This window comes from Amblyomma americanum, chromosome 2, assembly GCF_052857255.1.
Source record: "Amblyomma americanum isolate KBUSLIRL-KWMA chromosome 2, ASM5285725v1, whole genome shotgun sequence".
NCBI lineage: Eukaryota > Metazoa > Arthropoda > Arachnida > Ixodida > Ixodidae > Amblyomma > Amblyomma americanum.
The window spans coordinates 42,281,238-42,345,832 of NC_135498.1; the positions used below are offsets into that span (position 1 = coordinate 42,281,238).

Sequence of the window (64,595 nt, forward strand, 5' to 3'; positions counted from 1 at the left end):
TCCTGTTTACGCGCTTGTTGAAATCGCGCAGCATACATTATCGTTCGCTTCTTATATATGTTACGCCACTTTTCATGTCGCTGCGGATAACTGCTCATAACAATATTTTTGGAACGAGTATAGTCATTCTCGTGTAATATACAGATCAATGAATTATTCGCTTCGTCTGCGTATACGTTCCCCCGAAGTCTTGTACTTGCGGCACTGATCGATGAATATCAATAAAAACAGGTTAGTTGGTTATTATACAGGTCTAAGTTTGCAAGTACGAGGCGTGATATTGGACTGTGCAAATTTGGTCGGCCCTGAAACCATTACCTTCAATTGCCTTATATCACCTCTCAACGGTTCACTTGGCTGTTGCTGTACCGCTGCGGAGACGTGATCACTTATCTCGCAGGCTTCTCCAACCGGAAGTCCCCGGATTTACGTTGGCGCCTTGTACGCGATGTACTACTATCAACAACAAATGAAGCTCGAACAAGACAACTGAAATGCAAACACAAAAACACAACGTTTTAGTTATAGGAGAGGAAATTGAAGCAAGGCTGAGTCTAATAAAACACACTTCGCATCTTCGAATTCAAATTAACCTGTTGTAGTTTCCCCCGGCTAATGTATTCTCATTTGACTGTTCGTGCTTCAACTATCTTGTTCGCATTTAAGTTGTAGAATTACCCCTTGATTTCTAATCACAACGACTCAAGAGGAGGAGGTCCCACATAGCCATACAGTGCTACTACTTCCTTCCTGCTGCAGGAGTGCCTGTGCCTGTACTCGCTGCTGCTGCCCCTGTGCTGGTGGATGACCAACTCGGTGCCCCGATGCGTGGCCGCCCTGGCGCCCTTCGTCACGCTGCCCGTGCTGCGCACTCTGGGCGCCGACGAGGCCGCCGCCGCCTTCCTCACGGTGGGTATACACGTGGGCTGTTGTATACATACACTCCCCGGCTATAACCGCAGCCGACAGTACAGCGTGGAATTTTCAGGACGACAAATGAAATGTGTGGTAATGCTGGCGAATTTCCAAACGACAAAGGGACACTCCGGACCGACTCCAAACAATGTGTGATTGTCGTAAAACTCAATTATCTGGCTGTTTCTGGCTCGGTTGATGCTTGTTCGACAGGACAGAACAATTTTTTTGTGTTGAATTTAAATTTTTTTCCGCCTCTCCACTCAAACCCGTAACACCTACACCAAAAAAGACTCCATTACCACCGTTTGGGAGTGAATGGAGACGCAGCCTAGCCTCCGAAATCGGCGCCGTAAAACTGTGTCAAAGGGTAGCAGCTTACATGCGAAATCGGCCGCTGATGCCGCCACCGGTGTTCTGTCTGCAGTTTTTTTCTCTTCAAGGGGCTTTTTTAACCTGAGGGAAATAGGAGGTAATGGGTAACTGTTGCTTTCTTTCCTATTGTTCTTTATACGCCATCGAGCCTTCCTGTTAAATGCGATGGTTTGCACTGACGAATACCATTTTGGTCTTTGGGGTTCTCACCCAGCCCGCATCGCTGAGGCACCTCATATTCCTGGTCATCGTGACGGCGAGCCACACCAGCGGCAGACTGATTCCCAGGCTGAGCTTCAACGTGTGCAGCAAGTATGGGCTCCAGGTGCGTCGCAGCGCAGGCATTCGCAGAGCATCTACCCACTATACATAGAAATGTCCGTAACCAAGCAACTTCGTCTGAGAAAAGATGAACAGGTTCGTTTTTATTGTGGCTACATAGGTATCCAGGTTTGTTTCAAATAGCGTCTGTCAGTATAAGCATGTGACTGCGGCAGAATTTCTTCGTTTGAGGCGTCTGTGGATATGACAAAACTGCGGATTGTGACCGCAGTCATCAACGAGGGAGTTCTCCCATCTAGTCCTTCATCCGAACCTTGACTCTGTCATAAGTTTTACATAAAGTTCGAAATTACTTACGCGTGATAGCCTGTCGCGCTCATCCGAAGCCACAGATTGCAATCCTGTCCTCTTTTTTTTTACCCACATCGCTGTCAAAAACGTACACATACCTAAATGCCGACCGATTCGTCTCATATTTTGTTAAGCTGAGCAACGTTAACTGACGCGCGAGTTGATCAGATGTGAGGGCGAAAGAGCGTATCGGGACAAAAAAAAAATAGAAGATGACACTATTATATTTCGTTAGACGATATTTTTCTGGGCTTGTATGTAGCGAACTTCAGCCTTAGCCGTGTTTTAGCAGTGAAAACATATGATAATCATCCACTTATTGCTGTACCGAGGGCCCCCAATAGCGCTAATTCCTGTGTCCACCTTCTATGCATGACTCCATTTGGGAGATTATGGAGGGCTGTCGCTTCTTGTTTCTCGGAACTTTTATTGCTCTAAGCCCATTGGGAATCAACAAAATGCTGATAATCACGTTTTCGAGGGCATTCTCTTTAAAGCCCGTATGGTCATTGAGGCCCATCGCTCCTGGATAATATTCTCATTGACCAGAGTATCAGTGCTGAATCATCGATTATTACTGAACATACTATAAGGAAATTCTAGCGGCCCCTTTTGGGTGGTAAAATGTTTCTATACCTAAGATATTTCCTTTTGGAGACCCTATGACTCCCTTTGATCTGACAACTCCAAGATCCTCCACTGGTTGAATGTGTGCGTGTGTGAACAACGCTCATTTCTCGTCCTTGATAGTGGCCTCCTGGACACTTCGCATGCCGAAGGCGACGCCGTCTCAAAAACTCCCGCAGGCAGCCATCACCTGTAAACGTCAGTGCTTTCTCAATGCCAACATCCAGGAGCTGTACTTCATGCATGCAACAATAAGAACACTATGTTATACGAGTACCACAGGCAGTTTGTCGACCAAGCGTACCGGCGCTGGTAGTGAGCTCAGTTTTCATTTCCTCCTCCCCTCCCAGGGAAATTTTCAGACGGGACCGCCTTCTGGCACCTGCTGCGTCAAACTATTCTCGGGGTTTTTAAGCGTCTGATTCTCTCTGGGCAATTAAACTGAATCTTAACAAGTGGCGCTACATTTTCGAAAGCTCCAAATTTTTTCAGCAACAGTTGTACGAAGTAAGGATACTCTGGTATTCGCAATGAACTTCGTCACGCGAGGAATAACAGTGATCTCTTACACTGCTACGTTATAAACGAGTTATTTCAAAGGCGTCCCCATAAGAATATCTCATTCAGAAGGAAGTTTAAACGTCCCTTTGAATCTCCACGGAACTTTTTTTCCCGCCAACCAGTGGGTTTCATCCTATTCGAGTGGCGCCTCAAAGCGGCACGATTCCAGACTTGACTCGAGTGTTCAGCCTAATACAGTTCCGTTACTTGTTGTGTGCACAAGCAGGTCCTGCCGCTCTTCCTGTGGCTGACGGCGCTGACGTACGCGATGTCGCTGTTCGTGCCCAAGGCAGCGGTGGCGCTGCTGCTCAACCTGGCCGTCGACAAGATCCTCACCTGCATCCACGACTGCGAGCTCGACAAGACGCTCAGCGAGCAGGAGGAACAGCGGTACACGGGCACCCGATGCACGCTGTCACTTCATTTTCATTAAGGCTATCTTCTTTGAATTATTTGCGTTTATGTCATATTGAAGCAGTAACAGCTGCGAATGTTTCCCGGAATCAAACAGCGCACAATAACGGGTGCACCAGACTAAGGATGAAGAAACAAAAGCACTGTCTTTCTCGTATGCTTATGTTATTGTGCGATGCTCGCCTCATAATGGAAGGACATCAACTAGCCCAGCATGCGATATCGAAAACTGGCTTAAAAGTTAAATTCCTCGAATGTTGCACCGCAGTATAGGTTCTCGCCATCTGTACATGCTATGCATTCCTTGCCACGCTTGTCATGCTCATCACTTTCCGACGGCCGCGTTAAGCTGCCATGTAGAAAGGCGTTCAACTCACCTGCATGGTGCATTCACTTCTGCTGCCAGTAGCACATACAGCAGCACTGACAAACATATACTATATATATATTTTTTTCTAGCGAATAGTTCTTTTTGGCTACCATGCCAGTTCCCTTCATCTGAATAAATAAGTTGTGCGTTGGTGTCCGGAGTAGTAAATGAAAAGTTTTGCAAGATGAAACCAAAGCATGTCCTTACCCAAGCACAATTACAAGAACGCCATCGTTAACGCTTCGATGAAGAATGCCAACGCCAGTCTCGCAGCTATGTGCGTTGGGTTTTAGTGATCCAGGGACATTCGTAAATCATTCAGCGGGATAATGAAGCTATTCCCTAACTTAAATATCTATATTCTGCTAATTCTGCAGGTTTTGTTTTTGCGTATTAGCTAGTTTAATCGTATAGAATATAATTTTTTGTGGCGATAATTCAAATTTAGCTAAAAAAAATAAATACTTAAACCATTTCAAGCGCAACAGAGCACTTCAGTCAAATTTCATGCGTGGTAGCACCCTGAATACAATTATATGTTCGGAGAGACGGTAACGGCGCACCGTCGGAGCACAGATAACCGCACCACTGAGTCCCCATGACGTCCGACAACTCAACACAGTCCGTTTAGTAGAAAACACCACTCAACGCCATTTTTGTGAGGGATAGAATTTTATGGGGAACATCCAACGCTTCCTGCTCGACAACCTCCGAGTGTCTGCAGCAGCGTATCTGGTTTGGGCGCAGGTGGGACCAGGTGACTCGTGAGCCGCAAGCCCGCTTTTCTGACTTCTCTGCGGCTCCCGATGAAGGCGCGGCCCAGCTCATGACGGAACTCACCGATCAGGTGGTTCAGCTAGACCTCAAGTCCACCAATAGCAACAAGTGAGCTCACGCATCCCCTCTTGCCGTTATACCCGATCTTAAAGGGTCGCAGAGGATGACTGCCCGTGTTCTAATTACAGAGACCAATCTCACCCAGAACAGAGCTTTTATAAGCTATAAAGGAAAAAAAAACGAAATACGAGTGTCCCCATCATCGGTCGATTTTGCAAGTAAACTGGATTCGTGGACACAAAACTTTTGGTGCGTTTGCTATAGACCACTCTTCACCGCTCTTTACCTCAAACGGTAGTTACCCGTGCTTTCGCTGAGAAGGTCGAAAGTTGGAATCTACTGGCGCGAACATTTTCAAATGCAATTTTCTCACCGATAATTGAGCCTTTGCTGACGGACAAACGTCAACATATACAGAAAAGGGCTACTCTTGGTCGTCTATAAGTGGCCCACATCACGCTTAATGCCTTCTTGTATACAAGCATGGAAAGGAGAACAAAACAATCAGACAATATTCAGTGTCGTGACCTTGGTGACGTGTTGCGGCTCAAAGTGTTTATGCCCACTTATCACTTTTTAATACATCGCGGCATACAGCCGATCCTGAACGTGTACAAATCATTGAGCATTTATTTCATTTCTGGCAAACAGTGAAACTAATGTCGTCAAGCCCTAAAATCGTACACGTATACAAATCCGTATTCGTAGACAATGTTCTTGACGGGCACCACCTAACAGCTTGTACTAACAATATCTCAATTTTATTTTGACTTTTTGTCGTGTAACCCAATCCGTCCTGTGATTTCGGTAGTTTTACCTCAGGTCACAACCAATAAATGTGAAATTGTAGGTTAAAAGGAGTAGCGGCAGCTATTACAGTGTCTACTCCCGTGGATGTAGAAAGGCTTCGAGATGAGTCGTGAACATAATTGAACGACTTGCAGTAACAAACTCTACAGTCGCGAAAACTGCCTCCACCGCAGGGGAGCCCAACTGTCCGTCCAGTGTCCCCCGGAGGAGTGTCACCGTAAGGAGGAAGAGGTCGAGGAGCCGCCTCCACCGCCTCATGTTCCTTTGCACTCGCCTCCGCTCACCGGGTGAGCACTCCCGTTTTCCACATTTTTTTTTAAGTCGTTAAGGGTAGGCGTAAGCATGATATGCATTGTATACGCAGGACGGAGGGTTCGCCTCCATTACGTTGTCCATAAATTTCAGAGAAGGCATATCGCATTCAAATACGGCTCATCAGTGGTGGTAGCCGCACGGCGGTATAGGCCAGGGCCCTGACTGGTGAAGGCAGCTTGCATGGTCTCCCTGCGTGCTTTGGCGGCTAAAGGAGCCTCCGCCACCAGCCCCTTTTCTGAGCTGGACAGCGTTCTCGGCTTCCTTCGTCGCGTCCGGTGCCGCCTCGTTCAGCCTCTTCCGATTCCCACGATGTGCAGCTCGCGCAGCCGTTCCCCACTGCTTCTGGCGTTAGACGCGCCAATGACGTGTTCGGCCGCCTAGTCATCTTCGTATCCGGCTGCATCAAGCTACATTCGCAACATAGGGAGGGCTGTCTACCTCGACTCGAAAGGCTCATTCGCACGACCACGGCGCCGAGCATTTTGAAGTGCAGGACAATTGAATGACAGATGCGGGAGAAGGAGGCTTGCAATGCGCGGCGCGACAGGTTACCAGTTAGAGCACGTGGCGCGAAAGGCTGCAGCGGTGGCCGTGTGGCTTGATGGCGCATTCCAATCGGCGATCCGGAGCACCTTTTTATTGCTCCGCTAACCAGACAGCCTGCTTCGATGGGCGATTTAGATTCACATCCGCAGTACTTATTGGTCGAGACGGATATTGTGCGCTTCGCGGATTCGGGACTCTTACCGGATTGTAGATTAATATACTCCAAAAAGCGCCGAAAAATTAAGCTGCCCTGTTTACGCCGACGATGGACCCAATCCCGCACGGGGAAGTTAAGCCCGGGTCAGACGTGTACACAGGTGAAGATACGGATTCGTCGGCGTAGTGTGAATAGTTGGGGGCGTCGGTAAGAATCGACTGGGAAGAGCGCGAAACTTGAGTGGACACGAGAAGGCAACTAAGTTGAACAGCTGCTAATAGCAGCATCAGTCCAAAGACATTGCCTTCTCATGTTCTTGTTAAGCTTTGCGTTCTTCCTAATGATTTGATTTCCTATTACCTGCAATTCATGTTGCATTAGCTTGGTACTTGGCGATTTACTTAAAGGACAAGACGCAGAAGTCTCAAGATGTACATTGATGTGCCCCGTGTTCAATTTGTTGCGAAGACGATGCTTTCTTAGCGCATTCATACTGACGTTGATCAGCCAAGTAGCCTTCAGATAAACCTTTAATTATCACGCAAGATGAACTTGATACTTCGGTATCGAGATTACTGACCCTGAACGTCTTACAGAAATTGGTTATTACCAAGGGTAGCCTATTCGCTCCATTGTTTTTTTTTTTTCATGCGAACGAAAACATTTGTGTAGGAATGACATGGCTGAATACGCGTTTTGAAATGCCGTGTTGATAGAATGGAAGGTGTTCGCGTACTTTAAACTAAACAAGCCATGTTGCCTTACTAGTCTGGTCGAACCAGCTGCTTCTCAAAACAACACTCAAGAACGCCCTGTCAGACTTGATAAGACGCTTCTCATGCGCCACCACAAAGGTATGCCGTATTATGGTTAAAACCATTTTTCTGCTCGACAAATGTCGCGTGAAGCTTACTCTACCTTAGAACTTTAATTACGAGTTCATAGCGCCAGTCATGTTGGTAGTTTCACTGTCTCAGTCTATTCTGGCTTCCTTACTCCGATTTGTATGAACAACAAGGCCAAAACATTCTTTACCATGTTAACTTTTTCTCTCTGCACCATCATTTTTGTAGACACAGGAATCAAGGAGATCAAACTTCTTTGAAAAGTGTAACAGAACGTTTTTATGTATGCTGATGGCAGAGTGAATCGTCTCATGAAAAAGAGCAACCCAGGAAAATAAAGAAAACTTTCCTGAAATTTTCTCATCAACTGCCCAACTGTGCTTTGAATTATGAAATATTTTTTCTTCATTTTCTAGCCTGGTCAAAGAAAACTCAATGAGCGAAAAGGTAAGTCACGCATAACTTGCTTGACAATTTTTGTTCGAAAAAAAATTTTTGCACATTTTGCACTGATAAAACTCGACGACTCCTTTCAGTATTTTGGGTGATGCCGCAGTGGATCAGCGGTTATGGTGCTCAGCTGCTGACCCGAAAGACGCGGGTTCGATCCCGGCCGCTGTGGTCGCATTTCATTGGAGGCTAAATGCTAGAGGCCCGTGTGCTGTGCGATGTCGGTGCACGCTAAAGAACCCCAGATGGTCGAAATTTCCTGGGCGCTTCACCACGGCATCTGTTATAGCCATGTCACTTGGAGACGTTAAACCCCCATAGACCATAAACCAAACCTCTATTCTGGGTACCAAACTCCATAAAGGTTCTTTGGACCCATATTAATATTCGACAGCAAAATTGCGATGCGCTGTCATTGTCTTCACGGTAGAAACATGTCTCTTCTGTCAGCTTTCAAGCATATTTTTCCGCAAGATGAGATTTTATTCTATTTTTAACGGCGAAACACTGAGTTATTTTACGACCCGGTCTCTACTTCCGGCATCCTAATGCAGATCCCAGGCAAGAACGGCGAGGGTAAAAACGGGACTGAGGAACCGAGGAAGGACAATGCCTTGTTACCTAAAACTCCTGAGCCACTATGTGCCAATAACGCCGTCGCGGAGGGTGGCAAGCCAGCTGCGGAGGGCAGACCGGACAAGCAAGACAGGAAGTCTGCTGCGACTAGAGACAGCGACAAGAACAAACGCTCGCAGGACAAGAGCGCCATGAGCACGGTGAGAACGCCACAGTTTACGACCCCAGACCTGGTGCTGCACGTCTTTGCTTACTGCCTCTTATCGAAGCGTTCGACACGAAAAAACTGGCTAAACTTGGCAAAAGTTAGCTAAGACTTTTCGGCGAGAGCCGACGTGTTTTCTTGCTACACGACGGCGAGCCTCCGTTGACGCTTGACTGGCTCAACTTAGCGTAGGAGCTAGGATATCGTGAGGAGAGTCGGATATCGCCAAACACGCCGGCCTTAATAAACCGTTGAATATTCGAGACCAGACACATCCTTCCTCTTCTCCCTGGCGCTTCAACATCAAATCACCAAACCAAGGCCAAGAAACTAACGCCTTCTGTAGCCTTTCTTGCTTTCGGAACAGAAAAGCCGATCCGGTCGTTGGGTTGTATCGGTAGTCATTCTCCCGTTCCCTGTCGCATTTTGGCTGTCAGTTTTCACTCGCCTTAAAAACCTTTTTTTATGTCGATAAAGAGCAATTATTTTCATTTATTGAGCCGTCAGACAAGAGCACCAGGTTAGCTACTGAGGCGTTCACGCGCAGGCACACTTGTGATTGCGTCTCTGGTGCTCTCTTCCTCCAGATGCCCTCGTGCCCTTAATCATCGTACCATTAACCATCATCATCAAACACACAATAATAGAAAGCTGAAAAAGTTTGTTTGAATTTATGGTGAAAACATAGCGTTAAAAAAAACTCACTAGAATACCCTACTACCTCACGCGTTGGCAGTGCGATAGCGTCAGAAGCTGTTGATTCCTTGACAGGAAATGAAGTCACTTCCTGTCTGGTGACGTCATTTCCCTCCAGCCAATGGGCGACAGTTATGACCGACGGCATATTTCGGCCCCAAAAGGCTTCTAATGCTGTTGCATTGACACACGTCAGACAGGGCGAGGAAAAAAAAACTACGAGACATGGCCCTGTCCCATCGCTCACCTTCACGTTGACCGTCGGCCTTTCGCGCTGTGTTTTCAGTACAGTATGAATTCAGTAGCGCGCCACAAATCTCTGTTGTATGGGCTAAAGCGCTGCACATCAACGCGCGCAGAGGAGGAAGCGAAGCAAGCGCAGCAAGCCGCCGACCTCGCCCAATAAGAGCCCGAACAAGACGACCTCTACGAAGCGACACCGGAAGCGCAGCCGCGTAGGAATGACGGAAAGCGTCACTGAAGCACCCCGCGTTCAGCCGGAACCGGAAGGTATTTTTTTACAAATAGTCATCCAATTTCGGCAAGGAGTTGGAAGTGGTGCGGAAATAGGTCTCTACTTAGCGCAGGTACAGACCGCAGAACCGTATAACGATAGCGAAATATCTAGAATAAGATTGAGGTGGAGCGCATTTGGCAGGTTCTCTCAGATCATGACTTTCAGTTTACTAATATCCTCAAGAGAAAAGTATATAACAGCTGTATATCCTACCAGTACTCACCCAGGCTGCAGAAACATCGAGGCTAATGAAAAGGGTTCAGCTTAAATTGAGGACAAAGCAGCGAGCCATGGAACAAATTATAGGTGTAACGTTAAGGTACAGGAAGAGAGCAGAGGGTCAGGGAACCAACGCGGGTTAATGACATCCTAGTCGAAATCAAGAGGAAGAAATGGTCTTGGGCGGGGCATGTAATGCGAAGGCAAGATAGTTGATGGTCCTTAAGGGTAACGGAGAGGATTCCAAGAAAAGGCAAGCCTAGCAGGCGTCGGCAGGTTTGGTAGGCGGATGAGGTCAAGAAGTTTGCGCAGATAAGTTGGCCCCAATTGCACAGGACAGGATTAATTGGAGAGAGATGGGAGGGGTCTTTGTACTGCACTAGGCGTAGTCAGGATGTCGATGATGATGATGATAGTAAAGTGACAATGTTACATGAAGAGACAAAGCTGAAGGGACGTTTAAGTAATGCGACCGTCAGGTGGAGCTAAATGGAAGGCTTAAATTCTGCTCCCAGGCTTGATTGTTTTTTTCTTTCAGCCGAGTCCTTTTTACAGTTTTGGGAGGTAAGAGATTTTTTGTAAGTGAGTGTGTTATGATGGGAAATTGCCTCCACGAGCACGTTCGGTGCTAACTATTATCACTATCCGCGTACCAGACACAAGAACAAGAGAACCAGCAGATGATTCGACAAATCGGTGCGCCTGGCAGCACTGCTGACGCATTCTATACGACCTCACAGCGACACAGCAAACGCTGGGCTCGCGTGGACTGGCCGAGCCTTCGGCGACGGCTCCAGCACCGTCCGTCCAGGTCACGCAGTCCGTGACCTCTCTTCCCGGCGATAAGGTGACGGCCCCTCCTACCTCGACGGCTTCCCTGGTGCGCCGGCAGTCCATACTGAAGCCCCTGAGGAAGAAGAGCTGGGTGTCCCTGCTGGGAGGCGCCGGCATCAATGCGCGCAGGGCGTCGACGGTCGAGTTTGGACAGGACGAGTGCCAGTTCATCAGCCCCAAGGAAGAGCCGGCCTGGGAAGAGCAAGTACGGCACCCGTGTAACCCCTCGGGGGAAGGTCCCTGCGAGCCTCGCTCTGGTGTTGGCAGTTGGCCTTGGTGCTGGCCGGGCAATCCTCTCTATGGGGCACCTGAACAAAGCCGATGAGCCTCATATCTAGGGGCGTGGGGTGGGAAGCTTGCGGTAGGTGGTGCTTCTGGAGGGTGTATGGCTCACCCTCTGCGTCTTCGAATTTGATTTGGCCGTCGCTTTGCCGGTCCGCTGCGGCCTGGGCGCCGTGGGCTTCTAGTGTCAGGAGGCCTTGTGGAGGGAGGCGGCAGGTGGGTCTATGGAGAGTGTTGCATGTTAAGAGCATACAAGGGGCGGCTGGGTGGAGTATGACTCTTCTGGATGATGAGGGTGAACGGGGTGTCGCAGTGAGGTGGCGGGTGGGTGGTGTTTCTGGGGGTCGACGCTTCATTCTCTGAGGCTACAGACAGACAGATGGCAGATGGTAGATTTGGCAGTGAAATGAATTCAAAACAAAAAAAGGGAATTTTCCTAAGCTCAGTTGATTACTTAAGAACTGTAAGGCGAAGTGCGGTATGTATATTTTATTCTATTAGAAGCTGACACACTTCACTCTACGCTTTTCTTATGTTGTGTAAGCTGTGTGATTTTTACCGTCTTATGTGACGATTCTGAAACATTTTCTCTTCGTTGCAGACATAGAAAAAAGCGAAAGGCTGTTTCGGCAGATTATACCCACGTGTTTGCTGCGGACAGCGAAGCCTGTCGCATGCAGTATTCAAAAGGTGGCGACACTAGCTGTGTGGGCAATAGCCAGATGACGAAGGAAGTTCTTGTGCATTCATATTTGCCCAAATAAGTTCTTCACATCCTGAAGTCTGTTTTCAAGAAACTAGTACGGTCAAAGCGTCACAAAAAGTGTCTAAACGGACGTACGCAAAATGCGAACGGCTCATTTGAACACGTAGTCGGGAAGCGTGCACCAACTTTCCTTGAAATGCTCATCTCCTTGTTACCATCTCAGATGCAGCGCTCACAGTAATTGATGCAGCAATGCGAGAGTTAATGTCCTGTGAACATTTGGCGCTACAGGCCAGGTACCCAACTGCGCCATTCTGGATCACAGTTTCTTCGTCGGAAAGCGTCCCTCCTTGGTTCTGAATCGGGTTTCTCAATATTAGCGTGGAAGAGGGGCCGAGAAAAGTAAACACGTCCTGGTATGGAAGCTGTACCGCGGAGCGACTGCAAATGTGCCTGCAACATCAGCTGCAATGACAGCTAAATGATGCTTGCCTATTTGGTGGTCGCAGTAGCAACTCATACATGTAAAACCAGCAGTGTACTCGTTGTAGACTTCTGTTGGAAGAAGCTACTTGACATTGCAACACCCATGCAATATTCAAAATAAATGGCATGCAGCTTGAGCCGGTCTGCAGCCATATTCGACTTCGCCGGTTCGTTGCTAACAGAATCCAGTGCGAAGTACATATTCGGCAAGGTGGGATGCAGATAATGGTAAAGCTTCTGCATCGGTGCTATTATACAAACCTGAATTCGTGCTTCCTATGATTTAAGCCTCCTGACGGGTTTACATGGCCGTATATCTAAGGTAATAAAAAACGTAGTTCCCGCCTGTCCTTCACTGCACCCTCTATGGCCCATTGCTGCGGTTCCAGGTCTGCGAGGACCCGCGCCATGCCATCCCCTCAGGCGCGTCGGAGGCAGTGGCGGGTTTGAACAGTCCTGATGCTCATGCCGAATGCACCGGTTCAAGGGCGGTCACTGCACCAGCGGCGCTGACATCGCCTGGCGCCATCAGCGGCACCGGCAGCCTCGCCTCACCACCGAAACGACTGACGGGGGGCGCTGAAGGAGCAGCACTAAGGCCGTCTTTAGCGCCATGCGCCAGCGTCGGATTTGGTTAGCACCTATGTCCGAATCTATAGACTGAGCAGCAATTGGTCAGCCGGACGCGTCCACTCGGGTCGCATCGTTTCGAGCGGGTCGTGTCGTATCAGATCGGGTTGTTCAGCAACAGCGCTCGATGAACGTTCCAGCGCGTGAACATCGCTTTCCAAATGAGAAAATGCTTTCTGGGGCTTCGACGCCAAGCTTTCGAGGTAGCTATTTTGCTTCTGCACTTGGTCGCAATACTTCGGCGTTCGCACTACGAAAGCTTACTTGAATAATAATCCAGGTTTAAGTTGACATGCATTAAAATAAATATAATGTGTGACTTATATGACTTATATTTATAACCATACACTGTATATAAACCCAGTTATAGCGTACACACTACATACGTAGTTAGGAGGATAGTTTATAAATGTGGCCCAGGTGAAACTTTAAGAATATGAAGGTATAGAAGATAAAGAAGTACTATGCAAAGTCACAGCCTCCATAGAACACGTGGGGTTCTCCGGAAAATCGGTGGAAATACGTTTTATAGGGTTTAACGTCCCAAAGCGACGCACGCTATGATAGACGCCGTATAGTGGAGGGCACGCGATAATTTCGACCACCTGGGGTTCTTTAACGTGCTGTCTCATCGCACAGTACACGCGCCTCTAGCATTTCGCTGGCCGTGATCAAAATCGCGTCTTTCTGGTCAGCAACCTAGCACCATAGCCACTGAGGCACCGTGGCGGCTTGGTAGCAACACGTACCGGCAGCTGTTTGCATGCAGTGTTTCGGGCGTTTATCTGAGATTTTTTCCCACGTTAATGGAAGCAATACCAAGAAATAAACTGATTCATTTTCTTTGCAAAATCGTGCAAACTTCCCGCGTATGCTCCGATCGTCAGATATGGGGTTTGTTATGAGTCTAAAACTGCTGTATATTGACTGTCACATTAAACAAATATGTCCAGCATTGTTGGTCAAAAATTTTCAATATTTATATATTGTAAGGCACTGTTAATAGAAGGTAATGGTCCAATCTTCCGGTTCGCAAGAAAATCTTTCATTTTAAATTTTTTCAGTCGCTCGCATCGAGCAGTCAAGGCTGCCACAGAAAACCAATGGGGAACGCTTTTGACGATAGCAAAATCGTGAACAGCAAAAAATGCAAGCCTGCCGACGGGAGATCTGTGGATATATTGATTCTTGTGACATCTTAGAATATATGAAAAAATTGCGTTCGTGAACTCTTTCTTGCTGAAAAATGCTTTTGTTCGGAATTTTTCGGTATGGATCAATGCAGAGCTAATTAGAGATAACTGGTAGAGAATTTTATTAATCTGGATAAATAAGATAATGATCGCCATAATTACGCACTGCACGAAACGAAAGACAGCACAACAGAAACTGAAGTACCTGCACAAACTGCACAAACAGAGAGTGCTCTAAAGAGAGAAGTGCTACTGAATATTCGCTTCCGAAGAGCTCTTTAAAGGTGGTATCCGCTTCGTTGTTTGGTTGTTATTAAACTAATTAATAACGATGATATCCTCATGGTCAAAAGCCGCGGTGACGTGTTTTCTGTTGCAAAAAGAACATTACACCGCGTGTTTAGGTGCATCCTCGTCCTTTTGTGCAGTGAGCGCCGCCTCTGTTCTCTCCCCAGCGGATGCCAAGTTGGAGGAGTGTCTCAGGTGAGCTCCGAAATTCGGGACGCAAACGCCGCCCCGGCATTGAGCTACTCAGCATCCCAAGTATTAGTGTCCAAGACAAATCTAAATGTGTTGCTGTTTCTCACGGGTCCCATAATATGCGGTTCACTTTGCAGCGGTGCGCATTGCAAGACAGGCACCTGTAAACGGAGTGAATTTTGCAAAGAAAAAAAACGCTTCAGCGACCTTGAGTGAGGTGTTTAGGCTAGCTTATGTTTTTTTCAAAAGCTTCTGGGAGGTTTGTGACTTCGAGAATATTTCGAACTTTGTCTAGAAAGCTAGGTATATTGCGATAAGCTCATAGAAGTATGTTGGTTCAAATGTTGGTTCAAATTGGCGATTAGGTTCTGTAACTGAGGATGTAATCATAAAAATGCTTGCGCTCTGGTCACAGGTTAAGTAGCACGAGTGGTAACGTAGCTTATTGCGAAAATTTTTCTAAACAGTGCGACTACCTGGTAACTTCTGGTAACTTCCTTGTAGCAATTTATGACGTAGAAGGCAGAGTCTGACTATAACTAAACCTGAAAACCGTGATCAGAAACAAATAACGATTAACGACTGGACGCCCCACTCCAGTTGTATTCAACATAGTGCTGTGCGCGTGTGTTTTTATTTCTCCGTCATGAAGTAATCACGCGCACAACCTGGACACATTTGTTACTGTGTAAATGGTTTGTACATATTACTTCTCCCCCTATCCTCTCTTCCTGTCCCCTCACTTCTTTCATATCATTTCTCCATTCTGCCTGCTATCCTTTATTTCCGCTGCCCCAGCTCAGGTGCTTCAGTATCGATGGCAAATGCCAGGGCTAGCAAAAATCTTTTCCTTGCTTTTTATTATTATTTTAATAAAACCACTTACTACTACTAGTACTATAAATAAAAGGCGCGCGACTGTGTATTTAACAAATGTGCGAGCTTCCTATAGTCGCGCTGCGCATATGAGCCTTCCATACACCACGCCAGTTCTCCGGCGCCGAAAACAGAAAAAAATGGTTGTGAAAAAAACCTGAAGCCAGTCGAAACTTGAGGGCGGCTGTGACAACGTTAGAAAAGCAGTTGGGAGGGAGTGCTTGCGCGCCGCCACTTTCTCTCCCTTTTTTAGAGTGCGGAGAAGAAGACAAACGCCCAGAAGTTGAGCCCATCAAAGTGACGTAAGCGCACGTAGCGACTTAACAGTTAAAAATAAAAACTGCATTATTGTGCAAGGATGAGAATAAAGTTCAAAGAGAGATTAATTGCCACTTTTTATGCCCACCATTTAAATTCATTTCAGGGCTCAATTTGGGGCACTTTAGAAAATTTTTGGGCGGAAAACTGTGAACCCAGAACGCGCTGGGGACAGCCTTCAGTGCATTCTGCAATAAACCTCGCCATTCATGGCAGAGCAGGAGGGAATCACGGCCGCCGTTTCCTTCTGAGTGCCTGTAACAAAAATAATCGCGTAAGAATCGCAAAATAAACTGCTCAACATTGCAGACACAGCACAACGTTTCAACTGCCGATGTTTGAAATGGATCGGAAATTGCTCGGGACACTTCCTCGGTGCCGAGGTTGACTGTGTACCGTCGCCGCTCTACTCTCGTCCGCATGTGCCCGCACGTCTCTCGCGATGTCAGCCTGCAAGATGGCAGGGCGGGTGTTGCACCAGGCTGCCTCGCCAAGTGCTCCTCGTATGCATCTGTCGGCGCTCTTCCCCGCGCAGGGCTCACACGTCTCAGCGGACGGCGTTCCTGCTGTGCTGCTCGTTGGTGACGATGACGGCCAGCCTGTCCAGCATGCTCACTGTGGCCGCCAGGGGGGCGCTCGTGCAGCACGCAGTCGTGTGAGCAGCCGCTGTACAGCACGCACCCGTGCTCTGCCTCGCTGAGCACGGAGTTAATACACTGACCCAAAGGCGAAAGTGGGGAACCGCAGTCTCATGCACACTCTCTCCACACTTTTACTTGCTGCGCTGACAGTCATTATGGTGACTCCTGGTGACAGTCAAACGTCTCTCTGCGAACAAAATGCAGGGCGTTTTAATCTGGTAGGAATCGGTCCTTGCAGGTAACTTGATTTTGACCGGAACCTGACAGACGGTTTTACCATGAAACTGAAGTTTAAAGAAAGCATTCCCGCAATGGTTTTTTTTTTTAGAATGAAGTACGTTAGAAGTGCAAAATTACTTTCTTGACATATATTTCGATACTTCTTGAAGCAGCTAGTGAGCCGTCATCGCTGCGTCTCTTCTTATGCGAGCATTCCTGGCAACACTGTCACGATGCTACGGCTGGACGGCTTGTCACTGAGGCCATCCGGATGGGTTGTGGAAGCCATATAGCCGCCGTGAGCCGATGCAAAGCCGGAGTGCTGTTCTTGTAATGAAAAAAAAAATGCGGAGCCTCTCGCCGTGCACCGGGCGTGTGAACTGACGGTGAAACACGTCCGGCGGGCTTCACGGTATTGGCCGCTCCTCAGCCCGCCTTAATGACATCAGCAGAGAGGGGCGCATTTTCCCTAGTAGACTTGCGGTTGGGCCACGCTGTCAGAATTCGTGACGATGAGAATACACCAGGGCGAAACGAACCACGAAACCAGAACATGGAGGATGACGACACGAGGCGACGAACAGCACTGCTTCCTTGTCACACAGTCATTCTTGCGGGTTTTATCCCGTCGTGGTGTCTTCTAAACATCATTTTCCACAGCGTCCACACGCTCCTGCCAGTGAGGTCATAGTGTCCCAGGTTCGTCTTAAAAGGGCCCTAAGGGAAACTCGATACAATATTTGCCTTTAGGAACAATTTTATTTCGGCTGCTTGTGCCTATTTTAGATGCTAGTTCGGTGAATGCATTTCTGCTCGAGAAAATTGCATTTAGTATAGAACACAATTTTTGCGCCACCTCATTCAATAACGTGACGCCAAAATGGAAATAAACTCCATGATCACCATTTGGGACTGCATGAAGATGTGGCCCAGCCTCAGAGGTCCGCAACTAAGAAAAAAGTGTGTTGCACTCACTGTTTGCATGTCAGAACTATTGGCGGCAGCTATACCGGCATTCCCCCATTTTTTTACCTCTTCTAGCTTAAAGAAGCTTTTTTTTTTTTAGTGGAAGTAGCCTATTTCTCATTGGTACGCAGTACTCTGTAGATGCAGGCAAACTTCAGTTTCTTCTAGGTTTTATATCGGTAGCTTTTGAGCGAAAGCCTCAGAAACCGCGAAATGTGTCCTGTACCGAGCGGCTAAGTCACTCGCCAACGCAGAAGTGCAAGTCAGTACGAGTGGGTGGCCTTCCCAGCTTGGCTGAAGTTACTCGAGCCCAAGTCAGCCATGAAAATATGTAGACTGGGAGCTCGCAACAAAATGCCGCTTGTGAGACGTGGCCGAAGTCGTCATGCGTGTGGGTGGAGCCAGAGTTGGGCGGCGAAAAGGGTCGAGCTTTCAAGACTAGACGGCAACGTCGAAAATATATATTTCGAGCCCCTGTAAAGGCAGTTACTCATGTCACTGTCTAAAGGCGAGCGGTAACATGGCTTATGAAAGGGGGGGGGGGGGGGTCCTAGACGCATTCTGCACCAGGTATATTCAGAGGAGGCTACTCCACTACAGCGTTGTCGTTTAGTGCGAAAGCATTTCTGGCCTCATAACCAGAAAAATGCGGGTGTGTGGTGAAGCGTCTGACGTTAGTCACGTGGTTTGGGAAATGGCGGAAAATTAATAATAGTTTGAATGATGGTTACGTTGGCTAACCTGAACAAATAATGTAAATATTGCCGCGACTCAGTTTCGAACTCCCGGCAGCGCGAACCGATCAGCTTGGCTGGCCACTGCGCGAAAGTACTATGCTATCGCCGCGGACGATCACGCTTCGTTTTAAACTGCAACACACACTCGCGCTGTGCATTGCACGTCGCCGTTTTGTTGAACCGCTATCGGCGCGCACGTCACGAAACTAAAGGAAACGCGCTTTCTGGTACATGGCATTGGTGTCCACCTGCACAACTTGATATCGCACAATATTTCGTGGTTTCCAATGCTAAACATCGAGCAATTTTTTTCAACTAGAATTAAACATGCTTACCAGAGCAATGTGCTCTTAGTTCTCGACATATCGTTACATCTATAACGCAGCGCCCGCATTTCGATGGAGGCGAAATTCAAAAATTCGGCTGTGCGATGTCGTCCCGAATTAATCCCTAGCGTTATCCTACGCAGCCTCTTATAGCGCACGGGGATCTTCGGGACCCCATGCCACTATACGTATAGCACATATTAATGACTCCTGTCTCAAAACCGTGTACCGATCCCGTGGTTGTTTTCTTTGCTGGTGCAGCAAGAGAGGCATAAGGGGGGTGCTGTCGTGGTTCCTGCTGGTCACGCCTACCGCTCTCCTGGCTACCGCGTCGTGCTGCATACCGCTGTACATGCTGCACCTGCGGAATCGGTACGCTCAGCCACCCATACGCATGCGCAGTGAAGGGTGCCACGAGCTCATGAGGCACTCATGCATGCACAGTGAAGGGTGTTTGGGTATTGCTGTCTTGAGACGATATTCGGCCACAGTTGATCACCACCGTCGTTCTTAACACAAGGTGAGAAGTGGTGGTGCTGTGCCAACAGTGTTTCCTAGGGTAGTGTCGTATTAACCTGCCTGAAATGTCCTTTAGTGCAGCCAGAAATTATTTCTCAAAGCCACCGCCTTGCGCACGCGACTCACAAAAAGCAAGATTGCGTCCCGATTGCACGAACAAAAGTAAGCACCGATTTTCCTTTCGTAGATCTTGCAGACCTACTCAACTACCAACTCAGAACCAACTGTCTACTCAGACACACTCGAAACACACGAGTGCTCAACCGGCGGCGCATCGAGGCGTCGGCAACTGGCAACCAGCCGCTTTATCAAGGCGGCCATGCGCATTCAGTATGCATGTAAATGTCTCAGCCAACTGCTACGCGCAGTTTTTTTTTTTTTTTGAAATGGCAAGCATATGTTCTCTTATCCACGTTGTTCTACAATTTTTATCTACTTTGGGTATCACGACAAAGGGGATGAAACATGATTCAATACAATAAGAAATCAATGCCGAATTACGTGACTTGGCGTCGAAGTGGTAGGGTGGTACGTAGTTAAAGCGAGTCGACGTGCGAAAGCAAGGGGTACGAAATCGCCCTTTGCTTGAAAGGTGCGAAAGCAAGGGTCTTTGAGGGTGCCAAGGTAACACTCAAGGTCACCCTCCCATTGGCTATAGCTGGCGCGACGGTCCTCCGAGCTTGCCCGAGATTCCTCCCACTGGCTACAGCTGGCGCGACGCTTCTCCGAACTAATCAGAGCTAGCTCGGGTTACTCCGAGGCTTCACATGAGGTTTTTGGATAGAACCGTGTTAAATAGTGCTTTCCCACTATTAAAAAAAAACGAAGAATAGAGTCAAACCACCGAAATGCAGGAAAAAAGAGAAGTAAGGAAATAAGGAAAAAATTGTTTAAGCCGAAGCCAATATTTTTAAACATCCCTGTTAACCTAACTAAAAAATTATGTCACCTTTGAGGCGTCAGGCCAGGAAAATTGGCACACTGACCTTAAAGTTAAGTTACCCTCCTCCTCCTGGCCGTCCGCGAACTGCGCACTAGCAGCGAAGCTTTCTCCTGCAGACCAAACGAAATGTCTGAACTTCTGAATAGGAAGCAATTCAGCCGAGAGTAAAAATTTTGATGTGGCTCTAAAGCTCACAATCGCAGCCTACTTCTGGAAACTTGGAAATTTGTGCTATATATATATATATATATATATATATATATATATATATATATATATATATATATATATATATATATATATATATATATATATATATATATATATATATATATATATATATATATCGCGTATTTTATTGGCCGGCTTTTTTCTCCAGCTATCTTTAGCAGTGGCCAAGAACAGAAAGTGATGCGAGCTCGTTTCAGAGAGAGAGAGAGAGATGCTGGCGACAGCACCCTGGCAGGGCAAAAAAAAAAAAAAAGCACGCACGATTTAACGGCACATCTAGGACATCCCACGCGTCTTCTTCTACAGTGAGTGCACAACTTCATCATTGATTTTCTTTGTTCAATTAGTTAAGCTTTTGAGAACTGGCACATTTCTATGAAATTCAGAAATATTCTTGTTTACAAAAGGCGTGCTGTTTGTGTCAAATAGTGCGCTTCGCTTCCATAATATGTTCGAATCTTTGCGAAGCCAATGGCTTTACACACCAATGCTCTATGCGGAGGCCTTCAGGACACAACATGAGAAGGCCGCAAGGCCTGCTGCTTTTGTTTTGCGGCAAGCTTCAGCTTCTTTGCAAAATATCATGTATGATGTTGTGAGTCACTCTTCTGGAGGATACCAAGAGTCCCTGAAATAGGACGTCAGCCAAATTATTTGTAGCAGCAGTAGTAGTTATTTTGTGTGTGCAAAAAAAGGAGAGGAAGGCGAGGGTGAGAGAGGAACTGGCTGCAGGTACTACAACTGCCTCACGGAACGGTGGGCAGCTGAACTGGTTTCCTCCTCATAAGCAGTGTTCAAGCTCCTTTGCCAGCGTGTCGTATCGATTGAATCACGTCAACGCTGTTTTAAACAATGTGATGAGCCTTGATTGTTGCTACTGCACTCGTGGTATAAAAAGGAATAATTTAACGTATTAGTGCCCCCCCTTTCCTCGTCCCTCTCCACGCAGGCCACTGTTTAGCAAGGAGGACGCACAGGACATATGCCTGGCTGCCACCACGGAGCTCAACAAGCTGGGGCCCATCAGGTGCGACATTTCAGTGCTGCCACTTTCATGCGCATTTAACAGGAGGCTTCACCAAGGGGCATGTTATGCAACGATTAGTTTAATTTTCGTTTAACTTCGTCCTCTCATATCGGTCACCGCTGCTCCCTGTGACGTAAGCCGTGAGAAAAGACACCACGCTGGTCGTGGAAGAAACATGGCAATGACGGCACTTTCATAAGCGTGTATCACGCCCGTGTCGCAATGGCGGACCGGCGCCGACGCCATCGAATGAGTGAGCACCACGATCCGTTTGGCGAGCTTTATCGGCGCTGATCTCGACTCGGCAGAGATACTGTGCGGTGGTTATGCAACGAATTGGCAGCGCTTGGTCCCTGTGACTCGGCCGGACTGGATGCGGATGCAGTGGGGTGATTAACGGCGGCGCTGTGAACAGACGCCCCGTGCCTGTGATTGGTCGTTTGTGTCTTCAGCTGATGTTTCTTCAGTCACACCTGAGGTCGGGACGAAATGAAATGAAAAAAAAAATGAATCGTTACATAATACTGTCCTTATCGTTTTACGGAGGGAGTAAAGCGGAGAGAGCACCCATTTATAAAAAAAACGATCCATGCTCCCTCGGGGGTTTGGTTATCATTGTTTTTAACAGAATTTCACAAAGATAAACAGAAAATAAGACTCGCTGCTTAAACAAGCACTGAAATCTGTTTGAAGCGAACATTTGTCCGTTTTCCAGTGATCCTTAAAACAGTGCAAGACTGACGTCTGTTGAGTTTAGCCTCCATGGTAATAGTGACCACAACTATACCAATTGGAACCAAGCGATCTGTGAACATTGTTGTCAGATTAGTAAAGCGCGAATATGGCCCTCATAAGAGTGGTGGGGTACCAAGTTGAGGGCCGTGTTATATGGCTACCGTCACGGTTAGCAAAAATATGGAGAAGATCTGCGTGGGAATGCGGTCGCCACATTCGCTGCATAGCTGTGCACGATCTAATTCAACAAGCCTGCGAGCGAGGGCGCTCAAGTACGCATGAGCACAAGGCTCCGCCTCTGCGCCGACTTGGCGTATATAATAACTAAGTTTGGCGTATATAATAACTAAGCATTATCAGGAAAGTAAGAACAGTGTCAGTGGAGCAGCTGTACCTTATTAGTATCGTTCCTCTGAACGAGAAGCGAAAAACGAGCTCTGAACGCTGGCTTCTATGTGGCATTTCGCTAGTGGCAGAGAAGAGTAGCTTCCTTTGCCTCATTGTCGTCCAGCTACTACTTCGGGAATCAAATGTTCATGATTCCGTCTAGACTAACCGAAGGCATCGCGATCTCCCTCGCCTAGGCACGGTGCGTAACAGGACACCCGACAAAAAGAAGAGCGAAGAATGCTACGCGCGATTATGTGGCCTAAGACCAGCGATGTGCCGGCTCAGCTGAGCCCACCAACGACAACGCGCGTTTGGACTACACGTTGAAGAACACCAGGCGGACTAAACTGACCAGGAGCCTGCCACTACGGCGTTCCTCATGGCTCATGTGTCGCTCCGGCGCGTTAAACCCCACTCACCACACCATACCACACCCACACCACATTACACCACACTACACCACACCGCACCAACACACCACACACTACACACCACACCAACACACCACACACAACACCAGGTCTTTCTGACCTAGCTGATGATGACTATGATTATAATAATGTCAGAGCTGTCAATTATGACTATAAAAAATTAATTTTGAAGACAGAAAGTGTTTGCGCTCTTTTTGTGGTCTTCGTGGCCATTGTCATCATCGTCTTGTTCTAGTTTTCGTTACCCTTTGCCCGTCCACAATACAGGAGTCCAGATTTAAATCTTTCAAGCCGATCTCTAAGATTCGTTCTTTTCCGTTTCTCGTTTTTAATTTCCTGAAATCCCGGCTTCGGCGTCTGTTTGAAGCCGATGCCGCAACAAAGGAATGAGAGGAGGAAACGCATGAATTGATTATCTTTGTTTCCCGCTGCTTTAGAGCGCACGGCCACCGCTGCACTCACGCGCCAATGTGCAACTCGTAGCCTCTCGCGCTGTGCTTAGGTCGTGACTCTACGCCACGCATGTTAGCGAAGGCGGCCGAGAGAAAATTTTGTTAAGAGAAAACGAAAGGCAAAACAATGTCTCACTTTATCGGTGGGCGCCTCAAACGCGTTGCCCACTTCACCTATGGCGCAGCGCCATTGGCGACGGCGTCTGCAAGCCCACCACCGGCCACTCATGGGTAAAACAGAATTTTCGGGTGCCCACCAGTACAAATGCCCCTTTGACATATCATCCCAGCGCCTAGCACTCAACACCAACCAGTTTCTGTTGAACACTAGGCGCATGCCTCAACCACTCGGCCACCCCAACGGGTGGCCAAGTGTTCGCGCATCCGCTAAAGTAAACTCTAATGTCTCCATTTCTTCTCGAGCGCAGGCCGGCTAACGCTTCATAATTCGTGTTGCCAGCTGGTAACGGTCTGTGATGCTTAATGTGTTCACATTAGAACTTTGATTAGCGCAAAAAATGGCCGGCGTTGGCGTTAGTTTGCATGTGAACCCTCGGTTGGCAGGATGCAAAGTCGAGAGAAGGGAATTCTTTCCACTTGCAGGAGAGTTGAGGGAGAGGGTAAGAGAGGGAGGGAAGTTGGGAGGGAACGGGTGGCGAGAGGTACACCGAGGTCGCTAATCAGAGCCGAGGGGTGGGAACAGTGGAGCAGGGTGGAGTGTGTCACATGGAGATTGTTGATGGATTACGCCACGCACTCGCTCGGTTTGAACCCACCAGCGGCAGCGGCTGCTCCGTCCGGGAAAAATACTAATCATACCGCATACTCTTAAGTTTGAGTCGCATATATTGTCTGAAATGTTTTTTTATTCCACAACTACGGCCGCTGCAGTTGAACAAAGTTGAATTTCTCAGCAACCAACAAAAAGATGCCAGGAAGCGAATGGGAAAAGCGTCAGGATATTGATTATTGATACACCTGTGGATCTCTGTAAGACTACTTATTATGCTGATGATGGGGACACATATTGTGACAACTATTTTTACTCGTTGAGCTGTTTTTTACATCTTCGCAGTTTCGTGAGCACGGCCCTTGACACGTCATCTGTTGATTCATCAAGATCAATAAACGTGAAAAAGTGCAAAGGTTAGCTTTGAAATTGATATTCCCTTCTTACCGGAAAACACAGTCAGTGACAACATTACTCCTCCAGGCTCAACTTTCAGGACTAGCCACACATAGAAAGACAGCTCGTCTCAAGTTTCTTTATATGCTTCGTGATAATAAGTTTAATTTAGACTCTACTCTGTACATTCGACCCCCAGGAAGATTATCTTCCAGTACTAACCACCCATTCACCATTATGCCATACACAACTAGAGTTGACTATATTTAAGTACTCATTCCTCCCGAAAACCATAGTATAATTTAATAAACTGGATCAGCACGTATCTGAGTACACAAATTCAGCTGACATTTTTCAGAAAAAGATGGAGTTGTGCTTCTTGTAGCCGTGCTCATTTTTCGTGTATATTTTTCCCTCCCACCCTGTAACAGCCCGTAAAGGGTTTACAGTACTGTAAATTAAAAAAAAATATACTTCCCCGTGACTAGATTTCTGCTGTTAGGTGTGGGGATTCTATCCCGTAGCAGGTCACCGGTGTTGGGGGATTGCGCTTCGATCCAACCGCTGCCACCAGTTGTTAGGTGTGGGGCTTCTATCCCGTAGCAGGAAACTGGTGTTGGGGGATTGCGCTTATATCCCACCGCTGCCACCAGTCGTTAGATGCGGGCCCTTGGTTCGCCTGGGCCGTCGCTCGCCAAGGTCAATGTCCACGGGTTCCGGATCGGGAGACTGCTGTTGTGGGGGTGACGAAGAGACGAGATGGGCTTCGAGGTGGAGAAGAGACTGAAAGGGTTTATTTATATATTTACAAAGTTCAATAGCGAATCGGGAGCTGGCTGATCACACGCCCGATCGCTGCTTAAATAGGGTCCGCTGTCCCCAGGTCCCTAGTTGGGGAATTTAGTTCATTAAGAATGCGTCGAATCACTGTGATGTAGATCACGTGTCCAGTCTTTAGCCCTCCAGGGCTAACGCTCCAGGGCTTTAGCCCTCCAGGGATCACGTGTCCAGCCTTCCAGGACGCCCCCAACAACACACTCTTGCCACTTCTGGCAAGTTATGGTCCGCGCTGTCCAGGCAGCAGTGATGAATAGCCCGAAGCGGGTCCCAAGCAGCGTCGAAGGTCAGTCACCTGCACTTCACAGCGGTAGCGTGGGAACGAAAGGATCACTTTGCAGAAGGTTCCACATATAAGGAAAAACACTTAGACTAAGACGAGGTTGTTTTCGAAGCACGAGGATTCCGGCGTCGTTGGCTTAGTCAAACACGGCCGCGTTTGCCACGGCTCATTTGCAGCCCCGCGCCGCTTGCCGGCTCCCCCGCCGTCCCCTCCGGGAGAAAGACGTCGTTATGTCCCGGGTGGGTCCGGCGTTGAGAACAAACAACCACGCTCCCCAAAAGCAGCTCTAAGGCAGCGGACGGCCGTTTCACCCCGTAAACAGCAGGAGGGGGGGGGGGGGGGGGACAAGGTCCCTTGTAGACGCCATCACCTGCATTCGTGGCGCCGCAACCACGTCGACGGCTCTTTGAAGCTTCTGTCGATTGATGACTCCCAGTGGCTTGAATATTCTTGGCATGTTGGTGTCTCCAAACGTAACACTGCCTAACTCTTCCTTTGACATCGCAGTCGGTGACGACCAATGGCAGAGCAGCAAGAATATGGACAAAAATAATTGAAAATATAAGCAATATTTTCGCTTTGTGGAACATGGTTTATCTATGACAAAGTGTTGATTGTGGTCTCGAGAAAGGTGATAGACTTGTGCTATTTCTCGCCTTTTTTTGTAGCGATAGCTACATTACGGTAGCATTTCCAGCCTTCAGCGTGGCGGCGCCGCCACCGCCGCCACGCTGTCACGTGGTTGGTCACGTGACCAGCCACGCGGTGCGGAGCAGGTGCTGCTGCCGGCGGCGCGCCGGTGAAACCGAGCTGCCACAGCTGTGCGCATGCGCCGTGTCAAATGGGACCAAGATGAAGAAGGAACGCCCAGCGAAACGGAGCGGCGAAAGGAGCAAGTTCCACTCGGCCAGCTGTAGCTATCGCGTCACTCCAGGTTTAAAAAGAGCTAAATCACCGCCAATTATTTTATTTTTTTACAGGAGCGGTGAACTTTTGCTGGTCTATGCCTTCGTGTCCTACATCGTGTTTGTATGTCTGGGCCCAATCCTCGGCTACAGCAGCCGGTAAGCGAAATTGTCATCTTTAGAAATTATCTCCCTCAGGCATTCACTTGCCGTGTCGCATAGCGTGTGCGGAATCAAGCCACGACAACAGTATATCAGTCACAGCCCGTCATTCCGTGTATCTACGCTACTTCTTTTATTATATATGTGCAAGTTTAATGCTTATTAACTTGGCACCCATTAGCACCTATATATTTCAATTCGAAACTCTTTTCTACGCTACTTCTCTTATTATATATGTGCAAGTTTAATGCTTATTAACTTGGCACCCATTAGCACCTATATATTTCAATTCGAAACTCTTTTTTTTTTCATACATGTTATGCATATGTGTAACTTTATATCTTCGCACATTGTTATAGGTTACGACCTCTTGTTACAGCAGCCCATGACTATGGCAGATTCACCACGAGCTTTAATCTCCCACTTTTTTTTCCTGAATATACTACCTATACATTTGACCTTAACTTCCGCGCAGTTTTCCGGAATTTATAAATGCTCACTTCTTGGCCTGTCATCAACCTTGACATTTTTCTGACATTTTTTTTGTATCAATATAGGGCCCCAACACAGCCCTCTACTTTGTGGCACCTTGCGTCAGTTACGTTACATTGTGTAGTATCTTCGTATTGTTCGTAAAAAAAAAGAAACGGCCAAACGATGCCAACAAAATAAAAATTAATATGCGTTCAAAATTCTCTTCCGTCGAAATACCTCCGAACTGCAAGTAATGTAAAACAATGTATAATTAGGTCATTGCACATGCCTCCGGTGTGGACAGCGTAACAATCTGCTCCTCGCTCGCAGCAAGCACTTGCTGTCCTTCCTCGCCGTGCTGCTGCTCGTGTTCAGCGTGCTGCCGACCAAGTGGCGCGGCTTCTTCAAGCGGAAGCACCGCCTCGTCGTCTGGACGGCCATGTCCCGAGACGTGCCCTGGGCTGTGATCGTCATCCACTGCACCGTCCAGCTCACCACCAGCGTCTTCCGGGTACGCGGCCAACCTCCCTCACACGACACGTGCTTACCCCCTTTTGCATTGACCGGTTCCCGTCAGAGTTCTGCACTCGCACATGTGGCTGACTGACACAGACACCATTTTAAAGGAAACAAGAAATTATGAAGGAAAATTACACTTAAAGCTGCCACGCTGAAGTTGTACGCTGAAGTTGTTTTCAGTATAGGCCAAACATGCATGCTAACTGCCGTGAATAAAAGGTTAATTATTGCATTTAGTTAATTACTCTTGTTACGATGACAATTTCCCTCATAGCGCCTGCCTGGACGCATATGCCATGTACAAAAACAACTTTTGCGTCCGCATTTGTTTTAAATGCGTCCCATATAGAAAAGAATACTCTCAGTGCGCCCTGAATTGAACAACGGCGTAATTAATAGCGATTTACTTGCTTTTTTGCCATATGTTGCGTGCTATGCGTTTGAATCTTGTCATTAATCCGCACGCACGATGTGCATAATGGGTCCTGCAAATTTTGTAGTTAGAAATTGAATATCGCTCATATATGTGAAGGCTGTACAGCTGCGGTGACTGTTGCTGAGTTCACTGGGTCAGACGACTTCGTCAAGATGTCTATAGAGCCGCTTTTCCAGCATCTGTTCCGACTCTGCATTTTGAAAAATGCAAGCGAGTCGTTTTATTGGAAACCAGAGAGTACTAACGGTTCTTACCTATTAAACATGGTTGTGTAGTCATATCGGTAACCGCAATTAATTGAACCTCTTGCAGCAGTTATTTATTGTGCCAGCTGTCCATTAAAGTCGCAAACGCGAAAAAGGAACTGCTTAGAGCAGGACGCGCAGTAAAAAATTGGGCTGTGCAAGGCCGAAATGTTGACTTAACCTTCCAGCTTTATGCCGCGGAGAAGTGCCTTGTGCGAGAGAGCTCAGTTTTTCTGGACTTAGAGTGCCTCGACGCACGATGCCGAGCTCACCCTTCTGGACTTCAGCTTTTCCTGTATATATGCTGCGTACGTTTCTTACGGCGGCATATACGGGATCCATACAATAGCTTAATTAACTACACTATGAACACGAATTAGCCGATATCGGAGTAAAAAGAGAGTAATCTGCCCTATAGCACACTTAGATTTAGGAGCGCAGTATGCTGCCTAAGCCCTGTGGTAGATTTCCATCGCTAAAAATATGAAATACTTACGGCTGGCAACAGAAACAACTTTTTAAGAAATGCGAAGTGCTATAGCAGTTACAGAGATTTCAACCAAGGTTTCAGTCTACTCAATTCGATTGCATCAAGTTTGTATGCTTTGCAATGGGAATATACCTGCTGCCAAGTGCGAGCATTTTATATATTTAGTAATCGAAATCTACTCCGGGACTTTGCCAGCACATCCTGCCCCTAAATGGAGCGTGCTAGAGGACAATTTACTCCTTTTTTTACTCACATACAGGCTTAATCATGTCTAGAGTGTAGACGATCTCTCGACTGCCGATATCGAACATCGCATAACTCAGTGTGAAAATTTCCACTTGCAATTGTACAAAAAGTATTGAAGGCAGTGATATGCAGCTCGATAATGCTGATAGTGACTGCCTACTTTTCCTGCGGTGTGCAAAATATAATTTGTAAAATAGTTCCTGCGCTGGCGCTGTCCAGGTCTGACTGAGTAAAAGCACTCGTCCAGATTTCTATCGTCTTGTGTGCCAACAAAGCGCTAACAGTAGGGAGGGGGGGGGGGGGGGTGGCACTGCGCAGAGCAACAAGCTGCTCCCTGCCTGCTTCGCCATGCTGGGCACCGACTTCTGGGGGAAGAACTCGCTGGTGGTCAACCAGGTGGTGATCGGGGCCATCGGCAGCGTGCTGGCAGAGGCCATCAACAACAACCACCTCTGCGACGACATCGTGCCGCTGGTCATGGAGATTGTACGTGGACGTCGTTGCAGTGCTGATGCCTTCCTCGGCGCGTTTTTTTTTTTTTTACGCTTCGTTACTCAGTTGTTTGGCGCAAATGCGAGAGCTTCAGTCGGTGTCACAGAACGAATTCTCACAGCTACTTGACAAGAGTTGCTTGTTGGGATAGCTTGATGCCAATTTGAAAAAATAAAATGAAAGAACGCAGTACGCTGAAACAGAACGCAAGGAGTGTGCACAACCTGCGCTGTGCGCCTCCTTTCTTGAGTCAGCACGCTACTTTCTTATGTTCTCAAGGCCGTTCGCGATATAGCACGGCACGTGATCTCTCTGAACTGGGAATGTTCGAGAATGCATTCGCAATACTCCCGGTGACCGTGCCAGGGACTACTGCTTTGGCGCTCTTATTGTTTTTCTTTAAAGCAAGATTACAACCAGACAGGCATCCTTTCTCTTATAGTATAGTATATGCAAGTGGGGTCGTATTTTGTAACAGTTATTCTGATGCACTATTTTGTCATGCTTTAAGTCGTGGGCACCGAATTTATTACCGAAGCCTGCATCATACGCGTAGAAGCGTAGAACACTGCTTCGTATCGTCCTTCTGATGAAACACATAAAGCCAAAATTCTTGCTTGCCAAAGGAAGGGTAACTTGTTGAAGAATTCCTTGATAATTCTCTTTGCTCGTGGTATCTTAAATTCTGTAAAGGAGAAAAATTCAACGAGCGGAGAACCAGCCCTGTGCCATTAAGACGTGCCTCTACGGTTTACCGTGCGAAGGTGATAATGAGGTCCACATGCAGGGCCTTTGGAGCGAGCTATATAGTGAACGCCATAACTCCCATGCAACAAGAACTTCGATTCGTCGAACGAGATATGCGCATATTTTGAGCTGTCTTGCTTAGCACATGGCACATGATGTTTCACAGTTCATTGAACCATTCCTAGCTTCATACAAGGGCCAAATCTTTGGAAATGTTGATAAAAAACACTCGAGTTTTTTTGTTTTTTTTCCGGCCCACGCGAACGATGGCCCTGTCGACAATTTGGTTGGTCGATCTGCGGTGTGCCGGTAAGATAAAAACCCAAACCTCCTCTCAATCTAGATCTCTACAAACCTTACGGAGCCGCAGAATGCGATACTCCAAACTGCATGAAAAATTGGTGGTGTTTCATTGCAGAGTCGTGGCCGCGGATAATTGCTATATGAACACTCTTTTGGTTACATTATGTGCGCCTCGCCCTCCCCGCAATGGTTATGACAATATGCAGTTGTGAATGCAAGTGCTGTGTATTTCACTTAAAAATGGCAATAATAAGTTCATAATAGTTTAGAACAGACACCTAATAAATGAAATGGGAAGCGTTCATGAAAGGATGAAAACTAAGAAGAAACTCAAGGCAAACAGTTGCGCCCCAACAACTCCTGGTAGAATAAGAGGACATTATTGCATCGAAATATACTCCGAAAAATTAGATTTAAAATTTAGAGAAAAAATAACAAAAATCATATAATTTTGTTCGCTGCTTTACGTTGCAGAATGTTTTCGCTTTGAGATCGCCAAATTCGTACTAACGCTGTACATCGCCAACGCCCGTTCGAGGGTTCCCCTTCATTAGAAATTCTCATAATTAATGGTTCCTTTCATACATTCAACGATCCTTTATTAGTCACCATTGTTCTGCACGAGTTTCCACCCTTCGTTATGCGTTTTTTTTTTATGCTGACAAAATTCTTAACCCGAATAATTCACATTTGACTGTGCAATTTTGTCACTGCACCAATTTTTCGTACGACGTACGTATATAGCCGTAAACGAGTACAGAGAAAAACATTCGCTAACACGCTATTCGAGGTCCAGCCCGTGATCCGTCGTTTCTTGAATTCCGGGGCGAACACAAAGTATCATCATCATCAGCCTGTCTACGCCCATTGCAGGGCAAAGGCCTCTGTCATGCATCTCCAATTAACCCTGCCCTTTGCCAGCTGCGCCCACCGTATGCCCGCAAACTTCTTAATCTCATCCGCCCACCTAACCATCTGCAGCCCCCTACTACGCTTACTTTCTCTTGGAATCCATTCCGTTACCCTTAAGGACCAGCGGTTATCTTGCCTTCGCATCGCATGCTCTGCCCAAGCCCATTTCTTCCTCTTGATTTCGACTGGGAAGTCATTAACCCACGTTTGTTCCCTCACCCACTCTGCCCGCTTCCGGTCTATTATCGTTACACCTATCATTTTTCTTAGCTTGCTGCGTTGTCCTTAACCTGAGCTGAACCCTTTTCGTTAGCCTCCATGTTTCTGCCCCGTAGGTTAGTACTGGTAAGATACACAAAGCATTCCAAGCTAAAACATCCTTGGCCGCTAGCCTCCGGGGTCCCCCATCCCCTCCGGCTTCCTCACGCCCGCATTCCACTCGCAGGCCGATGAGACCGACGTTCCTCCTGCGGCATACGTGGTGCCAGCGGCTGTGGGCGCCTCGTGCAACCTCATCCTGCCCATACATCTGCCCATGATCGTGGCCAACGAGGTCATCGAGGTGCCCATGCTGCAAGTCGTGAGTGTCCTCTCTGAGACCTCAGAGTGACTATTTCTGGGTTAAAAGGCCTAACCTTTGGTGTTTCAGTTACATAAGCACCGGCGTTCGCGAAGCGATCACGTGAAGCTTTATCTATAGACTGATAACGAATGCCTTATCTTTTTCTCTATCACTTGGGCCCCAGGAAGAGTGAGATTGTTGGAAGTTTTCTTTTTCTCTTAATTCGTTTTTTGCTCGTAGTTTCATTGCTCGCAAAAGGTCTCCTTGCATTTTGGCAACCATAGAGCGTGCCCGGGGCGAAATAATTCATCGAGCAGAAGCCACGGCGGGAAATCGTTGATTATGCTTGTCAATGGTATTGGGAGGGTTGGTTTTTGTACGTGAACTAGCGAAAAGTGGAACTAAAGCAAACTATCTAAGCTTATTTCCTTCAAACCCCGAGCAGGGGACCGAAATTTATTCGGACCTTTCCATTACAGTATCCCTTATAGCCCATGCAACAGCTTAAGAACGTTAAACTATGCGCGCAACAGCATATGGCGCCATTTAGGAGCCTCTGTAATATTGAGGAATCTTTTATCGAGAGCTAAACGCAATATATGACTTAAAATTTTTGTTGTGATCCTTGTTGTGACATCTTTTAGCAACGCTTGATCACAGCACAACCACCCTCACGCATCTGTAATAGTCTTGCCTTTGCTACAAAAAGATGCTCTCGACCTCCTGCCTCCGTGCTGAGTGTTGCCAACCCCTGCGAAGCCCAACATCGCCACTCCTGGCTTTCCTGGAGTTAAGTTGTAAAAATTATAGTGCTGCTTGCCACTGCAAAATTTCCATAAGCGGCGCTCCTCTGCTAGCGCAGATGAGCCGCAGCGCAATGTCTCATCTGAAACCAAGACAGCGTTGACGGTACCGTGTCGCAGAAACCCAGCGTCGGCGTAGCGCGAGCGAAAAATCCCAGAAGGCGGCGTGCGTCTCCTTGAGAGAGGAGAGTAATGTTTCCACTCGTCGTGGAGCCCGCCGAGAGTTGCTAGAGAGCTGTGACCTTAGCACTCGTGTATAAAGCACGAGAAGCGCGCGCGCTGTTTGAGACCCGTATTGCGTTCTGCTCTTTATACCTGCAATGCCGTTGTCTTCATCAACTGTCCGCGTTTTCACGTGTTCAAGTGGCAGTTTCACGCGTTGTGCTTTGAAAGCCGTCGTCTTCATTATCCATCCATGCTCACGAAAGCCCATCAGCCTCATTTAATGCTATCGCATTGTCCGCGGTTAAGGGTGATTAAAAAATAAAAAACAAACCACGCACTCTATCGCGTCATATCATCAAGGCGGTACTTAAGTGTTGCCCGAGTATTCCATTGTTCCACAGATGACATTAAATTAGCTCGCCCATACGAAGACAAGTTCTCTTGTCAAAACATCGACAAGCAGCCTGAAGCCTACCGCTTTATTGTTCACTGTGTGATTATCAAGAACCATTTGCCCAATCCTCTCTACCATCGTTCAAAATGGTATTGCGTAAACGCATTATAGGACTTGCAGGCGAGATTCTTTTTTTTTTTTGCGCCAGCACTTCTATTTCCGCACTGCCTAGTTCATCTGCATAACGTCAAACACCAACTGCACATTTGTAGGCGTACCCAGTGTGCACGCCACTTATGTAAGGGCAGCACTTTTTTTCGCAGTTCTTACAGGCGTGCCTTTAACTGACAGCGGAATTTTTCAGTTCAGCTTTCAAGCGCATAGTCTGGGGAAACTACTTAATATTCCCATACAATCTGACTCTATATGTGGAGTGTGCACCAGTGCGGACCTTATCCGCATTTATACGGTACACTGCACACCTTGAAAAGTAGATAACAATGTCCAGAGGAGCTTCGAGGATGATCACTTATTAACAGAAAAAATAAATTATCCTCGACAGAATGCAAGGGACTCTATGAGGAACCTGTCGGTATTCATTTCAGGACTGGCTGCACCAGGCGTTTTGCGAGCCTACTGCGATTTTTCTCGTCTACAAAAAAAAAAAAAATGAATGCGTACGCAAATATTGTATCTCGTTTTCTTATTTCTTCACAGGCGACGATCGGCATCCTGGCCAAGGCGATCATCGTGGCCAGCGCCATCGTGTCCGTCAACACCTTCGGGTCCCGCCTGATTCCGTGGAGCGTCGTCCCGTCCACCAACTCGACGGATTACACGGAAGCCTTTGACAACGTCGGATTTTGACGTTGCACAAGCGCAGGCTCACTGCGTTTTGTTTATTTAATATCTCATTTTTTACTTGTTTTCGCCACCTGATCGTCAGGACCACCTTGCCTTCTTTCATTCCTGCTTCTACTCTTCTTCAGTGTGTGCAATTCGTGCGTTCCTGAAATCGTGACCTCTTTATTTTTCATCGGACCTCGCCGTGTTCTATAAGAAACAACTTCGATCCAGACTGCGGATCGATCTACGGCGTGTTCCGTCCAACCGCAGCGCCTGCAGACAGCATTTAAACAGTATTTAGCGGACATTGCTGCTCTTTTTGGACAATTTCTGCAAAATGCATTGAGATTCGAAATATGCGGTGCTTCTCTCTGAAATGAGCAGGAACACTGCGCTCAAACCAGGCACGTTGTATATTATTGTCTGTGTGTCATACAAAATCTGCGAGTAAGGTTCGCCGTGTTTGATCACAGTGCAGTGATCATATATGGTCGTTTTGCGCATAGAACATTTTCTCGTGTTCATTAACAAAGTGCAAGGCACCGCATTACGTGCACATGCGAACGTTAAGAGAACGGATGAAAAGATGCGATCCGTTGGTTTCGCTGTAGTTAAGACAGGTGGCGATAAATGTGGCTACTTTTGATTCTGTTGACCTGAGCGGTTGTGCGTGACTTCTCCGTGAAAACTATTGCCATTCGAGGAGCGATAGAGGCCAGTAGAAACTCACGCACAGTATTGTACTGGAGGCTAAATCTCCTTGGTCGGCGCGCTGTTCACTGCAAGGCGAAATGGTTAAGTGCGCTGGACCCGCGGTTTATCTCTTGTTCGCGTGTGTTCAGCGAGTTGCTTGCAGTTGTGCGGAGTGACCTTTTTAACGGTGCAACTACTTGACATTCGTATGCTGACTGGCAAGAAATCGCTGGGGGCTGTTGAGGTGCAATAAAAAAAATATCCTAATCAGAAACCGCGCTAAACTCACCCGTAGAATAGAATGCGAAGAAAGTCATCAACAGAGAGTGAAAAAAACTTTCCAAGAGACTGTTTTTGGATACAGCGAATGAACCCATCATTTACATACGCGTACGGTCTCTCCCTGCCAGGAGATTTGCATGTAGTCTGTCACATGGCTCAATTTCGTACATGCTCTATAGCCGCATTTTCTGAACCGATACCAATTCGGTAACTGAAGTAAAGGTAGAAAATCGCATTAACGCACTCCAGGCAAGAAGATTCCTTCGTCTCAAATTTTTACTTATATAGCTTAACGCAAGCTCCCACAAGATCCCAGCCCTTACGCCCACCCTTTTACTTCCAGGCAGACACGCTATACTCATGCATTCTCCTTACCACCTCACTTTGCGAAGACTGGCCTATACAAATTCTCCTTTTTCCCTAATGCAATTGCAGATTGGAATAGTCGCCAGCTTCCACTCTCCCACCTTTGGATAAGCTGGAATTGAGTTTATAAAGATTTAAGTAATTTTGTCTCCTATGTGTTCTTGAATGTAAGTTTTGGTTGTGGTCATACAAGTGTATCATGTATAGTAATAACCGCTTCCGCTGGCCTACCAAATGTGTTGATGTCTTTTGTACATTGTACGTCCATGCTTTTTTGTATTCTATATACCTGTATGCCAATCCTGCTTGGGCACTCAGCCTGAAATATGTTGTAAATAAATAGATAAATAAAATAAATAAATAAATCAAGTACAAAATTTTGGACGCTTTCTGACCCTTTTCTGGCTCGTTTATTTTTATAAGTAACACACGCCCCTTCATGTCCGGTGTGAAGGCACCGTACAACTCGCTCTTTATGGCAGAACATAGAACGATAAGACCGTGTGGCAGGCAGCGGCAAAGCCAGCCGCGTGATACGTACTCGTCCCTTTGTACGCATACGTCTGCGCCTAAAAGCAATGCCTGCTCCACTCCAGGTTTCCGCAGGAGTATCCACGAATAAACGTAAACGTGCACAACGTTGGGCCATGAAGTGCGCAACTCTGGTTCAGGAAAAAGAGGAATCTTTCATTCCCCGTTTGCTGCATTTTATTCACATTTATTCGCACACCTGAGAAGAAATTTTGCAGGTACGAAATCGAACTACAAAAGGCAACTGTTCCTCCGCTGTTCTACGTTCCCGGCTTTTAGCGAGGTCGCGAATGCGCTGATCTAATTTACCCTACATGCTAACAAAACTGTCTGAGACTGGAGGTAAAACGTCGTTGCCTACCAGAAACTCAGTGAATCGAGTTGAAGATTGAAAGCCTCCCCTAAGAGCGGATTTAAAGTTGCAAGTGCATCTTGGCGTGCGCATGTAGTTTTGAATATTCAGAGAAGCAAGTCACAACAATACGAATGCATGTTGCATGCTAACTGCAGGCTGCTAGGATAGGTCCACCGACTAAGACAGAAAGCTGTTCCGAAACCAATGCCTACTTACTGTTATGAGAAGAGGTAAAGCAGGGTATGGGTTTAATGAATGACGGACGATTTAGCGAGTTAGGCCGAATAAGAATCAGGTGTGAGCTAGCATTTTGGTTTCGGTTCGAGGCTTCGTTTTTTAAGGTCAAGTAAGCCGCAGACAAAAGATCGGCGAAACCGCCTTAAGGGTAAGACGCGATAACATTAATGGGTTAAAGCCCGTATAAGCGGAATTGGTCATTTTCTATAATCATAGGTCGCTGGGGGTATTCGTACAACTCCTGGTTCAATGGTGCTACGGCTGCACCAATGGGGCTTGTGAGACCCCCAGCAACCCGCTTCGGCATACAGACAGTCGCGAAAACGGTAAGAGGGGTTCTTAGCGCTAAATGTAATCGTGAGACCCCCCCCCCCCCCCCCCCCCGCTGCTCTTTTCTTTCTTCATATTTTATGGTGTCCGGGAATGAGCGCATCCCTGGCCGCGAGTCGATCTCAGGTACCAAACTAGGTGAAAAGCTTGTGTACCACTTGTGTGGCGGTAAATCTACCTTACAGTTTTAATTTGTAATAGTGAGAGAGTCCACGCAGTAATGGCAAAGCGGATAGAGGTTCCTTGATGCTATGTGCAGAACAAATCATTTATTGTCCGAGTTTGCTTTCAAGAAGTCCAGCAGATGTTATGCGGTGATCGAAATGACGTGATAAATGATGTGTCTGTTGTTTTGGCCTACGCGTGACATAGTAATGGATGTCTTACGCTATGCGAGAACACGTTTATTATTGCCGATAGCTCGCCGGCAGCAGAGTAGGTACGTGTGGAAAGCGCTGTGGCGGAGGGCCATACAGCATGGTAACTGGTTGTTTATTAGAGAGGAAGTGGGGCAGGGGCTGAAAGACGGCTTCAGAACAGATTCATTTTTATCACTTTATTTTTTCGTTGTTCCTGTCATTTCCTTTTTTCTTATATTCTTTTTATCATTAACATCCTTTCTCCTTTCTTTTTTATCATTAACTATGCCTTTCTCCTGTAAAGTGTGCTCTTCCACAAGAAACGCGTTTATGCAGCAAAGCACCCTTTCATTGAGGGGACAGTTGGATTTGCGCAAGTTGAACTGTTGCGTAACATGGTCTGTGGCAAGTATTGCACAAATTTTACTGAGCAGCTTACAAAAATAGAAATGCGAAATGCTACTCTGCTTTAGTTGCGCAAATAGGTGCTCGAAACGGCAGTTCTGAAATTTGCGCTGCGCGAAACGACAGTAATAAACACACTTATTCGATAGCATTAAAGTCTTCCATCACTCTTGCTCGTCGCATGCGCTGAGCCCATGCAGCCACCGATAGTCCATGACCTACTTTTTTGTTCGCCCTCTCTGCTTGGGGGATTTTTTACTAGACTCAGGCGGCGTTGATTCTGGCTGCATTCCAACCTGGCGGAGCTGTCTAGCCACGTCTGCGTACAACCAACCGCAGCTGCCAACTACCGCCCAGACCGCCGACATGGTCGGCCATGTCACGTGACCAGCGAACCTGCAAACTTGGCCATGTCACGAGGTCTCATGAAGTCACACACCTTAGCGACCAATCAGCGCTCGGCTATGTCAACTGTGAGTTCCCCCCTGCTTGCGCACCTGCCAGCTCGGCCTTGTCCCATGGTATCATGACTTTATGACATCGTCGGTTTCAACCAATCAGATAATTTTATGAATAACCACCTGCCAACTCGGCCATGTGACGTGGTCTCATGACGTGACACACCCAATCAGCGTTCGGCTATCTCACGTGACCCTGTGACGTCTTCACTGTTTCGTCCAACCAGTGAACTTTATCTCTAACCACGCCCCATTTTTTCCCTGATAAGGCTTCTAATCCTATCCCATTAAAAGCTTCAACAGATGGTGCAGCTTGATCGGCTGCCTCACTGCACGCGCCTTCTCTAGCACGCTTCCCCCAAAGTTCGCTTCCTCACACGCTCCAAGGCTTTGTACATGGAAGAATGAAACCATCAGCACGTTTTCAACTCGGCACCACTGACGTGATGGCTGTCGATCAACTTGTCGCTAAAGTTGCAACTTTGTTTCAAATTTAACTCCATATCGGTGGAAACACGTAAAATAAAAAAAAATCCTTTAGTCTGTATATCATGCCAAGAGATCTATATAGCTTCCCTCAGATATGATTTATGTGCGCCGACGAACTAAGTTCAGGCCTGAAAAAGACTCCTAAAAATCTGCATGAGTTTGTAGGCATTATTTTAGAATTATTAATCCTCAACTTTCTCATAAAGTAGTGGTTTGTTTTTGGACGAAAGATTATGAACTGAGTTTTCTTTAGGTTTAAGTTGTTCTCATTCACATTAAGCCAAATGTGAAGCTCGTTAAGCCATATGTTAGCACGCTGCTCTATTAAGTGAAGCCTCCACCAGTCATCGGTTGCGCAATGCCTGCATGGCTGCTGATGTTCCAACTGAATCTAATGCTTTTTAGTAATCTATGACCACTATATATAAGAAATTCTCGAATTATGCATATTTCTGCACATTTATTTCCGATCCGAATAATGGGATGAAGAGGAAGATTGTGAAGAGGACCGCTTACTGCGCTGCCGAAAAGAAGAAAAAGAAAACAAGTAACACGGGGCAGGCGCAGGTGATCGTTATGCCGTTGCCGTGGGCTGGACATCTGGAAGCAGAAGCCGGTAAAAACGTACGTATTTATGCGCGTAATTGATTCAGCAGGCACTCGAGTAGATTGCTCAATATGCTTAAACGCGATTGACGAAGCTAAAGTATTCTTTCCTGTGAGTCTTGTTAAACTATGTGTACACGGAGCAATAGCATTATTAAATATGTGAACCATCACGACTGAAGAGAAAATGTTTAACAGTCTATAAGCAGGAAAAAGTCTCCTGCACTATTAGAGCAAAGAAGCAGGCTGCATCATTCTGGGCGTACGGGAACTGTTTCCAGGGTTCAGGGTTTTCTTTTTTTTTTGCGATCACTTCTAACACTCTTAGGCAGAATTCCCGGTCCTCACGATGTACTTAAGTTCCTTCGGCACGCATGATATAATTTAAAGGGTTAAGTGTAATCCCGGCCGTGGCGGTCGTATTTCGATGGAAATAAGGTGCGAAAAGGTCCGTGTGCTGCGCGATATTAGAGCGTGTTAGAGAGCCCCAGGAAGTCGAAATTATCCCGGAGCTCCCTAAACTGCGTCTTTGAAGCCCATGGGCAAGTTCGGGATGTTAATCATACTTACTGATGCCATTATTTCTTTAAAACATCCGAAAATGGGCCGTAAATACGCTGAAACCAGTCTCTATGGTGTGTCACTCTGGCCAACGAGGCAATCTTGTGTTTTTGTTGTTCGCAGGCTCGACACCCACTGGTGGCTGCTGACCACGGAACATGTTTAGAAACACCGCTGCCTTACATAATGTAGGGCCGAACCACTTTTCACGACTCTTCGCTTTCCTAGTAGTAGTTCGGTCTCTCACCACTCTGCTTTCTTGTTTTTCTTTCTACATTTTTTTCTTACATTCGCAGGTTGACGGAATGCTGATCTCCACGCATCTCTTCGCGCCCCTTTTTCTTAGTTTCCCTCGCACTTCGCGACGCGCGCGCTGCCTTTGCGCATTCAAGCGCATGCGCACTACGCTTGCTCTTCGCTTTTTCTCAATGGCATTTGGGGCTTGTTACTTTGCGTTCCAAACTGCGCGGTTTTAATGATTTGCAGCTTGTAATTTTCCGTGTCGTTACTGAGAAGGTCAACTTTTCACACTCTTTTTTTTCCTGTTCGTTTTTTACCGTCTTTCCTTACCTTCCTTCATTTCAGGAGCGGGCTGTTGGAGCTATGACAATGAGCGTAAGTCCAGTGCTGGCAAAGATGTTTATATCATGTTTTTGCAGTCTGGTTATTAATACTGTTTTTTCCTAAGATCTTCCACATACAACTTGCTCCTCTTCAACCAAGATTCCTCGCAAATGTTCCCCCACTGCAAATTTTCACCCCACTCCTATATGTTCACCCCACTTCCCTCTGCAATGCTTCGGCGATTGAGGGTATTGTAAATAAATAAATAAATAAATATCCGATAAACAATCTCGGTGGTAAAAGGCTCTATAACCGTGGGCCCCTGATCACCGCACTGGCATAGGGGCAACTCCCTTGCAAGTTTATCGAAGATGCCATCAGCATGGCATCAGCTCTCGTGCAGTTTGTTCTAGTGCAATACCAATTAAGCGCTAGCGCAGCTGTAAATGATCACGTGTACAGGACTCGAGAACGAAAAATGAATGGACCCGAAGTAACTGAGCAACTGGCATTAACACTGATGACGTTCGGGCGGATGACCACAAGGAAGTGGAGATGTTTTCCACAAAGAGCAAAGTCATCACAATGAGAAAGAGAAAGTAGGAACCGTTACCACTTGAGTTCACGTGACGTCTCAAACCAATGCACTGCCGTGCATGCCGTCTTTGAAAGAGTAAACTCAGCGATGCCATAAAATAAAACCCACGAGAGGTACCGTGAAATTGCCCGGTATAGATGTTTGTTTTCTGGTCGATCAAATCATGACCACTTCCACTTTCCGCGCAAGAAAATATACTAATCTGCTCATTCGCCGACATATTTGGCATTCGGCCGAGGGCAAGAGTCGGGGGCGATGGAAATGTCACCATTTTCGACCTTGCATCCATGCGCTGCGCAGAGCCGTGGTCGTGGTCCCAGCTGGCGTGCATCGGGAACAACTCGTGCGGCGGACAGCAACAGTCCCCGGTGAACATCGAGACGTTCCATGTGGCCCAAGACGTCGCGTTAAAGCCGCTCCAGTTTCAGGGACACGAGGTTCCACTCCGCAACTTCATGGTCACCAACGACGGCCTTACGTGTAAATGATCCCTTTAAGCGGGCTGCTCCACTTTGCGTATACAGAAACAGAGACCACACAAACGCAGCGAGGTGACGCTGTAGCCACTGCCACCTCAGTAGGTGCGCGCCGGTGCCACACTATGCGAGGAATAGATAAGCTATCTCCCGTAACGTTGGCAGTCTCCCTGAGGCTTCCCCCTGCCTTGTTCACTATATGTTTTATCAAGAAACCCATCTATCTGCCCTCTCTCTACCATGTAAACTGTCGACTGTTATAGTATTCAATTTTTGGTACACCAGCAACATTGCCTATTATGCTTCAAACACAGTGTTGGATATGTATTACGTAGCGTAAACTCTTCTAGCGAGAGCTACACTTGGCTACCAGCCGTGCATTTCGCTGTGGTCCGGAGAGGACAGTTGTGCGCATGCGCGGCGGCCGGAGAGCAGCAGCACGTGCGCCACGCATGACGTCAGGGCAACGCCGCCGCCGCCGCACGCCGACTCCACTGCCGGCGGAAGAGCGGCGGACACGTGGCGGCGGACGTGGAAGAGCGGTTGTGCGCATGCGCGGCAACCAGAGAGGAGCAGCTGGCAGGCCTTCGCCGCTGGGGCCGCGCATGACACACGTGGATGCCACGTTCTAGCTATGCGCATAACTGGGCATGCACAGGTGCGTGTATAAAATGCGGAGGTGACACAGCGGCCGTATCACAGTCTTTTCGTGTGGTTGACAAGGAGGAGAGTCCGGCCGCTGTTTAGCGGCGGTATCGACACGAGAAGATCGATTTCTCGCTACGTATAACCGGGCATAGCTGAGCTAAGTAACAGCCAATTTTTTTTATGCATTAAGCACTTTGTGTTATATACCTGCATTCCATACATACCTGCGCAAGAACGGGGTGGGGCGCATGTGGCAGGTTCTCTGGGATCATGAATCTTAAATTACCAATGTCCTTCAACAGAACAATATACAACAGCTGTATCTTACCCGTACTCAGATATATGGGGCGGAAACGTGTAGGTTAACAAAAAAGGTTCAGCTCAAGTTAAGGCCAACGCAACGAGCTATGGAAATAAAAAAATGATAGGTGTAACGTTAAGAGATCGGAAGCGGGCAGAGTGGGTCAGGTTACGAACGCGGGTTAATTACATCCAAGTCGAAATCAAGAGGAAGAAATGGGCTTGGGCAGGGCATGTAATGCGAATGCAAGACAACCGCTGTTCCTTAATGGTAACGGAGTAGATTCCAAGAGAAGGCAAACGTATCATGTGGGCGAATGAGGTCAAGAAGTTTGCGGGGATAGGGTGGCCGCAGCTGGCAAAGGACAGGGTAAGTTGGAGGGACATGGTAGAGGCCTTTGCCCTGCAGTGGGCGCATTCAGGCTCATGATGATGATTACTCCAAACAAAACAAAAGCTACTGAGCATGACGTGCTTTCAAAACACAATCTGCGACGTTTTCATCCGGTTGGGCACGGTGTCGCAGTGACCCTCAGGGCATCGCCCATGGACAAGACGAGAAGGACGGTGAGCAGCGGTGGGCTGCCGGGCACCTTCGTGTTCAGCCACGCGCTCTTCCACTGGGGCTCCGGCCCGGGCCAGGGCTCCGAGCACCGCATCGATGGCACTGCCTATCCCATGGAGGTGCAGTGGCAACGCGACGCCTTCGCATTTATCCCATTCTGACTCGTGAAGCGATAGGCCTACGTCATTGAAGGATCAGCAATAGGATGATAAGTCATACGTCGAGTGTGCGCATGCGTAGAACGCAAGGTAGCTGCACTCGGCACTCTTCCGACCAGCTGGTACTTTCGGTCAACAAGCATGCAAAGAGCTCAATTTGATCGTTTTGGCGCAAAAGTTCTGAACCCGTTTTCCAGTGCAGCTGTTCATCCGACGAGTTCTTGTTTCCACAAGTGGAGAAGCAATGCCGAAGGTCTATGAACATTTATTTCGGCCGAAAGGCCTCTTCGTATTTTTATTTCTTTTTATTGAATATTATTCCCTCTCTCTCTGTTCTTTTATTTTGTATTCAGGCGCAGTTCGTGTACACGAACGAGAAGTACGCAGTCGCAGACGCGTCAGAGCAGCAGGATGGACTGGCCGCTATCGCAACCCTCTATCAGGTGTGCTTTTTTTTCAGCACTTCTTTCCTGTTGCTTCTCTTTTTCTTTGCGGAGCAAATAGATAGGAAGGGAGTAAGATATTTTGCTGGGCTAGTTGGTGCTTAATTCTCATGGGTAAAAAACTAGCGGAACATAAAGACGTTCGCAATTAAATGGGAAATAATGGACAACGCTCTACTGACAACTGATTCTTTGACTGAGCCACGTATAGGCAAGGCAGGCAGTCATAATGCCTATGAGCTGTAGAAAGCGTCAGAGAGGTGCAGATGGTCACAAAAACGGCAAAATGAACACGTGTGACATGGAAATGGGCTAAACGTGATAAAAGACAACGATGAATCTTTAAAAGTTAACAGTAATTTGACACATGATCCGAAGGACCAAAGGAGCATGTTTCATTCGATGATGATTGGAAGGCAGATAACAGAATGTGCTTGATAAGGTGAAGGTTGTCCTGTGTTTCTCAACTGCTAACGCCGTCACGTTGCGCAATTTTTTTTACCCAAGAGATGTAAAGAGTGCCTTACCGGCTGACACACACACACACACACACACACACACACACACACACACACACACACACACACACACACACACACACACACACACACACACACACACACACACACGCACACGCGCACACACACACACACACACACACACACACACACACACACACACACACACACACACACACACACACACACACACACACACACACAGCCGGAGTGAAACTGTAGAAGAGCGGTGCAGCCACAATGTGAGATTTCATTTTCCAACTGGCCAGGATAAAGACATTACTGGTGGCGGCGGCCGAAATCTGTAAAAGCGGGTTTACGAACAACAACGAAAGCTGGTTTTCATTTGGGCCTACGCCGACAACCGAGTGCGGTATCTGAGGTCAAGAATCTTCTGGGTTCAAAGTAAACCTTACAGCTTACTGCAGTCTTCCCACTGGGCTGCAGAGGTGGTGTCACCTTTTTATTAATGCCCCAGATCTCTTCACAGGAAAAAAAATGCATCAGTGTTCCTACGCGCATTCTATACGAGAACGTAGAGCAGCGTTGGGGGTACTCGCCTAACATTCCAGTAGGCTTCGGGATACCTTGGCACAAAAGTTCTTTTCGTGCGTGAGGCACACGAAGATGCGTTCGGATTCCCCAAACACGACAAGAACAGCTTCAATGAGACAAGGAACAGCTACACGGTGTGTTGAATCAGATTAAAAAAAAGGGATTGTTGGTTGTCTGGCCAGTGCACGTTGTTGAAAGTGCTTTTTTGGGCTGAACAGTGACTGGGACAGTTGTTCAACACATTACTAATGGTTGTCGATACAAATGCAAAGAGATTCATTGCACGTGAAGCCACGGCCTCCATGACTGAGCCTAGGCTCCGCAATGCTAATTTGAGCAGGTGGAAATCAGCGGAATAGAAGCACACGCAGGCTTTCATCGCGCTCCTTGTCTCTGACATGGCGCTCACTGTGACGTCATCTTAAGCGCTCTTTGACGTAGCTGACATTCGTCGAGTTCGACTCGGTGAAGGCAGTACGCGCCATGCTCGGCCCGCTGGAATCCAAGAGGCTTCGTCGCCGCTCGCTGCGGCGTCTGCTGCCGTGGATGGTGCGCCGCCTTCTGGGCGGTGTGCGAGGCTCGAACAAGGCCACATTCCCGCTGACGCTGGACAAGCTGATGCCGCCCGCGGGCAGGGCCGAGTTCTTCACGTACCGCGGGTCGCTCACCACGCCACCCTGCACGGAGCCCGTCCGCTGGATCGTCTTCAGCAGGCCCGCGTTCGTCTCCGAGACCCTGGTGCGGCCGAGTGCGCGTGTTGTGGTTGCGAAAGTGGTGAAATATCGTTTTGAAGCGAAAAGCTTCACTACGCTAGCTAAAGCGGTCGTCGCGTAGGCCGGAGAATGACCTTGAACGACCTTCAGCCCGACCACGTTAGCCGTGTATGACCATATGTGGTACAGTTATGGTGTCGAACTCTTTACCCCTGACCTTTAGTCGGCATTTCACCTTTGACATTGGGTGACTTTTGGGTTGACCTTTGACCTTCAGAACGTCCGATGGGCTGATGTGAAGCCACGAGATGATATCCGATGGGGGTGTCGTGAGACCATGTGATACCACATAATAGCCACGTGGTCGTGTAGGTATATATAGGACGGCTGTCGCGAGCGTGTAGCGGAGCTGCCATGGACGAGCCTCAGACGCTTAGCAAGCGTGCTTGCCAATTTTTTTCAAAATCCACTGGTAAACTCAGTCTCGCTAAATGGCGTGAGATGACGTCATCTCACGTCAACCTCATCTCCCTGTCGCAGGTGCAGCGTCTACGCGGACTAGAGGGGCGTAGGCAAGGTTCCTCCCTCTCCGACAACTTTAGGCCACCCCAGAGGCTCAATGGCCGGAAGATCACCGCTTCCTTCCCTCCGTTCTGACAGCGCCGAAGCGACCGCCGCGAGGGGCCGCTCACATCGTGTCTCTTATATCACGCACGTTACAATGCTGCATTAGGTCACATATAGTACCGTTGTAGACACAGTAGCCTCCATGCAATGCACACGAGCGAAACTCTAGCAGATTAGCAGCCATCATTGTCGCCTTTGTATGTGTGAATATGAATATTTTTTGTATTGACGATAACCTCTGGCACGACGCAAATTTCATATTTTTCTTTCGCTGTGGATGAAAACGGGACTTGCTTGGAGCGTTACGTTTCGGGAGGGCTTAGCCGTTTCGAATAAGCGAACGATTGTGCGAATGTGCGGGATCTGAAACATTGATGCGAGCCGCCTCATTGCGGCACTGGGCGTAACTCCAAGCTGCCTTTCATCGCAAATTTATACTTCACGAGAAAGCGTGGAGAAAGGATAAAGAGAAAATATTCGTGCAACGCCGGCTCAAACGTGCCCGCCGGAGCAGTGCAGAGACAGGGAATTTAAGGAAACATGCTCTAGAATAAAACATTTCTGTCAATATTTTCGCGACACGGCTGAAAAATTCACAGTTGAGAGATCTCTGTCAGTTCTTTTCAAATCTGTTGTAATTTTCGCCTGTACTTAAAAATTAAAGACAATTTTGTGTCCCATTTGTTGTCGGTATAGACATACTACAGCACTGAAAAATTTCCCATTTCGCTCACTACGATTCCTTTTACGCGGTGTTAGAAAAGTGTCAGGTGTAAAATTCGAGAATTTTCGAAACATATTACTCTTCGGTATATGTTTCTTTTATGTGACTACAACGATTTTAAGAAATTTGCATCCCATTCGCAACAATAAACTTCAATAATTAAAGCACAGCAGCCTTCTTCGTATCGTAAATCGTATCCATATAAAATGTTATTTGATACGGATACGTGCACTGACATCGCATAGTACAAGGATCTCAGCATTTCGCCTCCATAGAACTTCGACTGCCGAGGTCGGGACCGAACCTGCACCTTTCAGGCTGTATTGTATCAGACGCGCATGCGCTCTATGTATGGGCCCTGGCCAGCATGCTATCTGTAACACGTGGCTGTTATCATGCAGCCGCCGGTAGACTATATATGATTGGAAGCAATCGCGAATAAACGTTCTTCTTCTGGTTGATTCCACATTGCGTGTTCGTTGTTGGACGCCGGAACATGGTGTCAGAAGTGGGATCGCACTCACGTACGTACGCAGTAACACGCTGGTGGAAGGGGCGTCGCTGTGCACTGGCACGATGGATTTAGTGAAGCCACCGCAGCCGCTGGTGCTGTCCGGTAGCACCGCGAAGAACTGGAGCCTCTTCAAGCAGCGGTTCGAGCTGTTCCTGCAGGCCACGGAGCCGACGAAAGAACCACGGACGCAGGAAGCTAAGACCGCACTGCTGCTCATGCACCGTGGCCGGAGAGGACGCCCTAGAGGTACTCAGCAATTCTTTGTTCTCGGAGAACGAAAGCAAGGAAGATTGTGAAGCAGTTACGAAGAAGTTTGAGGAATACTGCAAGCAGCAACAGAACGAAGTGTACTAACGGTACGTCTTCCACTCAAGAACGCAAGTTGAGGGCGAACCTTTCGAACATTTTTCACGATACTTGAAGAGACTTGCACGCAGCTGCAATTTTGTAAGTCTAAGTGACTCCGTGGTCAGGGACCGGGTTGGCTTTGGAACAAAGAATACGAAATTCTGCGAAAAGATGCTGAAAGTTAAGGACCTTACGTTACTGAAGGCGGAGGAAATTTGCGAAGCTGAAGAGTTATGCGCCGAGAAAAACAACGTATGAGCTCAACCGGAGAAGCAAGTACCACAAATCAAAACGCGCCAGCAAGGCAAATGTTCAGCTTGTGAACAATCTGTGGAATGTTCGGAACCAGACGAGGCTCAACAAGAGCAGGAAGTGGCTCAGATCAATGCACGCAGGCAGTTCAAGTATTCTAAGTGTAAGGGCCTGCACGAACGTGGCAGATGCCCAGCATTCGACAAAACATGTTTTCAGTGGCGTGGCGTTAACCATGCACTTCTCGGCCTGTTGCAGACAAGGGTCTCAAGTGAGCCAGGAGTATCTGACGAGCAGGCAGGATTCGAAATCCTCGACGTCAACTTAGGCAACAGAGCCGATTGGCTCATCCACGCGAGAGTGGCTTCCCAACTAGTGTCTCTGAAAGCAAACACAGGCTCGCAGGCGAATTTGTTGCCTTACTCCGTTTTCCAAAGGCTCAAAGCGAAGTCAGCTTTAAGAGCAAGCCCCTCCGTACTCCGCTCATACACCGGCGACGTTATAAAGGACATCGGCGTCGCTACGCTGCAAGTGGCTGTGAACGGCCGAAGTGGGCATTTCGACTTTTTCATTGTAAAGAAGAGCAGCCAGGCCATACTTGGGCTGTCTGCAAGTGAAGCGTTAGGACTAGTGTCTCGTTCTGTCAACGCTATGCACACTGACCAACTGGTCAAGGAATTTCCCGAGCTGTTTCAGGGCATCGGCTGTCTAGCACGCCAGTACCACATGGTTCTGCGTGAGGATGCAACACCGGTAGTCCAGCCGGTTCGACGGGTGCCCTTGGCGTTGCTCGAGCCCCTGCGAGAAGAGCTGGATCGGATGGAACGTGCTGGAATCGTGGCCAAAGTCGGCGAACCGACGGACTGGGTGAGCCCGTTTGTTGCAGCACGCAAAAAGGTTGGGAAACTGCGCGTATGCATTGACCCGAGGCGAATTAACGAGTGCCTAAAGCGAGAGCATTATCAAATGCCGAAACGAGAAGACATTGAGTCTGAGCTTGCCGGTGCCGCTTTTTTTCTCTCGCATCGACGCGTACTCGGGCTTCCATCCAATCCGCTTAGATGAGGCTACGTAAAGGTGCGCCCAATTGGCACGCCCTTTGGACGCTACCGTTTCTTGAGACTTCCCTTCGGCATTGCTTCGCCGCCTGGAGTTTTCCAGAGAACTATGAAGGATATATTCGACCAGGCTGCAGGGGTGCGAATCTATATCGATGATATACTGATATGGGGGAGAACAAGGAAAGAGCACGATACTCGCCTCCGCACAGTCTTGCAACTAGCTAAAAAGGCCGGCCTGACGCTCAATGTGCGGCGAAATGCGAATTCGGTGTCACCGAAATTGACTTTTTGGGTGATGTCATAAACAAAGACGGAATAAGACCTAACCCCGCAATGACCGCACCATTAAGTGAAGTGCCTCAGCCAAAGGACAAAGCCGGCGTTCACAGAATGCTCGGGGTCGTGAACTACTTCGGGAAATACATACCGCATCTGTCGGAAAAGACGTCGCTTCTACGAAGCCTCATTAAAAAAAAAGACAACGGTTTTGAATGGTCCGAAAATCACTCTAAAGAATGGCAGGCTGTCTGCGACACATTGAGCGGTCAACCTTTGCTAGCCATTTTCGATCCTGCTAGGGAGACGAAGGTCGTTGGAGATGCTTCCAGAAATGGGATTGGTTCTGCCCTTCTTCAGAATTATGGTGGCAGTTGGCGACCCGTCGCCTATGCATCACGCACAATGACTGAGGCTGAACAAAGATACGCGCAAATAGAGAAAGAATTGCGAGAGTTTTTTTCATTCCGTTTACGGCCGCAAGTTTATTATTGAAGCCGACCACAAACCACTGCTAGCAATTGCTTCGAAAGCCATTGGCGACATGCCACCAAGATTGCAACGGTTCTTTCTGCGCTTGCCAAGATACGATCACGTTCTTCACTTTGTCCCAGGCAAACAACTGTTCCTGGCCGATATGCTATCTAGATCATCGGCGGCCTTTCCTACGGACAAAGATTACTTCACTGATGACGTCGACGTCCATGCAGTGAGCGTGACTTCCGAGCTGGTAAGCAAGAAAATGATCGACTGGCAGAAGCGACAGCCACTGACCCAGACTTGCAGACAGCGTTGCGGCAACTAAGGAAACGAGAAGAAACCTGAGTTATCAGAAGTCAAGGGCATTGTTATGAAGGGCACCAAAGTCGTCATCCCAAAGGCTACGACAGCTGAAATACTCGGTCGCATTCATGAAGGTCACTTAGGCATAAATAAGTGCAAAGCGAGAGCCCGTCGCTTGGTTTTTGGCCGCGACTGAATACGAACATTAAAAACATGGTCAAGACCTGTTCTGTTTGTCAAAAATACGCGTACAAAGAACAAACCGAACTAGTGGTGCTTAGGCCGATCCCAGAGCATGCCTGGTACAGGGTGGTTGTTATTTTTATGTACGGCGGAAACACCTATCTGTGCGTGTTTGACGCGTTTTCAAACTTTCCTGAAGTCGAAAAGCTAATCGACATGCACTGTCATTGCTACACTTGGCTCAATTTTTGCAAGGTATAGAATTTCGTTGGAAGTCTGCACCGACAACGGTCCTCAGTTTTCATCCCATCAATTTGCTTTGTTCGCATCCAGGTACGAGTTCAAGCATGTGACGTTGAGTCCGAGATTGCGCATGGCCCAATGGCCTCGCCGGGAAAGGAGTCCAAATTGTGAAAAGAATAATGAAGAAGACTGGCGACCTCAAAGAGGTCTTCTGGTTGGGTCTACTCGGCTATCGCTCGACTCCACTAGCCGAAGGCCGGTCCCCTGGAGAGCTCCTTCAAGGCAGGAAGTTACGCACTCGGTTACTAGAATTCATGTCATGCTACAGTCAACTGACGTCTCGGCGCCAACCACGCAGCCAAAACCATCCAAAGGAAAAACCCTGCCAGCACTCAAGAAAGATGAAGTTGTACGAGTACGAGGGGATGCATGGGACTGCAAGGCTCGTGTCATGGGCCTGGCGGCCCGAAGGTATTAACGCGTCCTTACAGAGGACAACAAGGTGCTTCGACGCAACCGACAACCTCTTCTAGCCACACGCGAGTGATTCCAACGTGACTTAACGGAAGATGACTCTGACAGTGAAGACATTTCCCTGGAAAACGCTGGAGAACCACAGTGTACAACCCAGCCCACGCAATATGTGCCAATGCGGTCCCCCCGACAAAAGCGACAGCCCAGTCTTCACTGCGACCAGGATTTCCACCAAGTGCCTCGTATTGTGCCCGCAGACTTTTAAATATTGCAATGAGGGAGATGTATTGTATCAGACGCGCATGCGCTCTATGTATGGGCCCTAACCAGCATACTGTCTGTAACACGCGGCTGTTATCATGCAGCCGACGGTAGACTATATATTGCAAAGGATATTCTTGGTGAAGACGAGGTAAGAGTCTCGGAGGTGCGCGTGCTCTGGGCTTGGGTGCTCTGTGCGGGCCCTGTGCTCTTGGCCTGTGTGCGTTGCCGGGGCGTTCTTGCGTCGTTCCCGCCTTGGACCACGTAACATCTTTGGTGGAGGTGCGGATTTTACGCTGAGCACACCACGCTGCTTCGTAGTGGTCGTCAGGCCGGGTCCACCACCATGGCTCCACCCGGAGAGTCAAGGAGCCCCACTACCGTTCCTTTCGTAATCATGACTCCTCCTCGCGACCCCGGCACCTTTTCCGGCACTGATGGCACGGTCGTTGATGATGGTCGTTGCACTGACACCCTCTCCCCCGCTCCCGATGGCGACTACCTCGTTGCGCCTAGTGCCGATCTCCTGCTGACCCGCAACGTTGCTCGGCCCTATACCATAGCCGCGGTCAAGGCGTACACACTGTCTCTGCCGTTCATCAGCTTCGGCTTCTCTCCTCAAGTCCTTCCATCCGGCATTTGCGTTGCTACGATCTCCCCACTCGCACTGTGTCAAGTCGCTACATTCGACACGGCCCCTTCTCAAGATCATGCAGGCCATCCCCAGCCTTCCTCTCTTTTACGCAGCCGCCTTCCTTCCGGGTTGCGTGGGGTTGTCTTCTTGCTCCTAGACAGCTAGAGAAAAAAAAAACTCGATAGGGCGACCGCAATTTATACACAACCGTAGCTGCTGCGTTGTCGCCAACGATGCCTTCGTAGTGAATTTTGCGGCCGAGTGAAAGCTAGCGACATGCCTAAGACTTTATCAAATATTTGCTGACTTCATCCCCATGACGCCGCTGTCATCAGCCGGGAGAGAGAACAAGGCGGGGTTGTGTCGCGATAGCGGGAACAGCCTAGCAGACGACAATCTTTGTATGGGCGAACTTGTGCGCAGGCGGTTATTCTCGCTGGCTTCGCCGCTCCGCGCCGTGATAAGGCGCTAACAAGCAGCTTGATCGACGCTCGCACGGCACTGGTAAAGAATTGGCCGGGCGTACAGGCCGACTGTTCGCATCGGCAACGACTTTTATTGAACCGTCACACTTATCTTTCCTCCAGCGCCGCCTGAGTGTAACTTTGACAAACGTCCCGTGCTCCAGTCTATAGCATTGCAAAACATTTGGCGAAACGCCGCTGTCCACGACGCGCGCCGAGCGAGCGTTTATACGTAACAAGCAACGCACAAAGATAAAAGAATAAACGCAATCCGCCTCAGAATGCGAGTGTGCGTTTCCGGAGGCGCGAAGTAAATCGAGCTCGCACGGCGCTAACGCATAGCTCCATTTCGGCCGTCATTCACGGGCTAACAGATATTTCTGGCCGCGCATCTACCGTGCAACACGAAAAACCGCAGTAGACAGCTCGTGAGGAGCAGCTTACAATCACGGGTTTCGCACCGACGGCCTTTCCGCGCGTTAGGGATAACATAACGGCACAAACATAATCAGCATTCCGCTGCTTGTAACGCGGCTTACAAACGAGGATAGGAAGTTTGTTGCTGCGCACATAATCTGTTCTGCACGCACAGCTCTGCTTAGAGTGGTTTAGGAGATCGAATTAATAAAAAAAATAAACGTGTAGACTTACCGTTAGAGGACGATAAAGTTGGATTTAGCTGAAAACGTTATCCACGAGATAACACGCCGGCGACACCGACACATGCCGACACATCCGCGCACACGGTTGCTAGCAGCCCGAATAATTTTCCGCCGTCTCGCGGTAAAATGGATAAAACGTGGAACAGAAACCAGTTTCACGGTCGTATCTTTACCATTCGCACTCTAGCCGTAAGTAGCTTGATCTGGTATCCAGGAGCACAGAAGTCAGTTGGTTTATTAACTTAAATTCTCCAATCGCGCGAAAACAAAACCAAAAGTTTACTTTGTCCATACGTGCCGCGTATCACCCAATTGTATGTGGCACACTTTTCGAGTAACTAAAAAGTTGCAAAGCATAAAGTCTAATTTGTGTGTTTGTGTTTAGAAAAGTGGTATTGGCGACATCGGCGTGTCTTCGGCTCCGAAGCAGCACGTATATGAGGAGAAACAAAAAAACTGCGCATTTGTGATTTCTGCGTCGCAACACTTTTCCACTTGAATGCAAACGGCAATTGTATAAATGGCAGATGCTAATCTCGCAGATTACCATGCTCTTAAAGATACTTCTAACGGTGTTTCAAAGAGATGGGCACATCCTTGAATTCTCATGCCCGTCTTTCCACCTTCATCTCTAAGGAGTTTTAAAGAGAAATGTGCAATCACTGATGAAACGTTTCTGAGTTAAGCACGGTGGGCAGTAACGATCGAATGATGGAATGGAATTGTCTAGAGCGATTCCTTCAAGGGAGAGCTTGTTCATTTGATGTAGTACAGTTTGCGGGAACCCTTACTTCTGGAATGGCTTTCTTTCCTCGGTTTATCTGTTATCATTAAATATTCTTGAGTTGTGTTTGCAATATACGTCCCCGTATAACGAAAAGTACCTTTTCAAGACTTCTAAAAACAATAGACAGGAGGGCGTTGAATTGTCCTCATCCAATGTTTTTTTTTATTCCCGAAACAGCTAGGGAGGTGGAGGACTCTAGCCATAGTTGCGGTCACCCGCTGCAGGGTTCCCCTCGCCATGAAGAGCAAAAAGAACTTGAAATTGTTATAGACTTAGTCGAAAGGCAGTGTATAGATTGTCTAGACAGAAATGGGGTGTAGGCTATCCATACACTTTGGTCAATGGATAGCCTGTAGACTGTCTATAGACAAAAAGAGATTAAGGCTGTCATAGACTAAGGCCATATATCTTCTATAGAACGCCTATAGACAAAAGAAAATTAAGGCTATTGTAGAATTTCGTCTTTAGTCTTTATACCGTCTGTAGACGAAAAGAAAGTAAGGCGGTTATAGACTTTAGCCTATAGAAAGTCTATAGACAAAAATAATTTCTGGCGGGTACAGACTTTAGTCTATAGACCGTCTATAAAAAAAAGGAAATTAAGGCGCTTATAGACGTTAGTCTATAGTCTATAGAATGCCTATAGAAGAAAGGAAATTAAGGCTGTTATAGACTTCAGTCTCTAGATAGTCTGTAGAACATCCATAGACAAAAGGAAATTAAGGCGGTTATAGAGTTTAGTCTATTGATAATCTGTAGACCATCTATAGACAAAGGTAAATTAAGACTGTTATTGACTTCAGTCCGTTGTTATTCTGTAGACCGTCTATAGAAAAAGGTAAATTAAGGCTGTTATAGACTTGAGTATGCAGATAATCTCTAGGCAAAAGGGAAAGACAAGGATGGCCATGGAGTCTATAAAAAGTCATAAAGTCTATAGACCATTTATATAAAGGCTTTCTCCTTTATCATTCCCTTACGGCCCGTTCGGGTGCCCACCTACTCCCCGCCGCGGTGGCTCAGTGGTTAGGGCGCTCGGCTACTGATCCGGAGTTCCCGGGTTCGAACCCGACCGCGGCGGCTGCGTTTTTATGGAGGAAAAACGCTAAGGCGCCCGTGTGCTGTGCGATGTCAGTGCACGTTAAAGATCCCCAGGTGGTCGAAATTATTCCGGAGCCCTCCACTATGGACCTCTCTCTTCCTTTCTTCTTTGACTCCCTCCTTTACCCTTCCCTTACGGCGCGGTTCAGGTGTCCAACGATATATGAGACAGATACTGCGCCATTTCCTTTCCACAAAAAACCAATTATTATTATTATTATTATACATGAGAAAGTTACTGCGCCATTTCTTTTCCTCAAAAACCAATTTTCAATTTTTCAAAACCGCTGTTTTTCATTGAAGTGAGTTTCCAAGGCATTTGTCTAAGCTCTAGAATATTCGCAAGACCTTCTGTGCACGGCCTTTCTATACGAGACATCTGCCTCGTTACTTGAGAATATGAAGAATCTTAAGTCGATGAACAACCTCGCTCGTAGCCCTGCTAAGAAGTCGAATCAGGCATCAGCAGAACGTCCCTGAATGGTGGACAGCCTAATGAACATGGTAGAGAGAGAGTAAAGCATATTTATTTACAGGCCACAGTGAAGCAATGTGCCGGGGAGGGCCCCGTATTTGAGAAGCCCCAAAACGGCGACTGCAGCCGCTGTCGCCCGGTCGATCAGACGAATCCTATCGGCCGATTTGGAGCTGGCATTGTTCCAGGGAAGGGTTAGGAATTGGGGGCACCACAGGATTGTGTGGACACTGTCAGGTCGGGTTGCATATGGTGCGGTGATCGTGGCACCACGGACAAGTGGAGTGAAACAGGGCAGGGCGGACCTTGCTGTACAATGAAAGGTTGGGGTATGTATTTGTCTGAAGCTACCGCCAGCGGTCAGACCGATCCCGCGAGTTTCGGGTGAGGGGTAGGGAAGTGCGCCCGTGTCCTTCTAAAGTATTCGGTGACACCAAAGGAGAGCAGCCGCCCGCCGCTCGGTACACTCTAAATACAATCGTGCGCAGGGTTCTCCCTTAGACGGAGAAGTTTCACCGCAGCACCCCCTCCACACCCCTAACAACCCCCTCCCACAGAGGCCCCTAGGGTCAAAACGCAGCACAGAAATGAGGAACATTTATAAAACATTTATTTAAATGTGAAGGAATTGTGAAATATGCAATATATTATAGAACACTAACACGCTTAAGAAGGAATATCCATTCTCTCTAACTCACCGAAAGTATAGGCCACAACTGTCTTTTTCTAACTGCAAAAAGAAATCGAAAATATTGTTTCAAAATGAACCGTGACCCGACAAGTAAGCAGTTCTCGGAACGCGGCATCACAGGTCCTCGGCCGCCAGTATCGTCAAAAAGCCAGGGATGCAATAACTTCATCATCATCATCATCAACAACAACATCATCGTCATCACCATCAGCCTGACTACGCCCACTGCAGGGCAAAGGCCTCTCCCATGTCTCTCCAATTAGCCTTGTCTTTTGCCAGCTGCTGCCAGCGTTTCAACGCAAACTTGTTAATTTCATCCGCTCACCTAAATTTTTGCCGCCCTCGACGCTACGCTTGCCTTCTCCTGGAATTCACTCCGTTACACTTAAGGACCAGCGGTTATCTTGCCTTCGCATTGCATGCCCTGTCCAAGCCCATTTTTTCCTCTAGATTTCGACTAGGATGTTATTAACCCGCGTTTGTGTCCTGACCCACTCTGCCTTCTTCCTGAATCTTAACGTTACACCTATCATTTCCCTTTCCATAGCTCGCTGCGTGGTCCTTAACTTCAGCTGAACCCTTTTCGTTAGCCTCCACGTTTCTGTCGTGAGTACCGGCAAGATACAGCTGTTGTACACTTTCACCCTGAGGGATATTGGTAAACTGCCCCTCATGATCTGAGAGAACCTACCATATGCGCTCCACCCCATTCCTATCCTTCTAGTTATTTCCCTCTCATGATCCGGATCAGCTGTCACTACCTGCCTTAAGTAGACGTATTTCCTTACTACTTCCAGCACCTCACTACCAATTGTGAGCTGCCATTCCCTTGCGGGAGTGCTGAACACTACTTCAAAGGTTTTCTGCATGTTAATTTTTAGACCCAGCGTTCTGCTCGGCCTGTCTCACTCATTGATCATGATTTGCAGTTCACCTCCTGAGTGACTCAGCATGGCAATGACATCAGCGAATCGCAGATTACTTAGACATTCTTTATTAACTCTTATCCTCAACTGTTCAAAATCCAGGCTTCGGGATATTTCCTGTAAACAGGCGATGAATAGAATCGGCGAGATCGTGTCTTCTTTATCTCCTTTATCCCTTCCCTTACGGCGCGGTTCAGGTGTCCAACGATATATGAGACAGATACTGCGCCATTTCATTTCCCCCAAAAAAACCAATTATTACCTCACAGCCTTCCTTATTGGAATTTTATTGCTGACTTTAGGAAGGGCTATAGTAGCTGTGCAGTCGTTATAGATATCGTATAAAGTATTTTCACGTAAGCCTCTTCTACGCCCTGATTCCGCAATGCCTGCTTGACTGCTGAAGTTTCTAATGAGTCAAATGCTTTCTCGTAATGAATGAAGAATATACACAGGGCGTTTCACCTAAGACTACACAATTCTTAAAAATAGCCTCGGAGTTAGAAGAACGCTTTTTTTGGCATCGCATTGTCACCAATAGCATATAAGGATACTGCTAAGACGTGCTAACTACAAGACTGGTTAACCAATAATGAATACTTAACTTTTTGACTCCTAGTATTAGGCTCAATTACTGAAAGGCGCGTATACCCCGCAGTAAATACTATCCGCATCAGTTTTTGGAATTTCGAAAATGCGGTTACCCTCGGCGCTGTGGCGCAACAAATTTTGGCTACCTCACGCCAATATACACGCTCTTTCGAGAAGCTTGTAAGCACAGCAACCTCTCCAGTCCATATTTATACTAATTTAAATAGTCAAAATTTGTTGTGCTTCAGCACCGAGGGTAACCCTGTTTTCAAAATTCTAAAAAATTGATATGGAAATTACTACGGTGGACCACACACCTCCGAATTTCCAAGAACCATATGAGTGATAGTGAAAAAAAATTATCCGCGGTTTAACTGCTGCTCAACCTGGTTAGAGAGCGAAAGCTGTGATGTATCGGGCAAATGGACGCGGCTTGGCGTCTGTAACGTTAAGTGCGTTCCGCACACTGGATAGGCAGCGCTCCCACCCTGCCACCCTGGTAAGTGGCAGTTAAAATAATGGTTGATCGCGAGAGGTAGTTCACCCAATGAACGCTGCGGCCTGTTGCTGCAGCGCCGCGGGTCTGCCACAACACTGTCAGCGCTATCGCATGCAGCCCACATCTCTCACCACAGCCACGTACCTCCACTGACCCAGGGAGCCAGTTATGCGCCCTTCCTTTCCTCAAAATCATCAGAGTCTATAGAGAACGTTGTGAACGCCAATGAACGCCGACTGCTTTCGCTTTGTATATATATATATATATATATATATATATATATATATATATATATATATATATATATATATATATTCAGGGTTAGCTGAGCTAATGCACAGTCTGAGCTTTTAACGCGACAGCGTTAAGGAGCTCGTGTCGCTGTAAAGCCGGTGTCGTCGGCGGCGTTGGCCGTGAGCTAGAAATGGCGCATCAAGGTGGACACCTGAACCGCGGCGTAAGGGAAGGGATTTTTCTTCCCTTACAACGCGCTACGGGTGTCCAGCGAGAATTGTGAGACAGGCGTCATTTCCATTCATTAAAACCAATTTTCATTTCATTTCTCTGCCCTGATTACGGCCCGGTTCGGGTGTCCACCGAGATATGCGAGACAGGCGTCCTTCCCTTAAACTGTCCAACAGGCCACGCGTCGCGCCGAACGGGCGATGGCGTTCCGTGCACTCCTTGGCAACGTTGCAACACGCTTTCGCGTAACACTCTTAAAGGCGAAGCTTAAGCGTCCTGCAAATTTTTTAGAGCGTTTTAGTCCGCTGCAAGAAATCCGAGAGAAATACTGAGTCCTAGCAGTCAAGAAAAATGTGATCCATGGTTTCCGGTTTACGGCATATTAGGCAATCAACCGACTATGGAACAAACAAGCCTTTTCAGAGACTATATGCGGTCGCCCCAACCGGCCACCACTCTCTCTCTCTATCTCTCTCTCTCTCTCTGTGTGTTTGTGTGTGTGTGTGTGCGGGGGGGGGGGGGGGGGGTGTGCTTGCATGCGCGCGTGCGCGCGCGCGTTGCACTCACTGGAAGAAGACATTAAGCTCTCTTTGCGGAAATGCGTTTCTTTTGAACTTTTCTAAACACGAAAACGGGGCAGAATTGTGCCACTCAAAACAAAGGTCTGGGGAGGAGGAGTACGCCGGAAGAAGGCGCTTAGTTTGGGGCCTAGTTGTGCACTTAGTTCGGCACCTGATCCGGTGGAGCTTCGGGCGACACCTTGACCAACCTGCGCGACAGCTCGGCGACCAGCTGGCTGAAGACGACAGAGTCCACGTTCTGTCCCACCAGGCTGAGGAGGAAGACGTCGCCGGCAGACATGGACGACACGACTGCTGCGATGGCCTGGCTGTCCGGGTAGCGCCAGCTGAGCAGGCGACGCCTGAGTGGCGCGTTCACCAGCAGCAGCACACGGTAGACCACAGCCAGGGCGCCAGTGAACAGCAGCAGCACGTACCAGAACCACAGAAAGGCAAATACCTTCTCGTTCAGGATGTTCAGCGGGAGAACACAGATGGCCTCGCGATTCTCGAGAGCTCCGGATTCACCGTAAAGCACGAAAGTGCACATGGCGATGCGCGGGAACGCCATCACGGCCGGACTCGCAAACTCACGGCCCCCTCCTCGATGCGAGCAGACTAAGTCCCAACCGTAGCTCAAGAACCCTCCTCCCAGGACGTAGTCGGTGAAGCACATCTGGACAACCACGTTCAGGACGCTGAACCCCTCGCAGACTAGGTACTTGACCAGGTAACAGCGGTTGCGGTTCATGTTGACCACTAGGAAGTCGACCATATGCGAATGGATTTCGTTCCTTCCCTGCGCAACGCCCGAGCGGATGTCGAGGGCGGCCACGATGGCAGCAACCTTGCCGCCCTCCCAGGCCTTCCAGAACCAGCGGGGAGCGTAGAAGCAGAGCGCCTGGGCGAACATGAGGAAGCAGACCCACTGGTAGTAAGTGTGGTACTTGCGGTCTTCGAGGCCACTTCCTGGAGGTATGTGGCCTGCGCCTGGATAGACGACGCTGCCTTTGTACGACGCATTGAACATGGGACGAACGCTGAACGTAGACTCGACCCAGCAGAAGGATTCCACCACGCTTTTGGGCAGCGTCGGGCAGTGACAGTCAATCGGCGTTCCCACGTACTCCTTGGTCGTGAGAATCGTGCAGAAGGCCATCAGGAACGCCACCGTGACGACAGTCTGAAGGCGGAAGACATTGCCGTCAACGTGTACTTTCCGTGCCTTGAAGAGCCTGCGCAGGTTTGCCAAGAAGTGCAGCATCATTCGTGATTGTTCTCTGCTAGCAGCGCGCTTAACTCTCCTAAGCTTACACACGTTCGTACTACTCGCTAAAACGACGAACGCGTCATCTCGAGCCGGTAACCGAGTCACGCGAGGCTACTTTAGCGCTGTGCGCGAGACAAGGCACCAGCGCGAGACAAGGCACGAGCGCGAAAAAAAAGGTTTTTGAGGAAGGGAAATTCATAGTGAGACAGTGGAAGCCTTAGCCACGCTGTGTGTGTGAGGGGGGGTGGGGGTGAAGGAGGAAGTGATAGAGAGAAGAGAGAAAGAGAAATCGTATTGGAGAGCTCGGAAAGAATTAGACCTGCTACGGTGGTTCAGTCGTTAGCCCGTTCGGCTAATGAGCCACCGCCGTGGTGGTTCAGTGGTTACTGAGCCTGAGTTCTCGGTGTGGAACGCGCCTCGACGGACATGTTTCGATGGAGGCGAAACTCAAAAGGTGCCCGTGTACGGTGCGATGTAGTACAGTACTAGTCCCATTACAAGACAAGCCGGCGGCGTCTGTATTTGAAGGGAGTTGACACAGAGGGTGGGCCTACATAATCAGAGTGGATTACGCAAGATTAAGTTGAATTACAGTGAATTGTGATGAATTGCGGTGTATTAAGTTGAATTATGGTGGATTGTAGTGAATTCAGAGTGGATGACATTGGATTAGGTTGCAGTATTGTGGGTTAAGCTAGATTACGGTGGATTAAGAGTGAATTACATTGAATGAAGTCACAATGTGGTAGGTTAAGTCGGATTAAGGTGGATTGTGGTTGATTACTGGTGGATTACATTTAAGTTGCAGTGGGGTGCATTGAGTGTGGATTGTCGTAGATTACAGGTGAACTCTGGCGGATTACGGTGGATTAAGAGTGCATTGCATTTGCTGAAGTTTCAGTAGGTTTAAGTTGGATCACGGTGCAGTGCGATGCATCGCGGTGGGTCGCGACAGCTGTGATATCGGCGCACTGAGAGAGGACGGCGAACCAAGGTGTGACTGCAGTGAATAGGCTTTTTAATTGGTCGTAGTCGTGCCACGTGACAGGACGCGAGGAACAGACAGGCGTGTAATAAAGGAGGGGGTCACAATTTTGCACTGGGGTAGAAGGAAGCAATATTGGTCAAAAGGGATCAAAAGGGTTATCCTCCATTTTGCCTCCCTTTGTGCACACGCCCAGGGATTCAGGAGACACAAGGGCATCAGAAGGGAATCTACCGCAACCACAGTCATCGCTTCGGCGTACGTCTGTTCCAGGGATTTCTCTGACCTCGATTCTTTGCAGAGTCTTCCGTTCAGTCCAAATGAATACCTCATCCCGAGACCTAAGAGAAGATCTCGAAGATGCCCTGCTTCTCTGTCCAGACACTGTCGATTTTTAGCTAATTCCTGGCCATTCGTAAATTGTCGGAAGTGATCAGTTAGCCCGCGACATTCAGAGCCAGGCACAGGCAATCCTCTGGGCCAGCCCAACAACGAACGCTAGGTAGCGGACAAACGCACCATCCTCAACAATTGCAAGAATTTTAGGCTGTATGTACATACCTCACCCACCTTCCTGTGCCCCTAGTTTGAACTGCACCCGTATTTGAATCACAGATCGTAACTCTCATCCGCCGAAAGCTTGCAGATTGCTTTAGCCATAGCCTACTGCTGTCGCCAGAATAACCTTTGAACAAAAATAGATTGGCATGACGCCTGCTGAGACCACCAGCGGCAGAATTGAAACAGCGGAACATGTAAGCATTACATAGCAGCCAGGGCACGAGGGAGTACCGGGGAGCGAGGAGGCGGACAGTTGGCCGAAGCTTATACAAACCGGCCCTACCACGCACCCCTTTTCATACCCTTTCAGTGGACCTTCGCAGATCAGCCAGGAACCTTCAGGGGCAGTAGAAAATTGGTTTTTGAGGAAAGGAAATGACGTAGTAATTGTCTCCCATATCTCGGTGGCCAACCGAACCGCGCCTTAAGGGAAGGGAAGAAGGTGCGAGTAAAAGCAAAGAAAGAGGTGCCGTAGTGGAGGGCTCCGGAATAATTTCGACCGCCTGGGGATCTTTAACGTGCACTGACATCGCACAGCACACGGGCACCTTAGCGTTTCACCTCCATCGGAATGCGGCCGCCGCGGTCGGGATCGAACCCGGGTCGCCCGGCTCAGTAGCCGAGCGCTCTAACCACTGAGCCACCGCGGCATCTACCCCCCGCCACACAAAAAAAGTAAATAAGGAAGAATCTTCCTTTTCAAGCGAAAGCTTTACTGGCCGCGAACTTGCGATTTCGCCATGGCGGTGCTCCGAGGAGGCACACGACGTCACCACGCGCGCCTCACCGCGACTTTCCTCAAAATCCAACTTTCAGTTTTCAGTTTTCTATTTCTTATTTCCGTCCCTCCTTTATCCCTTCCTTTACGGCATGGTTCGGGTGTCCATCGAGATATGTGAGACGGTTACTGTGCCATTTCCTTTCCTCAAAAACCAAACCGAACAAAACAAGCGATCCGACGGCGTTCATAGAGTTCATTGGCGTTGACAACTTTGCAAAGGCCGTTCATTTTCACGAAAGGAAAGGCGCACAACCGGCTCCGTGGGTCAGTGGAGACCACAATCTCGCTTTCATGTACGTATCATGTACCCAGCCAACAACGCGGAGCCGTGGCGATGGTGTGGGGGCACCCCGACACTGCTACACATAACGTGGCAGTGTTAAAAGTTGGTTTTGGAGGAGGGACCTGATACCTGATTTAATATCTGCTGCTGGTCCTTGGACCCAAGATATTAAACTTATTTTCGGAATATGGCGGAGTGATTGACGCACTCTGGCACGGGTCGGCCCGGTATTCCGCTGCCTCCGGGATCGACCCGATGCCTATTAGCGAGCGGCGCCTTTTCTATCTTTATTTCCCTCCTATATCCTTTAAGTCTCCTTTCAACACGCGGCAGCGAGCGTGGCTCGGCTTGAGCCAGTAGGCAGGCCCATGCTCTTTCCTTTTCCTACTTCCTCTCAGCAACATTAGTCAGTCAGTGTTAAAGTAGCCCGGTTTATGACAACAGCATAAGCACTCCTGTGAAGCAGTGGAAGGCATAACAAACCAGCTCAGACCTCGACCTACAGCGCAAGCTGACCGACAGGGCCAAGAAGGCAATTAAGGCGAGTGGAGTCGAACTGAAGACCCAACCAGCGCTTCATCCCTAATATCCATACTCATATTACTGAGTAATAAAAGTTTTCAATCAATCAGTCATAAAATCTAGAGAAATGTGGAATGTTAGCGCATGTTAAAGAACTGTATGTACTGAAACTGGGGAGCACTATAATCAAGACAAGGGGACAACATCACATAAGAACACCACAAGACACGAGCGCAAACTTTCAACTGAGTTTATTTTCGACATGGCGCATATTTATATGCATCTAATCATGGGACACACAAACATAAAAGCGTTAGAGCCAGCCAAGATATCAAAACAATCACCTACACCATGCGAGATATAAGCTATCCTCGCAAGTCATGCATTTCACAAATGACCGGCTAAAAACAATTTTTCTTTTTTTTTTGTTAAAACCACAGACGGGTCGCTAACGAAACCAGCACGTTCCTTTTCTGAAGCCACGCAAAATGCTTCCCACAATTCTCTTGTGGTCTTGTCCTTTGATTTCAGAAGAACCGTCGTTCTATCCAGTAGAGGTTCGCAATTGTGGTCAGCGCAGTGTGCTACGAGGTTGCCAGGGGCACTGACCAGAGAATTGTTGTAATTGTGCTCCCGCAACCGCTCATTTAAGCACCTTCCAGTTTGGTCGACATAGGCCTTGCTGCAAGACAGCGGTATTTTATACACCACGCCCTCAACACATGGAACAAACGAGTTCCTGTGCCTCACGCCACAAGACCATGCGTTGTGCTCTTCTTGGTCGGAATTGATTTTTGCACACATAATTTTGAGTTTCTGAGGCGCGGAAAATACAACGGGAACTCCATACATTTTTGCCACTTTTTTTAGCCTGTGCGACAAGGCATGCACATATGGCAAAACAACAGGTCTCATCTTTTTCGTTCGCATCTGCAGGCTTCCCCT

General features: G+C 48.0%; 3 protein-coding genes across 3 annotated transcripts; 2 read left to right on the top strand and 1 right to left on the bottom strand.

Annotated features, from left to right (window-relative positions):
- Nucleotides 1-40,658: 40,658 nt before the first annotated feature.
- Nucleotides 40,659-44,687, top strand: LOC144119652 (carbonic anhydrase 2-like). Its single transcript, XM_077652219.1, has 5 exons — nucleotides 40,659-40,724; nucleotides 41,572-41,751; nucleotides 43,222-43,379; nucleotides 43,772-43,861; nucleotides 44,649-44,687. The coding sequence occupies exons 2-5, from the start codon at nucleotides 41,727-41,729 to the stop codon at nucleotides 44,685-44,687; spliced, it is 312 nt and encodes a 103-aa protein (XP_077508345.1). The 5' UTR covers nucleotides 40,659-40,724; nucleotides 41,572-41,726.
- A 707-nt stretch (nucleotides 44,688-45,394) lies between these two features.
- Nucleotides 45,395-46,647, top strand: LOC144118515 (carbonic anhydrase-like). Its single transcript, XM_077651437.1, has 2 exons — nucleotides 45,395-45,672; nucleotides 46,188-46,647. The coding sequence occupies exons 1-2, from the start codon at nucleotides 45,418-45,420 to the stop codon at nucleotides 46,302-46,304; spliced, it is 372 nt and encodes a 123-aa protein (XP_077507563.1). The 5' UTR covers nucleotides 45,395-45,417; the 3' UTR covers nucleotides 46,305-46,647.
- Nucleotides 46,648-59,358: 12,711 nt separating this feature from the next.
- LOC144118516 (innexin shaking-B-like) lies at nucleotides 59,359-60,590 on the bottom strand. Its single transcript, XM_077651438.1, has one exon. The coding sequence runs from the start codon at nucleotides 60,513-60,515 to the stop codon at nucleotides 59,409-59,411; it is 1,107 nt and encodes a 368-aa protein (XP_077507564.1). The 5' UTR covers nucleotides 60,516-60,590; the 3' UTR covers nucleotides 59,359-59,408.
- Between the last annotated feature and the right edge of the window lie 4,005 nt (nucleotides 60,591-64,595).

What these genes read in the sequence shown, in the direction of transcription:
- LOC144119652 (XM_077652219.1), top strand. Translation starts at nt 41,727, where the DNA reads ATGGTCACCAACGACGGCCTTACGT. An exon ending in CACCAACGACGGCCTTACGT is followed by an intron (nt 41,752 to 43,221) that starts GTAAATGATCCC and finishes ACGGTGTCGCAG; the next exon opens with TGACCCTCAGGGCATCGCCC. An exon ending in GCACTGCCTATCCCATGGAG is followed by an intron (nt 43,380 to 43,771) that starts GTGCAGTGGCAA and finishes TTTTGTATTCAG; the next exon opens with GCGCAGTTCGTGTACACGAA.
- LOC144118515 (XM_077651437.1), top strand. Translation starts at nt 45,418, where the DNA reads ATGCTCGGCCCGCTGGAATCCAAGAGGCTTCGTCGCCGCTCGCTGCGG. An exon ending in CGTTCGTCTCCGAGACCCTG is followed by an intron (nt 45,673 to 46,187) that starts GTGCGGCCGAGT and finishes TCCCTGTCGCAG; the next exon opens with GTGCAGCGTCTACGCGGACT.
- LOC144118516 (XM_077651438.1), bottom strand. Translation starts at nt 60,515, where the DNA reads ATGATGCTGCACTTCTTGGCAAACCTGCGCAGGCTCTTCAAGGCACGG.